At 33.1% G+C, this 61991-nt stretch overlaps 2 protein-coding genes and 1 pseudogene across 4 annotated transcripts; all 3 read right to left on the bottom strand.

The window, feature by feature from the left end:
* Window positions 1-23473: 23473 nt before the first annotated feature.
* On the bottom strand, window positions 23474-24921 carry LOC145620574 (cyclin-dependent kinases regulatory subunit 1). Of its 2 annotated transcripts, none has more exons than XM_081675266.1 (4): window positions 24810-24921; window positions 24597-24700; window positions 24437-24497; window positions 23474-23907 (listed from the first exon to the last, which is right to left on the bottom strand). In XM_081675266.1, the coding sequence occupies exons 2-4, from the start codon at window positions 24647-24649 to the stop codon at window positions 23758-23760; spliced, it is 264 nt and encodes an 87-aa protein (XP_081531392.1). In that variant the 5' UTR covers window positions 24650-24700; window positions 24810-24921; the 3' UTR covers window positions 23474-23757. The 2 variants fall into 2 exon arrangements, with proteins under 2 accessions (XP_081531392.1, XP_081531393.1); XM_081675267.1 differs by having other exon boundaries at window positions 24597-24703; window positions 24810-24867.
* Window positions 24922-30722: 5801 nt separating this feature from the next.
* On the bottom strand, window positions 30723-41012 carry LOC145620445 (uncharacterized). The gene is made up of 18 exons (XM_081675123.1): window positions 40137-41012; window positions 39926-40009; window positions 38925-39129; window positions 38720-38828; window positions 37298-37390; window positions 37109-37190; window positions 36739-36798; window positions 36577-36629; window positions 35488-35654; window positions 34406-34619; window positions 33664-33721; window positions 33512-33568; window positions 33155-33400; window positions 32059-32123; window positions 31908-31964; window positions 31734-31827; window positions 31215-31355; window positions 30723-31133 (listed from the first exon to the last, which is right to left on the bottom strand). Exons 1-18 carry the CDS (start codon window positions 40614-40616, stop codon window positions 31047-31049), a joined length of 2352 nt encoding a protein of 783 aa, XP_081531249.1. The 5' UTR covers window positions 40617-41012; the 3' UTR covers window positions 30723-31046.
* Window positions 41013-43825: 2813 nt separating this feature from the next.
* On the bottom strand, window positions 43826-48148 carry LOC145621027 (heat shock 70 kDa protein 8 pseudogene; annotated as a pseudogene). Its single transcript, XR_014108340.1, has 2 exons — window positions 47988-48148; window positions 43826-45824 (listed from the first exon to the last, which is right to left on the bottom strand). The product of XR_014108340.1 is annotated as a heat shock 70 kDa protein 8 pseudogene (transcript).
* Between the last annotated feature and the right edge of the window lie 13843 nt (window positions 48149-61991).

Here is a 61991-nt window from a genome sequence, read left to right as displayed (position 1 = left end):
AATTGGGACCTAGTGGTAAAAAATGTGTACAAGCTGGTTTTTGATGTGCTCAATGGAAAACGAATGTTGTATAACTTGAATGATACTTTATTTCCTTGTTATAATCCCAAAAGTCGACAATTCAGAGGTAGCTTCTCAATTTCGCCCTATTAGCTTATGTAATGTCACTTATAAAATCATTACGAAAGCTATATTTTATCGCATTAAACCCATGATGCCCCATCATACTTCAAGTAAACAAACAAGTTTTGTGCCTGGTTGTCAAATTGCAGACAATATAGTCGTAGTACATGAGGTAATTTATACTATGAGAAATAAGCAAGGTGCTACTGTCTTTATGGCTATCAAAACAGATTTTGAAAAAGCATATAATAGGCTGAGATGGGATTTTATTCGTGATACTCTAATGGAAATTCGATTTCCTATTCTTCTTGTTGATGTTATTATGGAGTGCATAACTACTTCTTCAATGCGGGTGCTATGGAACGGGGAACCAACCCAAGCTTTCTCCCCTAAACATCGCATTATACAAGGGGATCCATTATTACCCTATATCTTCGTACTTTGTATGGAATGACTGAACCAAATAATTGAGGATTCAATTATCCTCAATAGATGGAAGCCTTTAAGGGCTAGTAGAAATGGACCTCAACTATCAACCTAGCTTAGCTTTTGCTGATGATATCATCTTATTTGGCAAGGTTACAATTGAACAAGCGGGTTGGATTAAGCGATGTTTGGATCGTATTTGTGCGGCTTTAGGACATAAGGTGAATTATCCGAAATAGAGATTTAATTTTTTGGGTAACACTATTGCAACACAGCGCCAAAATATCACTGATTTTTTGGAAATTGACCAAACAGATGATCTTGGTAATTACTTAGGGATGCCAATGTTAACAAGTCGAGTGACTAGAGATACTTTCGGGTATCTATGTGAAAAAATAGATAGAAGATTGTCAGGGTGGAAGTCGAAGCATATATCTCTTTAGCAGGGAGGATTACTTTAGCTAAATCAACCATCTCAACAATGACGTCTTATGCAATGCAAACCGCAAGGATACCAAGAACCAATATGTGATGATACTGATAAGAGAACAAGACGCTTTATATGGGGAGGTGATGAAGAAAAACGCAAAATCGACCTTATCTCTTGGGAAAATCTCCAAAAACCAAGGAATGTGGGAGGCTTGGTGTAGGGAATATTTTAAGCATTATGCTCCCAAACTTGAACCCCATTGTGATCATACACTAAAGTATGGTGGCGTTCCAAAGGGAAAGAAAAGAGAGCAAAAGAGTCGCCAATAAGTTTTAGGAACTCGTAAACCCAAAAGACAATCCAAAAGGACCATCAACTCCATAAGGTCTTGAACCAAACAGGGTCCGGGGATGAGGGTACGAATCCAATCTACAAAAGAAAGGACCCGCCCTATAAAGTAGGCCTCTACTTTGTTCTGCTCGTATTCATGCGTGCTTTTCGAATAACATACAAACATCATATTAATCCTACCCTGTTTTATCTATGTTGGTTGAAATTTAATGCACAAATAAGATTATTATTGGCGATCACTTGAGTTAAAATCACATTAGCCTAAACCAAATTAATAATTATCTTATTAAGCGTGATTTCAAGTACAAATTCCCTTTAACAAGCATAAAAGGTGTGATCAAGCAATAACAATATAATATATCAAGCAACATAATAATAAGCATAATATAATAATGATGATAATAGCATGATAAGGCATAATAAAGCTTAAATATAATAGCAAGATCCTAGACATGATATCAACAAGATTAATAACAAATCCTAGCATGTCACTAAACAATAAAGATCAAAGCTTTAAACCTAACATGGTACTAACATGATATTAGAAAGAGTAAAGGCATCCTAAACATGATACTAGAAAGCAATAAAATAACATCCTAACATGATACTAGAAAGCATTAAAAGCATCCTAACATGATACTAGGAATATTAAAGAATAATAAGCATGCTTTCTACATTGTTAATAAAATAGGGAGTAAGCTAATCTACTTACTTTGAAGCCTCGTACCTCTTTCTAATAACAAAATACACAAGTTAGTAAACTTCAATGAAAATAATAAAGAACAATTAAAGAATTAAATTGAAATCAAATTAAATAAAGCTTTGACTAGTTTTGGACCAAACCCTCAGAAATATCAAACCTTGCACGTCTAGAGCGAAGGAAACTTCAAACTTGGCTAGGTGTTTCAAGATGTTGTTAATGCGGAATATTGTGTTTAGGAGGTGGGTTTAGAAATAGAGAAGAAATAATTAAGCTATATTGCTTAGAGGGAGAATAAAAGAATTAAGGATGAGAGTTGATGAGAATTGATGAAAAGAGTTGATTGGAAAAGGGGAGATATGACCTCTATTTATAAGAAAAAAGAGAAGGTCGAAGAATAAGAAAAGAAATCCGAATTCAAATCGAAATAAAACTCGTAGACAGCAGTTTTTGCGAATTTTGTTTTTATCATATCTTTTTATCCAGAAGTCCAAATAAGTCATATAATATGTCGTTGGAAAGCTCTTGAAGTCTACTTTCTAATGCAATTAAAATCAGATTAAAATCTTTTGTAGATAAAAAGATATGGCCGAAATAGTAGGACGGTGTCAATTTTGGATAGAGTTTCGTATATCTTTAATATCTTTTTCGTTATAGCTCGGAATTAATATTATAATATATCATTGGAAAGATAATTTCAAGATCTATCTAACCATATAAAATTTGGATAAAAATTATGAGGCACGAAAATAATATCTGACTATCTTTGAACATGTTTAAATCCGAATAGAATTAGGAAAGTTTTAAAAAAGGAAAGTTTATATTTAAATCAAATTCCATGATCTTATCTTTTCAAAAAAGGATAATTAAGATATTTTAGAAACTTATAGAAGATTCTAATCAATCCTAATTAGTTTAGGAATAGGATTAAACCTTTGGACCCTCCTCATGATCATTGGGTCGTAGGTAAAATCCGGTTTGGGCCCAGTTTAGTATTTTGGCCATAACTTCCTCAATATTCATCGGAATTGGGCTTATAATATATCGTTGGAAAGGTCTTTTCAAGCCCCATCCAACTACACTATTATTGGACCCTTATCATGGACCAAACTAAACTGGATTGGATGTTTTCATAAAATAGAGTGGGTTTTCGAAAACAGAGAACACTTGATTTTCAACCACTTTCACCTCATTCGATTATGGTTCGACGTGAAAGGAATTCATCACTGGGTTTGGTTTTGGGGAGACACAAATGGGTGTCTACACTTGGGTATTCATTCATCAAGAGAAGCTTACTCAGCTTACTTGACAAAACTTGGGTGGAGAATCCTCACCGAACCGCATGCTCAAATATTTCAAGGGAAGATGTGATGTGGATATGTTTGAGCCAAAATCAAATATGTCAAATGTTTGGAAGGGAATAACGGAAATTGCAAACATCATCTCAAAGGGGCTCAGGTTGTGGTGAGTGATGGGACAACCACTCTTTTTTGGGATCATAAGTGGGTTTGTTCACAGCCGCTTGGGGAGTAAGTTATTGGTATCACCCCTTTGGATATTGAAGGGGCTACAGTTGCGGAATCTTGTCTCAAGATACCTTGCGTAAGATTGAGTCCCATAGCATTATTAAAAAATCAGGGTGATCTCTTGTATTGGCAGAATGGTCCAAAAGGAAGGTTATCCATCAAATCAGCTTTGCAAATTATTAGAAATGATGATGATGCACAAGATGATGGGTTGTGGGAGCTAGTTTGGCGTCTTAGAGTACAATAAAGAATAAGAGTCTTCCTTTGGTTGGTGCTCCATAATAGAGTGATGACTAATGCAAAAAGGTTCATCAAGCGATTCTTGACGGAAGACCCTTGCTGTAAGCTATGCACTAACATTGGAGAAAATACTCTCCATATGTTGCGGGATTGCAAGGCAGCTAGAGAAGTATGGCGCCAAGTACGGAGGCTTGCTAACGCATTGGACTTCCGCACTGGCACCTTGAAGCAATGGCTAATTCTAAACATAAAGGTACAATATCATAATAATTTGTCACCTGAAATTTGGCCTACTTACTTTGCTATTCTAATCTGGTGGATTTGGAGATGGAGATGCGCAGTTGCATTTGACAAATCAAATGAAATCCCAATCGATGTCAAGCAATTCTTGCTGGAATGATTTGAAGAAGTGTGGCGAGTTATGGGGGATAGTAATACTGACAATTCCCAAGTGACTTGCTAGAAGGGACGCATACATAAAGTGGGTTGCTCCACCAAATGGATAACTTGCTTTAAACTCGGATGGAGTAGTCAAAGGAACGCTTGGCCCAGCTGGTGAAGGAGGCATCATCAGGAATAACTCGGGGAGAATTATCTATGCATACTCTCTCAAGCTTGGTAATTGCAATGCTTTGAAAGCGGAGGTAACGGAATATGGATTAGAATTGGCTCAGAAAATGGGAGTTAATTGGATAACAAGTCCGTAGTTCACATATTTAATAATGAGGATAACTATAATGGAGAATGTATCCATGATATTGTCCTTACAAATATCTAATCAAGAAGCAAGATTGGGAAGTTGAAGTGAAAAGCAGCAAATTGGCTAGCCAATCAAGGAGTAGCTCAGAACAACAATTTTCAGTTGATCCAACAAATTGTTTTACCATTTAACTCTCCTCTCTCTATTTCTTTGAGCGTCAAGTCACTCAAGTGTGAAACACTAATGCAAGGGCTGGCTCCATATAATTAAAATTATTTGAGAATGATTGTTTATTGATGTTTTCAAAATTTACTCCACATAGTATGTGGAAATTCTTATACGTAGTACTATGTAAAAATTGGTTTTTAAATCACTTTTAACATTTATATAAAACATTATCCAAAGTAATATGTATTTTCATATGTTAGGTCAAAAACTACAAATCAGGAACCGATGAAAGCATAAATTGATTATGCAGTTGTGTCAGTTTATCATGTATATCTTTCTTGCTTATGGATTTATTTAAAATTTGTGAGTTGTTGTATTGCATAATTTAACATGCTAGTTTTGGGGCTCGCCCCTCTCTTTCACCATAAAAAATAAAAAATAAAAAAAAAATAAAAATCAACATGTTAAAAATTTTTAGCCTCCAATAGAAAATGTTCCAAAATCCGCCACTGATTCGAGGCAGCTGTTTGTGGGATTTTGACTTCTTTTTCAATACCTATACATATTTATCTTTTCTTTACTGTCAGTTATTCATCATTCTAAAACCCTATATATACACATAGACAAAAACCCACCTTTTGAGATGTGAACAATTATTGTATCAATTTCATCCTTTGAGTTCGGGTGCACGGATTACGAAAAAGTTGTGTTAAACTTGGGGGGCATGCGCCATTACGAAAATTGTACTAGTGGTAGTGTATTTCGCTTCAAGGCAGTGGATTATATTCTGCGGTGTGACTGGAAGTTTGACATCTTCAATCCAAGAAAATTTTACTGTAATTGTTTATTCATCATTGATTTCAACAATCATTTTACCAACAATATTCATCTTAAATTTGTTAAATTATGTACTATTTTAACTTATTTCGGGTTTAATAAGTTCAAATAAGTTTAGTTCATGAGAATAAAATCTAATAAGGGTTACCCAAATTTAAATTACAACTAAAATAATTAAGTTTTATTAAAGTCAATTAATTTAAGTTCAGATAAGTGAAAATCACGTGAATTGAACCCACCCTTAAATATACTCCTAACCTTGAGCCTTTGGACAACTTCCATAGAACATTGGGGATGAACTTGTTGACCTCTGATTTCTCTAAAATTGATGATTTGGCCTGATATTCTATGATTGTTCAACAAAGCAGCAGAGTATACTGAATAACTGAAATGGTAAGAATCAGAGGTAGTCATAACATAATCCTTTTATTAAATAAATGAATCTAATACCAATAACAATAAGAACAACAATAATTATATGAAGTAATAATAAAAAACAATACTTCCTCCGTTTTTATTTGTGATTGCACCATTATGACTTTTACACTATTTACTTATTCTTTTTTTATCATCATTTGTGATTTATCCATTAGAAAAAACATAATCATGTGAGATCTAGTTAGATTCGGCTCGAAATTTAAAGCAAAAACCACTTAAATGGGAGCTGTCTACTTCGCGAGCCTTCTGTGCCTTGTTTTAAAACTTCCCTTTTATCTTTTTAAATATCAATTATTATAATTTACAAAAGTATAATTAAAGATATTAATAGCTAAAGTAATGCATTGGCAAGCGTAAAATTCCTCATGGTACAATAAAAAAAGAATGGAGGAAGTAATAATAATAAAACTATAGAATAATGCACTGAAACAACCATGCAAAGAATACAATTGATTGCTAAATGCCCTTATTACTTCAATTTTACTGTCTAACAAAATACTTCGTAGTTTTTTTTTTTTTTTGAAAACAAATACTTCGTAGTTTATAAAGCTATTGTATTCACATTCTAGAATTCCGGTTACAACAAATATCGGGGAGTCAGGTAACCATGAAACTTTTTTATTTTTTTGGATAAGTACGATGATCCGGTCCAACGTCACGTGAACCAGTGTTGATATATGGTCCTCGAAAGGTTGCCTGAGGTGGTAAGGGTTTCGATGAGTCAATGACAGGCTGTTTCTTAGACGATGATCTACAGAAAGCATGTACACCATCAATCAGTTCCCAGAGAAGCTAATATAATTACAGCTATATAAAAGCACTGAACTTACGCCATGTAGAAAGGAAATGTCAAACCAGCTGTGGCAAAAACAACTAATCCTGCAGCTACAATAGCATTGCGCCTTCGGGACATCAGTTTGCTGCTCTACACCAAATTATCTAAATAGAAGAGAGAAAACACCATGAAACATGAGTAATAGCAGTCTACATAGAAAATTTGCCTTGAACTAGTTTCAATAGGCACTAGGGATCATTGTCTAAAGCAATCATACATTCATACAAGAGATACAACACTCAAGTTTTTCCTTTGTCAGACAAGGTGAAAAGCAGAACAAGCGACAAGCCAATAAATAGTAGCAGAATCGAACACCATCTGGCAGACAATTTCCCCTCCTCCCCTATGCAATATAATTCTTCCATTTCTACGTCCCCTTAAAGACTGCAATACAGAAAGCAAATGCCAAGGAGGTACTAGACTCAGTTTGTACATAATGTCATGCCAAGAAAACCTCAGGTAAGAGTGGAATCTAGGAAAAATTTGAGATACTTTTCTTCATCAGCACTGCAACATGTATTTATCTTTTGGGTTAGATGGCATCATGTAGGTGTAAAAAGAAGCTGTACCAGTCAGTTCAATCCTCCAATTTTTACTGTAATCCGGCTTTCAGGTTTTTCTCTCTTAGTCAAGGGGCAAAGACAGATTTGTTACAAGGTCTAAAGTGTCCGATCCAAGCCAGTAATTATACCAAAAAGGGCACATATTCTCTATTACATATTTGGACTCTTTAAATCCATTACTAAAAATTAATCAGAGTATCAGGCTTGCTTTGTCCTGTAGATACCAATCAAACCTAAAATTTTCAATGTAGGTGACCTAATTGAAGCTTAGATGCATAGATTTACACAGTTAAAGAGACACGTTATGAGGAGATTTTTTTCTACATGGTCAAGCTATCCTTACGAAAGATATATCAGCCTTCCAGCCCTTCTAATCCTACAGCTATTACAAAGACCAACCTAGAATTTCATGTAAATGTAGATTGGATACAAAATAGTATTGGAAGATGAGAGTGCTTAAAGAGAAGGAAAGTCAAAATGCTGTGTTAAAGGAAAAAAAGAAGAGAGAAAGATCAAAGGTAACTTGGTAATAGTATTAAGGTTCCCTAATACAGCCCAAAGACACATCCTCTGAAGCAAATGGCAAAACACAAACACTAGGATACAATATCAAACTATACTAAATCCACAAATCACAGTCAAATAAGTAAATTATTACTACAAAACTTGTCCACAGACAAGAAACACAGAAGAACGATCAAAAGAGCAGAGAAGATCACAAAAGACTAACACTGAACCTAATTTTAATTTGGCTGGATTGAGTTTTACAGACAGCGAACAGCAGCAAAAGAAGCCAGAGCATAGAGGAAAGCAGCCTCCAATATCACACTAGGTGCTCAGTATAAGCTAAAGGGTGAGCGACTGAGCGCCCATGAAGAGTGGCACAGATGAAGGAGTGGGAAGAAAATTTATTTCAAGACAAAGAAGTAGCTTGTAGGGAAAATATCATTCTCTGAGGCTTCAGTACCTTTTTAGTTTGAAACATTTTGCCTCTCAAATACTTAAAAATGTGTTTCTTCTCACTACCATTCCCGCAGTCAGGCACATTCATCTTGTGGAGTGTCTTGAACTTTCATGCATTAGAGGGGGACCACTAACTCACTAAGGCACTAAGATAATTTGTAAATCTATCATGGCTATCTGTAAGTATCAGCTCAGGATTTTCAGCAGCAAAGCAAATGAGGGGTACCTAACTACCACTTGGCACTGCAGCTGCAAGCTCTTTCAAAGTAGAAGCTCTTTTAAGCAGTAATGCTCAGTGTACGGAAAAGGAATTTGTTTCCTAGAAAACAAAAGTAAGCTTGATTTCTTCTACAATACCCATTAATGGATCAAATGGAAGATACAATCAAACAAAATCCTGGAAAATGAGTATCAGAAATATGTAGTATCAAACTAACTGTAAGAACTTTAATTTTGTACAGATAGGGCCCTTAAAAATTTACTTATGGGATTCATTTCTTCAGGGAGCAAGCTCTAGAATGCTAACTCTAGAATGCTAAAATTTACTTTGTGGCATTCATGGCAGGTCTCAAGCCTGAATAAAGGAGGACAGTTGTGATAGGTCAAGTCACATTTTATGGACATGAATCAAAATTTGGATATCATGGGGCGTCCCCTACTCAGCGACATGCTGCACTTCATAGACTTGTAGTGAAAAATATGCAATGATGCACTTGGGTGGCGTCGAGTATGCAAGGCTTCCCGCATGACAAACAAATGCACATAAAGGAAGCTAGTCCATGGAAACAGTAAGGATAGAAAGATGCATTTTGAGTCATGGAATATTGGCTCTTTGACAGGAAGGTTGGTCGAATTTGTAGAGGTTATAAAGAGGAGGAGAATCTCATAATGTGCCAACAAGAGACCAATTTGATTACACACAAGGCAATAAAAGAAGCTCTATGGGGCTATATGTTTTGGTACTCGGGAAAAGATAAGGATAGGTATCCTCATTGATTGTGAATATGTTGATGATGTAGTGGAGGTGTCAAAAAAGAGTGATCGAATTATGTCTGTTAAGCTTGCAATAGGAGATGAGAACGTAACTATTACAAGTGCTCATGCACCACAAGTAGGATTGGATGCGACTAAAAGATAAGAATTTTCAAAAAACTTGGAAGAAGTGGTGAAACATAATGTGACAAATTGGTCATTGGTGGTGATCTCAACGGATATGTGGGCTTTAGGAGGGATGGCTTTAGTGGTCATTTAGGCATTAGGTTCTGGTGGGAAAAGGGACGGAAATTAAGAAAGAGAAACAAGGGTGCCGAAGCTAAACCATATAATTACAAACTCTTATGGCTCAAAAACAACAATGACTTTCATCTCCACTTCCTATCGTTTGATTTTTAACAAAGAATAAAAAGTTGAAAATCTCCACCAATTAGAACATAGTGAACTCAATTGCACGTCACTATGTACCATTCCTCATAATTCTTTAATTTCTTAATCCTATTTTTACCACCATCCCAAGTATATGGTGAATGACTGGAAGGTCTAGATCCTCCACTTGATATTTAGGAGAACTTAATTGTATGTACATTGAGTATCCCAATCGTAACTTTTGCATCAACATAACAAGACTCTCCAGATAATCCCAAGAAAACTACAACAATTAGATGCTAATTGAATGTAAATCAAATAAGCAGGAATGGGTTGAAGTTAATGCCCTATAGTAGCTAATGTAAATACAAGCTCATAGTTAAGGGCCTTAAGGCTTTAATGCACACCCAACTCAAATGTAGATTCGGGGAAATTTCAGTTTGTCACTTGCTTATTGATATTGGTCCAATGACTCTCCTCTCTTATTATACCTTTAGAGAACAAAATCACATGGAAAAATCTCCAAATTCAAAACAGAAAGTAGGGTTCTACAAATAGTACATACCATTGTCACCAGACTATTTAAGTCAATTCACTACCAGGACCAACTTGCAGGGCATTGAGCTTTGAGTCAAAAAGCTTAATTTCCACCATCAACCTCACCCTGGTAGCCAGCAGAAGGGAGTTAGCTAGCTAAAAGGTACTGACGCTCAAGGCAGCAACAACAGCAATAGCAATTTGAACACCTTGCAAACTTATACCCTTTTGGTAACCTTTTCTAAGTTTTCTTCATTCTTCAGTATCTATCATGTAACCTTATATACAGTTATAAGCATCTATAAGACAGGCAGACTGATTCAGCCAATTATGCAAGAACTGTCTAACATTGCAAATTTGATTCTATTTATCTAAGGCATAAAACAACTAGAATTTGAGAGTCAGTGAGGCTGACTTCTGGGAGGAGTAACCTAAGTGTGCTTATATCTCCATTCCAAGCAACTTTGTTATTGAGTTACATAATGCTGGTTTGGAATTGCATCTTGATCAATTCAGCTCATATGGATCATAACTAGGTAAGCTATATCAACTCAGCTCATATGGATCATTTGGAATTGCATCTTGATCAACTCAGCTCATATTTGATCTACAAAGCATAGTTTCAATCCAAAGAGAGTGTACATCAGCCCCTTAGTTGATCTCCTCTCTTTTAAAAAACATATTCGCCCAATCATACTCCCATTTTTCATAATGCTAAAACACTGTTGGTTTAATTCTGCTCATCAATTACGCATCTTAGCACTTTTTTAAAGTCGGTAGGATAAGTACTGTGGGACGTAAGGGTATGCACTAGCTATACCTTGCGATTCTGCCACTATCGGAATGTATATAGTCCCAGAAGCCGACTAGTCAAGCACTGAACAGCAACAGATCATAACAACAAAAAAACACCTCGATTGATGAAGTACACCAAATCCAGAAATTGACTTACTTGCCACACATATTAGCCATTTCACTCATAGTGATGCATCCAAAAATACCAAACAAGCTCACAACACTATCATCAGAATGAAACCACAATGACTCAACTATGTTGCACTTAGACCAGTCATTGACAGGAAAACTAATGCTATTTCTTTACTCAACAAAAAATCCATTAAATCAACAACACTACACGTAACTTGCCAATGTCAATGCATCCTAATCCTACCCGTACACAGTGCTTTAATTTTTATTTTTTTTAATTCATAAGCCCAGCTAATCTCATTCAAAATTATCCTGGCAAATAACCACCTACGGACAATATTGTAAATATAACCTTACTCAATTTAAATGAATCCTAAACTCTCCAAAAATTCGAGTTTTGACTCTTACATTAACAGCACTAATACTAGCCAATCTTCCTGCCTTGATCCCAATAATACATGTCAATGCCATGATCCTTACCTTCTTTCCAACTAACCCCACCAAAATCTGAGTAAAATATCCACTATCACCCAAATAAATTCACTAATTAGGGTTTCATAATTGCCATAACTGTAACCCTATTGAAATTGGGAAGCACAATCTGGTAAACATACTACCCAATATTGAATCTTTTTACCCTTTTTTCATCTGGGTATGTTAAATAAAACAGAATCATACTTCTACTAAAATTAATTGAAGAAATAATAAATTGCCAAATATAATAATTGAAGAAGAGCAATTTTGATGGGCAAAATGTAGGTAAGATTAATTTTGATGGGGTGAAATATAAAATTCAAAGTGAATGATGGCAGAGAAGAGTTACCTGGATGAAGAGAGAAGAAAATCACAAGAACTGCTGTTGTCTGCTATTGCTTCCTTCTCTACTCACTCGATATCATGCGCTCATGGCGAGATGAATTTTATTCCCCAGTTTATTGTCATGATAAATAGAGAAAATACATGTTTATATGACATATTAACAAAAAAATGTTAATATGACATATTAACAAAAAATGTTTCTTGTCAAAAAAAAATAATAAAATAAAAAAAAAATGTTAATTTGAGGGTAGTTTTGTATTTTCTTAACTTTACCCCTTTCTCTCTCCTCTACATACACCTTTAGCCACACCTTTGTCACTACGTCATAACCATACGCACCACCCGTTGTACGACCACTGGCATCACTACACGACCACTAGCATCACCGCACGATCACCGGACTTCCGTTAACACTATTGCGCGACCATTGTACTTCCGTTAAAACCATCGCGCGACGACCTCAATTAGCACCACCATTACAACCATTAGCGGTACCGCCACGAACATTAACATCGCCACACTAGCAAATTCCTTCTCCTAAAGGGTAAGTATGCCCTAATTTACATGTTTTGCAACTAGGGTGTCTTTTGTTTGGCCGACTAGCCGGCCGGATTATACCTTCGAAAGTGGTCGTGCAACTATGGCTAAGCAAAGGAGTGAGTCCGAAATGCTTTGGGAGGGGAGGAGAGAGAAGAAATTGCTTTTGGAGGGGAGGAGAAAGAGTACAATTTGTAATGTAATTTTGAACTACTACATTGTTTAAGTGAGCTAGTGTTATGGGTTAATTTTGTACAATGGTTGACCGATAATGATAGTCATAGTTACGAGTGCTCTCTAGAATTAAGGAGAGACAATGGGTAGGTTAACAAGAATAAGTGTTCAAGGTTGTTACTACGTATCTACACCCTAGGACAAGTCTACATTCATTAGAAGACCAAGTAAAGGAAACAACCACTACTCCACCACTTAAGGAATTGAAGCGGTTGAGGGAATCAAGGAATTACTATGCAACAACCACCGAATATCTCAACACTACATACAGAAAGCTCTATAAATACGAAACAAGTTCCTCCCATGAAGACCATCCATTAGCCACCGACAAAACAACTATTTTTATCCACCTCCTGCCAACCTCTGAAAATACCCATGAAACTCCTGCACTAATTTCATCCATTCTCCACATCATCATTCCAGTACAAACACTCCCTCCTTGCTACTATATTTTAAGCCTTTGTATAATCTTGCAAGGATATATTTCTACCCATAATAATGCACCTAATCAATCTCCGATCCTTGCCGTACTACGTTAGTCCTACACCTAATGTACATACATTTACTTATACATTTTTATGTCATCAAACGTAAAATACACATAATACTTGTAATTATTGGCTTTATGCTCATATTATAGTGGATTGGGGACCTCATTGCCACCCGCGATTTTTACCCACCTTCATTGGGGTTTTCCGCATCACCATATCGTGTCTCCCCTCTCTTTCTTTATTTTTCCGTCATTTACTTTCCGCATCCAATGTTCCTTATTTTAATTTAGTTGATCCGTAGCCCGTATCCCACATCAAATCCTACTTGACGAAATTTAGCATAAACAGCTAGAAATATTAATTATTCTATTATTCTTCGTATTCTAATATGTGGTGATTACTGATCAGCTTTTTACTGACGTGTGTTGTTTGTTTTCTTTGCTTCTTGTGTTTGTGGCCATGTCTTTTTCTTATATGGTGGCCCTACGACGATCTATTTTGGAATTTGTCCTTAATGATTAGCAGTCAAGTTTGTCTAAACAGGTTTATCAAGTGATCGTAATTAAGGGAGCTCAAGTGTTTTGATTAGTATACTATAACGAGTTTGTAAAGTTGTAGAAATAGCTCACTTAGTTTATGAAGTTGTAATTAATGGGATTTTGTAAGCCTTAGCACTTGACAGGTTGTCAATTGTGGCGGTAATACCTCCAGTTTAGGTGTATGCTTCTGCAATTTTACTTAAAGGCTGTTTATTTTTCCTTTAATTCTTATTTATTAGTTAGGGAATCGGGAGTGTTATATTATCAAGTAAAACCAATTTCGAGTTAATTTCAGATTGATTCCATATCAAATTTGGATGAAAAATTTTCAGATCCAACTATTTAAAAACAGTTATCAGATCAATTTTCGGTAAACCTTTCGAATCGAGTAAGTTTTTGACACTCCTAAACACACCCATAAATACGAATCATAAAAGATCCAATATAATACATTGAAAACCAATCAGGTAATATATGATCAAAGAGGGCGACTTTAATCGGTCAAGGAGGGCGAGTCATAGTTTTCCTTGTTAGTTTTTATCAAGGAGGGCAAAATTATAATTGACCTTTTATTAGAGAGCAAAGAGGGCGAAATTTTCTTTCGTCTTTCTATTTCAAAGCAAAGAGGGCGAATTTAGTTTTCGTCCTCTATAATAGAGCAAAGAGGGTGAATTCTATTTTCGCCCTCGTTGGTCAATAGCAAAAAGGGCGAATTCCATTTTTGCCATCGTTGGTCAATAAACATTGTAATAAAATAAAACAAAGGTTTTTAAGCGTTTTCTCTATCAAAACAAATAGACATAAAAAATCAAACGTTTTCCCCAAAAAATGTATGAATCCTAATTCTTCGCTCCTGATAAGCGTTCAGATTCTTCACTCTACTTCTTCGCTCCCAATAGACGTTCAGATTCTTCGCTCTGATTCATTGCTTGAAGTCGGTCAGATTTCGCTCCAAATCATTGCTCGAAGTCGGTCAGATTGCAAGTCGTTCAGGTATCTCAAAATTTTGGTAAATTTTGGCTCAAAACTATGTGATTAAGCTTTTGATTTTGTAAGAATTTGTTGATTCTCTAAATCCTTGCTCTTAATTTGTTGATTATTTTGTCAATTTGTTGATTTTTTTGTCAATTTGTTCCTACATGTCAGTATTTCTCTAAATTTGTCAATTTGTTGATTCTGAAAGTTTTTTGGAGTTGTTATTTATGCTAGTAATCAATGTTATTAAAATCGCGATTCGGATCGTAGAATCGTACGATTCTACGATCCTAATCCACCTAAACGATGTAAATCGTTGGTAGAATTGTTATGATGTAGAATCGCTCATAGAATCGGTAGAATCGGTTAGAATCGGTGGAATCGGTACCGATTCTACGATTCTATACCGATTCTACCGATTCCACTCCTGCAAAAAAACTTGATTTTTTGAAACCCATAACTTTTTATTCGGAAGTCAAAATTAGGCTTATAATATATCATTAGAAAGCTCTTGAAGTCTACTTTCTAATAGAATTGGTTTCGTACCCATATCATTGATATATTTTATGTTATAGACTGAAGTGTGTAAAGGTGTCCTAGTCGAACCTAACTTTAGTCAATGACTTATATATATTATTCAATCTAAATCATAATAAAGCTTATAAAACATCAATTTAAATAAGTTTTATGATTTTATCCAACCATTTAAATTTTGTGGGCATAAGAATGTATTCATGAGTCTTATGCACTCAACTTTGGGCATATAAAAAACACTTTTTTAACATGAGTTTGTTGTATTATTTATATCGAACATGAAGAGCTAGATGAAAAGATGAATTTGAGGATTGAATGCAAGAGTAAGGGTGGCGGCTTGTAATGAAAGTGTCTGTAAATGTAAAAGGGAAAGACTATTTATATTGTTGGTCAATTCAACCCTATTTTTTGATGTTGTTTTTTGGATTAGGGTAAAATTATGTCAAGTTTGTTGAGTTGCACTTCTGACGGAATTAAGAAAATGGATAATAAGCATAATAAAGTCTAAATATTGTGTTTCCTAAACAAATGGAGTAAAAAGGTCTAAATAATGTGAAGTGTGATATTTGGGAATTATTAAAATTATATAAAACTGCTTATTGTGAAATTTAATTGGATATTGCTCTCGATGGTGTCAGGAGGTAAAAAAATTTAATATTGTCATAAAATCCGTGATTGTATTACTTTTTGATAAAATTGCGTACTATAATGAAAGGAAACGGACATCGTCGTTCTCAAACGTTTCAAATTATTAATCTCTGTTGTATAAGCTAATGGGAGGCTGTTGTGTTTTCTTGAAATAACCTTAGTACCTCGGCCCTGACTTAAACTACTATAGCAAAAAAATGGCTAAAATAAAACTAATTTGTCAGCTTCTATTATAATTAAATAACTCTCGAAAAAAGATATTGTCGTAAATTCCCAAACAATGATCGTAAATTCTCATTTCTCAATCTACACATTCTAACCTTTAATTTTGACATGCACTATTTAGTGTAAAATATTTTTTTCGCCTTTCTCAATTGGCATTTTTATCATTTTCTAAAAGATGCAAACAAATGTGCAAATTTAATAGCTCAATTTTAGCATTATTTATATCTCGACACTGTTGAGAACATGCAATCAATATCCTTTTCCTTTTGTAATAATGTACACTTTCATCGCGCTGAAAGCAAAACAACCATGAATTTCATAACTTATTCCAACAATTATTTACCATTTGACATTGTTGAGATTAGATCAAACCATTTATTTTCTTAATATGCAGCTCCTTTCACTGTATATTTTGCGGATTTTTTATCATCATTTTATAAAAGCAAATTTGGTACCTAATTTTATGACTCACTCTAAACATAATTTGTGTCATTGTATGAGATCAAATGTATTTATTTTCACAAGCCACACTTTTAACAAGTTGTAAATTTTAAAACACAATCTATACATTCTGACATTGAATTATGACATAATAAAGAGTGACATCAATTCTAATGTTTTCTTTGAATACTAGGGAATTGAATGGAAATAAATGGGTGCGATAGATACGCATAATGTAAAGCAAGGAGAAGCCTCAGAGTTTATTAATGAGAGCAACTAAAGCTTTTATATTTGATGGATCGATTTGTTAAAATCATTGTTTGGGATTTACGACAATATCTTTTTTCGTGAGTTATTTAACTATTATAGAAGCAGGCAAATTAGTTTTATTTTAGCCAACTTTTGCTATAGTAGTTTAAGTCAGGGCCGAGGTACTAAGGTTATTTCAAGAGAACACAACAGTCTCCCATTAGCTTATACAACAGAGATTAATAATTTGAAACGTTTGAGAAAAACGATGTCCGTTTCCTTTCATTATAGTACGCAATTTATCAAAAAGCAATACAATCACGAATTTTACCACAATATTAAAATTTTTTACCTCCTGACACCATCAAGAGCAATATCTAATCAAATTTCACAATAAGCAGTTTTATTCCAAATATCACACTTCACATTAGTTAGACCTTTTTACTCCATTTGTTTAGGAAACACAACATTTAGACTTTATTATGCTTCTTATCCATTTCTTAATTCTGTCAGAACTGCAACTCTACAAACTTGACATAATTTTACCCTAATCCAAAAAACAACATCAAGAAAATAGGGTTGACTTGACCAACCATATAAATAGTCTTTCCCTTTCTACATTCGATCACTGACACTTTCATTACAAGCCGCCACCCTCACACTTGCCTTCAATCCTCAAATTCAACATTCTCATTTCTCATAGCTGCAAGTAGGGATGGAAATGGATCGGATTCGGGTCGGATGGAGCTTCATCCGCATCCATCCGCTACTCCATCATCTGCTCCATCCACTCCACCCGTCATCCGCCTAATCCATCATCCGTATCCGATCCATCCATCATCCGCGGGTGAAACGGATGGATCGGGTGGTTAACGGGTGATAACAAACTTCTCTTAAATTAAAAAGTATACTAATAAAAAAAATGTCATACAACATTAATTAACTAATTAATCATCGTTATCTTTGACTCCTTCTTCAACTTCGACTTTCTTGACCTTGTGCAAACATTTAATTGTCACTGGCAGAGGGCATAGAATAGCAGAAGACCCCATGTTCATTATTAACACTACTAAGAGGATTAGGATGTTTGATTTATGTAGTGGAGTATGTATTTTTCTCATGGAAAAATGATTTGCATGAGTAATGTATAAATTATCTCTTGATGTGAAGGGTCAACTAATTAATATATTTCCTTTTTTTCCAATATATATCGGGTGGATGACGGATCGGGTGGTAAGCGGATGATGGATCGGGTGACGGATGGCTTGGAGCTCATCCAAATCCGATCCGATCCGTCACCCGTTTCATCCATCATCCGTACGACATCCATTTAAATTGGATTTTCGTCCATTTATTTATACCGGGTGGATCGGATTTATGGATATCCATATAAAATTGCCATCAGAATTATTAAATTTTTGCTATTTAGGAAAACTTGGTTAATACTTTTGTATAGATAATGACAAAATTGGAATTTATGCTTATTAACTAAATGCAGTCCCTCCTAGAATTATTTTTTTTTAAAAACTAAAAATTGAACAAAGAGGGCGACTTTGATTTTGCCCTTTAAAATTTGATCAAACAGGGCGAATTTTGAGCAAGGAGGGCAATATGAATTGACTTGTTTGAGTTGTTTATAGAGGGCAAATAAAACTTTTCGTCTTGCTTGATTCAATCAAAGAGGGCGAAAATTTTGCCCTATTTGATTTCACAAACTATTGGGTCAGTCAAGCCTGACCAATAGTTTCGTCAGTCCACCACTCCACCCATAGTTTCATGCGGCAGTGTTTTTGGTAGTGCCCGACTCTCCTACTTCTTTTTCTCTCTCCTTCTTTTCCTTTCTCTGTCTCTCTCCTGCGATTTGGTGGTGAGATAGCATGTGTAGAGTTCGCAATTTACGAGATTTGGCAAATTTCCATTTGAATCCACCAATGTTAACCCTAATTGAGGTCGCAAGGGAGTTCGCTGGTTCAATAGTTGCTTCAATTGGTGGAGTATGTTGCTTCAATTGCTGATTTTAGCATAATTGAAGTGGTTTATGCACATTATAATTGACGAATTTAAAGATTGTATTTTTAAGGGTTTTAGGGGATCTTAAACAGAATTTTATTTGGAATTCTATATTAATTGATTTTGTTATAATTATAAGAGAAGAATAGGCATCTGTGATGTCTAATCTAAAGGGTGGTAACAAGAACTTTGTATTCAAGCTGGATGAAGATTTTTAGTATTGATTTGTTTGATATTGGGAAAGAGTGATCCAATTTGTTTGGGTATATTCTTTTTTGTTTATAGTAGTGGAACATTTGCTGTATGTTAGTCTGGAGTAGCCTTATATTAGAAGACAAGGCATCGGGAACTTCTCCTGTTCTCCTCCTGTCCACGTGGCAGCTGCAGCGGAGGTGAGACGAGGTTTGATTTAATGGCAGAGTTTAGGCAAGTGATATATTTGCATGTGTGGAGGTAAAAATGCAAATCGGATATATGACATGGTTAATTGTATAAATGATATCATTTATTTTTTGGCTAATATCATTTATAATTTAAATGATATCATCTATTAGCTAGATGGTATTCTTTATTGACTATATGATATCATGATTGGATGATATCCTCTATTGGTTATATGATATCATTTGTGATTGTGTCTATGATATCCTTTATTGGTCGGATAATATCCTCTATTTGCTATATAATGTCATTTATGATTGTGTCTATAATATCCTTCATTGGCTGGATGATATCCTCTGTTTGCTATATGATATCATCCAGCTATGATATAACATATAGCCAATAGAGGATATCATCTAGCTAATAGATGATATCATCCGGCCATTAGAGGATATTATCTAGACAATAGAGGATATGATCTAGCTAATTGAGGATATCAAAATCTGCATTTTGTCAGTCCGGACTAACACAATACCTTCTCATTTGATTTTGATCAAAGAGGGCAAATTTTTTTGCCTTCTTTGATATTTAACAAAGAGGGCGAAAAATTTGTATGCCCTTTAAAGCTAATAGGACGAGGCTAATAAGGCAACTTTTGCCCCATAAAGTTGATTTAGTATTGGCTCAATTCCGATTCAAATCCTATTCTCGTTATTTAAATAAGATCATTTTTAAATTAGAGTAATTATTTAGTTATTACGTTATTATTGGGTCAATATTAGGTCATTCATGTGTCACTTTTCATATTATGTCATTAATATATATATGGAGTACCGAATTATTAGTTTTCTCACTTGGTCACTTCTTATGCCATCTATCTTTATCTTTAAGCAAAATTAAAATTGAATTATTGAGACTTATCATACCTACACTAAGACGATAAGTAATTAACTAGTAATAGATTGATAGATCAGATGATATAGCCACATATGTTGATATAGACACAAAAGAATGTCATTTTTAAGGTTTACATTACTCTTAGCTTAATTCATTTTTAAGGTTTACATTACTCTTAGCTTAATTAAAAAGTTCTATCCAACGATGCTACGATTGGTTTGCTAAATTACTAATTCAATTCGTGTAAGATATTACTTAGAGTTCTTAGGTTGGGTATAAAATTATGGCCGGTTTGAAATCATGGGTTAGATAAAAAAAATATGGTTGATTATAAATTATGGTTGGCTTGAAATCACATCGGGTTGAAATCAAATCGAGTTAAATTTAAATCGGATCATGTCAGGTTAATATTAGTTCATGTCAAAACGGATCATATTGAATAAGATATTTATCGGAATATCGGGTCAATTTCGGATTAGGTTCAGTTTAGGCCGGGTTAAGATGGTTCAGTTTGAGTACAAGTCGAGTCAAATCGGTTTCGAGTCAAATCGATTTTGGGTTGAGTCAAGTCAGGTCACCAAATCAATGACAGGGTGAGATTTGATTAGGTCAAATTCGGATTTGATTTCAGTTCAAATCGGTTATAAATTGAGTTTGAGCCTTGATTTTATTTGGGCAACACTAAATCTCACAATCATTATACAATTACAAAAATGTGTTAGGCTATTATGTCTGTAGAGCATCCATCCATACATCCATCCATAAGCAGAAAATGTAATGATATAGATTATTGTTGCCCAATTATCGATTGTTCTTGCCTATAATAATGATCAGAATATATGGTCAAATGATGTGCACTTTTGCAAATAGTTTTAGTGGAGATTTTAGTCTATTGTTTGATTGATTTTTGATGTTTATTAAAAGACATTTACAAATATATATGGCCGCTAGAAATGGCCCGATCAGATTAAGCCTTGCCTAAAAGAATTCTCGAGTTTGGGCAGCTCAAAAAATCCTCTTTTTTTTTTTCCCTATTGATATTTGATATAGATTATGACAATATAATTGTTATATATTTGATGTGTATCTTGTATCAAATTTTATTTGGATTACCGTGCATGACACGGGCCTTAAACTAGTTATTAACTATTAGTTATTAATAATTATTTATTAATTATTATTAGTTATTAATAGTTAAGTATCTATAATAATAAATTTAATTAATACGAAGTATGTAATAGTTTTATCACGTACTTTACTTCGTACCTTCTCCATTCCAAATTAGATGGTATATATTTTTTTTATCATATTTGTAAATGTAAAAGTTCAATCGTAAATATTTTTAATTGTATAATTGTAAAAAAATACTAAAAATTGAATTTTAAGTAATTACACATTAAAATGAATCCAACAAAATTCCACATGAATATTTTTTATTTTTATACCTATAAATCACAAATACGGAGTATAAGTCAAAGCAAAGTCAATAAAATAGTCAAAACATGTCATCTATTTTGAAATGAAGAAAGTATTATTTAGACACGAGATAGGAGTAGACAGAGAGAAACGTGTCGCCATTATATCAAACCACATGTAAATGCAACCAAGTGCCACACATGTTGATAATTATACGTGCTACGATGCTACGTCTATGTAAAACTCTAATCTATATCACCCAATTATCCACTTATAATTTCACATTCATTCAATTTTCCAACCCACCATATAGAAAAGAAACTCAGCAACAGAAAATAACTAACGTAACACAAGTAGAAAACTAAGTTTAAAACCATGTCACACGCAAAAGTCGAAGAAGGGCCAACCAGGCAAACTGATGAGTTCGGAAACCAGCTACCCCAACCTAGCACAACAGCCATGTACGGTGGGCCTAGTGCCGAAGGCGGTGCGTCCTTCGGCCTATCTACTGGTGACCATGAGGCTTTCAAGACAGGGTACTACGGTGGCACGCCGCAACAAGACCAACAGCTAACAGCTCATGAACAGCCTGGGGTAGACGTAGACCCAACACAGCGGCGAGGGACGACCACGGGGGAGTACGGGACTGCGGGTGTAGGACTGATGGATCGGGCAAAGGAGAAGTTGGGTGAGCTCGGTGGGTTTGCGGAGGATCCTGGACATGTAAATACTACTGGCGAGAATATGGAGGGTGGCAATTAGGATTTAATAGAGAGACTTGAGAACTTTTCTTGTAGGTGTATTAAACTATTAAAGTACTAAAATGTAGTTGGTATCTACGAAGTATCATGTTGGGTTGCTAATCTTGCTATGATGTTAAGTAAATCTTAAGTTAAGTAGGCCTTTTCATAGTAAATGTCCTTTTATTAAAAAAAAAAAAAAAAAAAAAAAAAAAAAAAAAAAAAAAAGATATAAAAGGCCCTTTTTTAGGTTATAGCGAGTCCTTTGACCAGATTCCAACCATTGACTTTTTTTTTCGGCCAAAAAAAGTCATGTGTTTTTATATTTTCATAGATAGAGTATTTTATTAATAAAATTTTAAATCTAACCCCCTATTTTTGCAATGGGCCAAAAAATTAGAGGAAGATGGAAGATAATGTTAACTTGTTAAGTAATCTTAAGTTTGAATTTGTAATTAGTTCTAATCTAATTTTTATGTGTTGAATACTTTTTGGTCCAAAATCAGGCCGGATCAAACTAAATTAAAGATCAAAATTGAGAACTTCAAATCCTGGAGGCCAAATCAACACAATTTTAGATTAAGTTGATAAGTCTGTTAAACAATTTGTGGGGGCAAAATGGGTATAATTTGAGGTAAAAAGGTTAAAACCGCCAATACAAACTATGACATCGGTTTGCAACGACATTTTCTTATACGAGCACCAATTACAGTTTTTACACAGGTCTCAGACTCTCAGGACATCAAACACATCAGAGTACTACAATCAGTGCCTCTTGTACTAAGCACACTCAGTTAAGGTGCCATAACAAAGACACCATTAGATACTCAATCCAGTAAAGCACTACTAGCCGTATAATTATCCGCAAAGTATAAATTACATATTAGATAGCTGAGAGCAAGAGAACTAATAAAAAAGGCGCTACATTTCAAAACATCTGACAAAAAACGAGCAATTTAATTTCAGCACATAAGCATTGAAACACAAACCATAGAGCAGTAAAGGCAGATTGCAACTTGTGAAAAGCCAAACAAACTTCTGTTCTCTTGTGATCACCACTCTCCAGTCAGAACGATTCAAACCAGCATCACACATGGAAAACGGATAAGCATAATCATCTACTCAGATTACGAACCAACCAACCAGAGAAACGAGAACATCAACATCAGATATAAAGCCAGGCGCGAATTTTCAGAAGTACACCAACATCAGAGAAAAAACCAAAACAATTGAAGGCAAACAGAAACTAGCACATCATTCTCAAACAAGAGAATTACAGTGTGTTCCAAAATATATTAGTAACATCAAAGACACAGTGCTCATTTTGTTAATAAAGCATACTACTAGATGGCAGATGCCTACAAACAAACTCACAATACCTAATTTGTTTAAAAGCATTCTAGACGACGAGTGGTTCACCCCCACAAGAGCACTAGTGCTTCATTTCTAGAGTTTTAGAAATGGTCTACAACAGCATAATTCGTTACATATCTTGTCACTTGGCCATGATGCCTTGAGCTTGATTCTCCTGCTGCTGCTGGAAGTTGAGTGGCCTCCTGAACAACATGATGTGTGGCTCGGGACGGTGGATGGCATAATGAACCCAACCACGACTCTGCTGAACTCCAATCGCCCGCCATTCGTTCTGAAAATACATGCACCCAATTAAATCCACCATTAAACTTCAGCAACAACTCTTACATTACACCTCCATATTTTTACTTCATCAAGCATTGTTTCGAGTAAAAACAGCTAATTCAGTTCATTCACACAAATCATTTACTTCAATTCCTTTCTTTCCTCTATACTTTGCCCTCGATATAAAACATTAATTGGATTTTTATATTAGAACAGGAAGCTATTTCAATTCCAAATATCATAATCAAGAACATTATTTGCGTTATACAATTCAAAATCAAATTATTACATTCGACTGTCAGAAATTATACATTTCATAATCCCATTATCTGATTCCTGTACTCAAATTACTGGTAAATAAATTCAGACCAAACGAATATTTTTACAATAAAAATCGCAAACATTATATAAAATCCAAAATCTGAATCACAAAATTATATGCTTAGCAATCACTGTACAAAATTCAATCAATTAAAAATCAAAATAATTACCAAAATAATGGAAATATAAAAGCAAAATCGGAAACAAAAACTTACCTCAGTCAAAAGGCGATTCTTGGGAAGAAGTTTAGCGACTTCAGCTGGAAGAACAACATGCCTGAAAATCACGCAAATTAAAAACCCTAATCATCATCGCACCATCAATTTAACAAAAAATCCCCAAATTGATTTAAAATTTCAAAACCATAGTTCATACCTGTATTCATAAGTATCATCAAAGTACTTCTCAGAGTACTGGATCTGACCCATTTTTCTTCGTTAATCTACTTAATCAACTTCTTCAATTTGCCTTCTAGGGTTCTTCTGGATCAATCAACAAACAATAAACAACAAATTAAATCAATAATCAAAATCAATCATGAAATAAACTTAAATTTTCGATGAAATTTTAGAGAGAGAAAGTGCGTACCAGGAGTTAAGGAGGAGAGAGAAAGTGAGTGGGAGCGGGATGAAGAAAGGGGAAGAAGAAGAAATGAGGAATAAAAGGGGATGTAAAAGGAGGAAAAGGAAATAAAAGAGGGCTATTTTTGAGGAATTTTCTAGAGTTGAGGGGTATTTTTGGAAGTTTGATTGTTTTTATTTGAATTTTGAATTTGATGTTTTCCCCGCTTATGTTATTTGAGGTTACATTGAATGATTTGTATAATTTGACCGTTAGATTTCAAATCTTCTTTCATTTTATCAAGGTTAAAATAGTAAAATTCAAAAATAAAAATAAAAAAAGCAAATTGATACACACATACGGACGGAGTACAAGTATTTAGTTATTTATTTGACTAGTAATAAATTCATTACTCGTATTAACCTGTGAGAGATTTCGATTCGATATAACATATGATCTTACTTGTCTATAAAAAGTTCTTAAACAACTTATTCAAATAAATATTTTATGCTATTTACACTTCGAATAACTAGCCAAACAGTATCGCATACCTATATCTGTGTACATGAAGGTTACAAAATATCGAAATAAAAATTAAAAAAAATAAAATTGAAACTTCTAAATAATTTATTGAAAACATAGCAATTACTTATCCACTTCATTACACCCCTAATTTCAATAACACATAAATATCTTATTCTAATTACTTACTCGTACATTCCATCATGTAAAGACTATTGCATATTTGACACCAATCCTAGGCATTGGGACGATACACCTTTAGGTCTATGAATAGTTGCGTGTTGCAAAAAAGCAAATTAAAGATCCCCATGATATCAAATTTGATTTATATCCATAAGATATGGCTAAAAATTTACGCTCATCATGACCACAAACTTATTACAACTCTCCTTTTCTACCAAAGGTTGTGACCAGTTGTAAATGCCACAAATTAACACTGACTAGCGTAGTTAATTATACTTCCTTCGTTCTATTTTAGTCAACTAATTTTTTTATAAATATATAATTTTTACATGCTGATAACTAGAGATATTTTTTTTTAATGCATGCAAAAGTGAGTCAAGCCCTATTATTCAAAGCATAAAAAGATTACATAATAAAATGTGGCAAGACCACTCCTATGGTATCCTCCCTTAGAAGAGCTTTTATTGTGATCGGAGACGTATTGAAATAAACTACCCCTTCTTCAAGCCGAACATCCAAATTAGCAAGCCCATCCGTCATCCTATTACCCTCTCTAAAACAGTAAATAACTTGAAAATTACAACCAAAAGAACTAATAAAACTACGACAATTTTTCAGAATCTGAACACGTTCACCACCAATGTGTTCGGGGTCCTTCATATATATAGCTTCGATATAGGCTTAGTTGTCCATCTGCAACACTAGCTTGGAGATGCCTAAATTGCGTGCGATTTTAAGTCCCGTTTCAACTGCTAAAATCTCGGCCTTGTAAGCTGTGCAAATACCATAGTTGGCAGCAAAACACTTCACAAAATTACAAGCACTATCACGCAAAATTCCTCCACCACCAGCCAGGTGCTCCTTTCGCGGCTCCATCAGTGTTAAAGGCAATCCAATTCAAAGAGGGAGGTAACCATCTGATTAACATTTCCCTCTTCAATCTTCTAGGAGTAGCTATTTGCTTGCTTAAACTATGTTCTCTGGAAAAAACCCTCCAAGTTTCATCGATTTTGCTTCGAAGGAAAGTGCCAATATCAGCTGGGATTGCTTCACTACTACCAAATCTTGAAGTCTACTTTCTAACCCAATTAGAATCAGATTAAAATATTTTGTAGAATACAAGATATAGCCAAAATAGTGGGACGGTGTCAGTTTTGGATAGAGTTTCGTATTTCTTTTATATATTTTTCGTTGTAGCTCAGAATTAATATTACAATATATCATTGGAAAGATAATTTCAAGGGCTATCCAATCATCTAAGATTTAGATAAAAACTATGAGGCACGAAAATAATATCTGAATATCTTTGAACGTCTTTCAATTCAAATAGAATTAGGACTTTCAAAAAGAAAAGTTTTATTTAATTTCAAACTCTTTAATCTTATCTTATCAAAAAAGATAATTAAGATCTTTTAGAAACTTATAGAAGCTTCCAATTAATTCTAATTGGTTTAGGAATAAGGTTAAATCCTTTGGACCCTCCACATGATCATCGGGTCGTAGTTAAGGTGGGCTTAGGTTCGGTTTGAACTTAGTTTAGTATTTTAGCCATAACTTATTCGTTATAACTCGGATTTGGGCTTATAATATATCGTTGGAAAACTCTTTTAAAGCCCCATCCAACTACTAAATCATTGGACCCAGATTATGGACCAAAATAAACTAGTCTAAACGCTTTTATATAAAGGACACGAAATGAATTATTTTAGGTTTAAAGGCATGAAAAGAGGAAAATAAGTAATGGTTTGTGGAAATGGGCTAGGAATTGGGTTGGCTTATGAATGTATTGGGATTGAATATGGATTTAAGCACTCCAAAGGTTAATTACTCAACCCGACCAACAATGGCGATGAAAGGTTGTTCATCATCGGGTTTGGTTTTGGGGAGACATTTTTAGATGTCTACACCACCATAAAGATATTAATTGTTAAAATTACATATTTGAAAAATGAGATTAAAAAAAGTGTCAACTAAAAAATGGAGGAATTAGTTTAAAGTAGTTTCAAAATTATTTTCCCTCAATTTTATTTTAATTTACAGTATTTGTTTAATTTCTAACACTATTCACAATACTAATTTGAACCGCTTTAGTTGTTTATAATATAATCATGTGAGATTTTGTTATATTAGATTCGCCTCAATGTATTTTTTAAATATAATTTTATTTTTTTATAATTTTATTTTTGATGATTAGAGATATAAGTTAATGACTTTATGTGCTTTCAAAAGTAATGATTAGAGATATAAGAACAAAGGAAGTAGTAGAATTAGGTCGTGTTCTCTTCACCTTATTTTTGCCGAAATTAAATTACTTTGCCAAACTTAATTTATTTTTATTGCTTAAAGCTTTATTTTTTTTAAAACTGTTCTCTATTACTTTTGTTCCTTTATGTTTTTGATGTTTACTTATTAAAACTTATTTTCGATGAACTTAACTTTTTACTAAACTATAATTATTTTAAAATTAAATTATTTTTTACTGATTATTATTTGAATAAGTCGAAGAGAACATGACCTTAGCTCATATGATGTGGTGTTTAAGTGAATTTTTTTTAGGACAACACCGCTAATCTCTATCTATACTTAGGGCATGTTTAGTTCAGCTTAATTTCAGTTCAATTCAGTCAGTTTCTAATGACTTCTCTAATAAATAATTCATTTCAGCTCTATTATTCAGTCCAGTTCAGCTTAATTCAGTTCAGTTCAGTTCAGCTCAATTAAGTAAATCAGAATAGACCACTAGTTTTTAAAAACACAAACCACAATCACTCACATCCCACTTGTAACCACAAGTTTCTCACATGCCACATGTCACCACAAGTTACTCACATGCCACATATCACCACAAGTTACTTACATGCCACATTTCACCTCCCTTAATATTTACTTTTCGTATTCCCTTTGAAAAATTTGCAAATTACAGCCATTTAAAGTTAGTATTTTGCAAATTGCAGCCATTTAAAAAAAATTGCAAATTAGAGCACAAAAGTTATTATAAATTGTAAATTGCAACTTAAATTTTTTTCATCAATTTACGTGTCAAAAAATGTTCGTTTAAGGTCAAAGGGGCTATAATAATAGCCCTAAAGGGTCCGAATTGAGCTCGAATTTGGTAAAAATAATATAAGGGCCTCATTTTGGGTAGCAAAAATGAATTGAACTTTTTTTTTTCTTGTAAAAATGAGGCACTTACATTGATTTTTTTGTCTCCTGAGCTCAATTTGGACCCTTAAGTACTAAAATGGCCGCTAAAATCTTAAATGAAAAATTGATTTGGGCTGCAATTTACAATTTATAACAATTTTTGGGCTATAATATGCAATTTTTTTTTTTTTTTTAAAATGACTGCAATTTACAAAATATAAGTTTTAAATGGCTGCAATTTGCAAATTTTCCTTCCCTTTTTGAGGTAATTCTTTATGAACAAAAAAATTTAATGTTCAAGTCTTTAAACATTCCATAACTTGCAAATTTAAGTAAGAAAATAAAGTGTTCCATTTCCACCATAATAAAATAAAGTATAATCTTTTCATCTCCTAAACTTAAAATATAGTAATAATTAAAAAAAAGTAAAGTTTAACCAAATAGTGCACATTAGTACATTACATAAACATATGAAGTACAATAAGTCATTTAATCTCATAAACTTATAATTTAACTTAATATATTTTTTTTTTTGAAACCAACAATATGTTGTGTTTCATCATTTTATATACCATACTACGTATATATCTTAATTCCTTAATCTTTTTTTGTAGTTTCACCCTCACTATTTTTTATTTATTTATTTTTTTAAGTTTTAGCAGTGAACTTAATATTTCGTTTATATATTCTCTTTGTTAGCAGTGTATCAATTTAAAAAAATATATAAAAAAAAAGTGCAGAACAACACTGATGCATATAACACAAATAAGCAACACATTACAAGCAAAATAATCTAAGTGATAGCCCGTGTTTCTTCTTCAAAAAAAAAAAAGAAAAAAAAAGTAAATGATACTCCCTCCGTTTTTTTTATATGCATCACTTTGACAATTGCACTATTCACATACCATGTTGAATTAATTTTTTCACCTCTAAAAAATAAATAAATGTTATTATATTATATAATATATCATTAGATCTGTCATAATGTCTAGTTTCATAATATAATTTTGTTATAATTTTTACTAATGCACAATTAAAGATATTAATGGTCAAAGTAACGTTTCGGCAAATGTGCCGGTCAAACTGATGCATATAAAAAAATAGAGGGAGTAAAAGATAGTTGAATATGATAAAAGTAAAAGACAGTTGAATATGATAACGGGCCAAAAGCCTCTTTTTTTTTTTTTTTTTTTTTTTTTTTTTTTTTTTTGTAAATTCAACTTTAGTATAGAAAGGAATAAAAAAAAATCAATTTTCTCAACTATAGAGTATACTATAAACTTCTCACAAAAAACTTGCATTGGTAGAGTTCTTAAAATTAGCCTATCAAGATATAGAAAAACCTCTCGTCTCTCCTCCTCCAAAATCCTAGCCTCCATTGTTGAATTTTAAAGGGGCTTCCATCAGTTTTAACCGGTGAAAAGCCCCAATCTTAGTTTCTTTAAAGTTTTTTTAGGGGCTTCCTCCTATTGGGAGGAACTTTTTGAAAGAAAGGGTTTCCGATCTCCTTTGAAAGACAAGGGTTTTTTGACCTCCTTCGAAAGACAAGGCTTATCTCCTCTTTATGGGGGAAAAATTTCTCAGTTTTGAATCCATAATATTAGATCTAATGGGTTGTCGTGAAACTATTTCGTTGATGAAAAAGTTATCAAGTTTTCGAATGCAGACAATGAATCAGTACAAAAACATCCTCACGGCTACAAAGGATCTTTAGATTCTCTCTAACAAGGTTGTATTTTCCAACTATATAAGCGGAAAATGTTCACAGTGCAAGATCTATTCGACGATCGTAGTTTTTATGAAGGAAAATTTTATTTGATTCAATATCTTATGTTTTTGTTAACGTCAAATCTATATTGTAGATGTTTTATGACTTTTAATTAATGAAATATTTTTGCTATACAAAAAACAAAATTAGCTTGCCGGTCAAAACTCTCTTCATCTTCAATCAACCAAAAATCTTGCATTAGTAAATTTTTAAATTAGTTTTTAGCCTTGATAATCTCTCAAGCAAACCTCTCTTAGCCAAACAATCCCTAAACCCTAATTCAAATATCAACAACAAAATGCAGTGGATCATGAAGCTTGTGCTTACTGAAAATAACACAATTTTAACTTTTGACATAGAAGAATATTAATATTTACATATTTGCAACAAAATATGTTCTAACAGCTGCTGTAAGTTAATTCCACAAGCAAACTGCGCTAATCAAAATCCTACGCCTTATATATTTCTTTCAAAACTTCCTGATTCTCACTACTGGAGATTTCAATTCTATTTCTGTATGTATGGAAAACCAAAAGATCCGTTCTTCCTATTTCAACGATATTTATCCTGTCTGTACAAAGTCAAAAGCAATTTACTTTGAACAAAAGCCCTTCCTTTTTGATCCACAAGCAGCCTTTCTCAACACCTCAGGTTTTGGACCTAGGCACCAGCTTATGCAGCATTGAGGTTCCATCAAAAATCATCAGGGCATAATACTTTTTCAAATCATCGAACTGTAAATAGCACAAACAAGCAAATGCTAAGTTAGATGGAACCAAAAAAACACATGTATTATGTTTTGAGAGCAAACAAACCTCTTCTTGTGGCATCTCACTGAAACCGAATTTGTTCACCCACAATGATCTTGTCTCCTCAGCAGCTGGAAGTAAAATGCGTCGTACACCCAGATCTTTAAACAATTTCTCCATACATGAATACAAGCATTGGAAATAACCCTGCATCAATCAAAAAGTCAGTTCAGTACATAGCATATACTATAATACACAATAGCCATCAGCCCAAAATATGTATACAAGCATTGGAAATAACCCAACATCAATCAAAAAGTCAGTTCAGTACATAGAATATACTATAATACACAATAGCCATCAGCCCAAAATAATAAATTCAATTCAGACGACATCACTCAGTCCTAAAATTTTACTCTTATACTAAACATCATAATACCAGTAATCCTAAACAGAAGAAACCAAATGAGAAAATTGAACTTACATAAAGTATAATAAAGACAAGTATAGCTTTTGAGACAAGACTAATGGCTAGAAGGAATAGAGGAAGTAGTTGTTCATTTTATATAAGAAACGGAAGCTAACCTTTCCAACACAATCCTTACTCGTTGCAACTAAAGGAACTTCAACCACTTCCTTCCCAAATACACGGAAAATGGCACATGAGACAATTATTGTGCTGCAGACGAGGCACGTGTAAGCAATATCAGGAGAAAGATCAAAGAGTTAGTCCCAAATGAAAACAAAGGAAATACTCACTTCACTGTAATCACTGCACAGCACATTCCTCCAAATTCATTTTCCTTCAAATTCCTCCTGCAACACCATATAAAAGTTGCATGACTGACTCTAGATTCACGTTGGGGAAGTGCTGGGAGATGTCCATCAAAGAGAAGGCAAGTTTACTTACCCATAAACCATATGCGGGATAAGATCTTGCTTTAGTTCGCCATATCGGATAGGATCAAATTGCTCCTACAACATATGTAACAAAACAGCCATTAGACTTCTAGAGTTCTATAACTAATACTTCCTCCGTTTCTTTTTACTTGCAACACAGCCTTGTGGCACGTGTTTTGAGGTCGGGTTTATGTAATGTAAACTGATAAATTATTCATTATAATTTTTACAAATGATACTTAACCTTATTCTAATCTTCGTGTAAAAATTATATTGATAAAATCGCTCGTTTATTATCACTAATCATCTCCTAAAACTGCGTGCCGAAAAGGTGTGTTGCAAGTAAAAGAAAACGGAGGAAGTACAAAAGGATATTGTTAAACAATAACAATGATGCTCATAACTTTTACAGCAGAAAAGAAAAATGCTGATGCTTTTTCATAGCGGAAGTGACCACTTCAGAAGGGACAGGAAATAATGGATACATGGTATAAATTCTCACTGGAGCTATTACACAGTCAAATTAAAAAGCTCATTTACCAACATAGAAACCAGACTATTTTTTCAAGTAATTACGTTCAAAGTTTAGATAGGTTGGAAAAAGCATAATATAGAAATGTGTAATCAGAAACTGTTTCCATACCCATATCTGTGCACCACAAACTCCATTGAGATTTGGAATTATGTTAGGCCAGATCACCCATCTTAGAATGCATTACATTAGTTATGACATATTATAGCTGTGATAGATATCAGGCAATCTATAGGTAACATCATTACTAACTAATCAACTATGAGCAACAGCTATTCCATATGAAAGTAAAACTTTGACATGGGTAGTGATAGCTCATTATTATCATATTAATCAACAAAACACATATAGCTTCCAACAATCTGAAGCCTGCTAAAATGAATGCTATTCCACCTTTCTACAGAGCATCAACTACAAGGATTAATATAAATTGGCGAATGGCATATTGCTTAAGCATCAGAATCATATGAATATGCCACAAGTTGAAAAAGACAGGCAAAGAGCAGAGATAATATCATGAAAGTGTAAAGAGAGGACATATGGGAAAGAGCAAGAGAAAAAAGACAAAACTCACATGGAACACAGAGACAGCCTTCGAAAGAAGTGGTCTTATCTCATCAAGAAATGACTTTCCCCCATTAAAAACCCTCCATGTTACTTCCAGATCGTCTACATTTGAATCTTTCTCAATGAACTTTTTCTTTACCACATCAATGAGATGATCTGGTAGCCTTTGCTCACCTTCCTCTGTCAACTTCTTGAGAGAAGTATTGATCCTTTCACAATCGGAGCAACAAAACCAATTCCCGACTGGCAACTCCTGCAACAAGAACCATACTAACAATCTTAGCCCAAGAAAAATTTACAGTATTCACACACAATCCTTCAAGGTGTTCACTATTAGAAATAGAGAAAAAGTTATGATGCGGACCTTCAAGTCATGCATTTTGTGCTTCCTCATACAGCCTACATGATATTCTTTTTCACACTATAAAAAGCACGTGTACTGACTTTTAGTTCCGTTAGCTTTAATAAAAAAGAAACTATACAAGATTTAAGATTTATAAATCAAGAAATAAATACCTGGTCACATATTATGACAGTACGCGGTCCAAACCCTGATTTACAAAAATCTTGAACACTGCATATGAAGAAAAAAGTATAACTCCATGTTTCATTCACATACATCAATATTTGTATTCAATGAAGTTTTATACATTACTAATGAGCATGATGGCATGATTAAAACGAAGGTCTATCTAACGTGAACAATTACGCAGCAAAAGCAACTTATCAGCATAGATTGTTGACCTTTCACATCTCAACCTCATCTAAATACTTGTATATAATGACGATAAAAAATAGACTTAAGGTCCACAACAACTATGAATCCTGAGGTTTCTCAATTCATAAATCATATGTAATCCAGTAAATACACATAAGGATGATAAATACTTAGTTTATAGTAGCAATAGCAATTTTATAATGGCACCTCAACCCATGTTTCTATTATTCTATACATTGTAATAGGGCTCTAGCCTTCTATTTAACTACAAATCTTGAAGTTTATGAATTCATAAATCTTATGTAAGACAGGAATTATCTAGTTTATGTCTTTATACTAGCACCTCAACCCACATTACTATACATTGGAACAGGGTTCTATGTGCTTATTAAACACCATGAGAGATTCTCCCTTTCACTAGAATAAGCATGAGGTACAATATCATACAAGAATTACAACCATCTACACAGCTATAAACTTGACGATAAACCAACAAGGCAACAAGCTCAAAACTAAGACAGCAAGAGTCCAAGGTTTTACCTGCATAATGTACAGCCACCACAATCTTGAGTATTAAGGGTCTTAACAATCCTAATGCAGCGATTTGTTATCTGTTCAATTGGGTCAACTCCAGGGACCCGACCAGCTGCTATAGCATTTGGATTGCGCTCAGCAAATTTTTCTTTCTGGAAATTATCCTCACAGTACTTGCAATACCATTTATCATGTGGAACTCTTGGCATAGAGAGGCACTCTGAGAGTCAAAAACACAGAATCGCCAGTCAGAAAGAGTATACAAATGCACAAGGCAGAAAATCTGCAACTTTTGAAGAAATCCTACACTTCTACAACAGAAAGTGATCAATTTTTATTTTTTTTTTAATTTTTTTTTTTTAAAAAAATAAAAATATTACACATACAGCAGAAATTCCTCCATAGCTCTCTACTACATTGACCCGGTTTAACATTACAACTAAATACACAACTCTACATCAGGACAAGAGTTCCACTTCAATGCAACTGCCAGTTCTCTCTAAACCTGACATCAATTAATTACTTTGGACCAACTAAACCCCATACAGGTAACAAACCCAACAGTATGATGACAAAAGTCATATACAAGTGATATCACCTTCAAAAATGGATATGATCAAACCTTAAGTCTTCTAAACTAGGAACTATTAACATTGATGCCCATTACAGGAAAGAAAACATACTAGCAACAATTATGAAAACTATTCTCTGTCTAGCATCTCCAGAAAAAACAGAGATGCATTAAACTTTGATTTGAGGCAAAAACTTCCTCAAAACAAACCCTTGTATGACACCAACAGTAAATTGTACACTAGCTTAAATCACTACAGAAACTCATCACTTTAGCCAAAAATCCATGATTTGAAACTCAAAGCTGCTGCACAGGTCATCACAACTTCAAGAATAATCTATAATCAGTTTTCTGGTCAATCATTCTTCTAAATTTCCTTCTACCTAACATTCTACTCAATCAAAATTTTTCCCTAATTATATACACTACTATAACTTGAACCGTAAAAAACAACCAGAACATCCACAAATAAGTAGCAAGACAAGCATGTTCTTATTATTCAGGGTATACAGCTCACCTATATGAAATGCCCTTGGACAACCATCACAACATAATAGATTCCCTGAACTGTGGCAGATGCTGCATAGGTCATCATTATCATCTGTTGAGAACTGGCTTGCTCTTGATAAAGTGAGTGACAATTCATGAAGGGATGCACCATTCGAAGTGTATATATTGAGGTAACTGTCAGAAGAATATACAAAATCAACATATGTAGGTAAAATGATGCTAACAGACTAGGAAAAATATAACATTTTGACGTGTACAGATTTACGTTAAAACTGTCTTAACACCTACAAATTAGATAAACTTGTAAACAGGCTTCCAAGATTTTCAATATTTCTTTTGGGCAATCTTTGCATAATGTTTCATGAAGGGGTCAATGCCTGAAGTAATTCTTTAATCCTCTTCTGTCCATAATCATATAACTTCAATAATTCTTTTGGGCAATGTTTCACTAAGGGGTACATGCTTCTGCAGTAATTTCTTTAATCTTCTCTGTCCCACAGAGGATTACCCGTTTCTTTTAGGCGCATTTGCCACAGAACAAATTTCAGCATCCATATATATATATAGATTTAGGGTCAAATGAAAAATTTCTTAAAATGAGAAGGATTTAATGTGCATAATGTGCATAAATTTTACGTTTCCCAGAAACTTGTAAAAAAGTAGCAAGTCAAAAATAAATTATGCACATTTAGTTCAAAATATTTGCAGTTAAGCACATTTAAGATTTAACCCTTCTCATTCTAAATGGAATATCCTTTGTGTGACAGAGAGAGTAGAACTTCAGAAAAAATATAATTGCACGTTAACTCGATTATACCAAAAGTAAATAAGTAAAGTCTAGTAGCAAGTGGAATTGAGGAAATGCAGTGGGAATGTTCCAAAATAGTGAACACTCTATCTTAACAGTTGAAGAATATGAAATTCAAGTCTGGCTTTACATGATCAAGAAGGAATTGACTCCAGGCATCAAGTGCTTGATTCAGTAAAGAAATTCATTTATCCAATGTGTCATTCTGCTATGCCAGGGCTCAATAGAATGTATGCCTCAAAAATTGAAAGAGAGAGAGAGAAACATATAAAATCTACATATACTTACGGCTTCCTGCGAGAAGGAAAACCAGCATGTGCCTCAAATTGAGATGGGCTAACCTGTCAATAAATTAAAAATAAATAAATATATAAATAAATAAAATTTGGGTATACAAAGTTCTATCCTAGGTACACAACTACACATGTAAACCAAAAGAAGAGAAAGTACCTCTGTCTTGCAGCAGTAACAGAAAATTCCAGAATTTTGCTTGTAGCCAGACAAAACCTTCTGTTCAGCAAGAAGCAACAGCTCAGGAAACATAAATATCATTTCAAAATAATAGGCCCAATTTGAACATTAAAAAAGAAAATAAATCATGCATTGACTCTATTGATATGCGACATATAAATAATCTCGTCGTGTGTTGCTGTAAATACTTCTAGATAACCATCTTTACATAGATTTTACTAACACAAATATAGAATAATTCATGGTGAAAACTAAGAGTAAATCATAAATGGCCCATTACTCTGAAGCAAAGGGACTAATAAAGATTTATATATATATATATATATATGCTTCATCCACATCAACTGACCTCTCCACGAACATAGTATCCCAATTCTGTACCATCAGGCAAAAAATCATCCTGGAATACCAACTTATGCAACCGCAAGTCCCTAAGGGAAAAAAAAAATAGAAACAAATAACACAGGCAACAACATATCAATCTTTTGACAACAGGGAAGTCAAATGGATGGCATTCAGCAAAACAGAGTACACTCACTTAAGGGTTATCTTGCCCTGACTTTTAGTTGATTGCAAACTGGTTTTTGAGGCATGACTAGATGAATTCTGCTGTGAAACAGGTTGGCCATATCTGGAAATTTAATGAAAAACTTCAGTACACAGAAAGCATATGTATTGGCAAAACAAAAAAAAAAAAAAAAAAAAAAAAAAAAAAAAAAAATTCTCAGTTTACAAAACTTAGTTAAAAGTAGCTTGTGTAATTCATTTATGCAATGGGTGCACACATCAAGACAATTTTATTAAAAAAACAGTATATACAAATCAAAGGCCAAACTATGAATATTACTAGCTTTAGAAAAAGGTATGCTGCTTAACATGCAAAAGTTTCAAGTGGGATCATGTACAATTTATAATGCAGGTAAACTAATAAAGTATTCTACCAAATAATAAATACATAAAATATATGTCAAGTGCGTTGCTATAAATAGGATTTTCATTCTCATTAGCACAATTTGTATTTCATAATTTCTTTCATAATCTAAAATTAAAATAGGATATGACCAAAATTTGGATATAATTCGGTGAGAAATAGAAAGATTAGAAATAAATCGTAGAAGGATCTTTTACATGTTTTACAACATTCTTAATCAGCACTCACAGTCCATACACAGTAAATGTCTGAGATTAGCACAGGAAGGCTGGATGAATTAGATCTCAACTTAAACAATTCAATTCCAGATCTTTTTAAAGACAATTAAACACAGTTGAGAACAAGAAAAAGACGGTTTGAATCATAATATAATCCCAAGATATCTACACTAATATATAAAGTAAAAGTGGGTTTTGGGTGATAAATTTTTCTTTCCCAAAATACCCCTCTCATCTATCATTTTCTTACAAAAAAAAAAAAAAAAAAAAAAAAGAAAAGAAAAACAGAACAAAAACTCCCTACATTTTTTTTTGAAAATAACTACCATTAAAAAAAAAAAACCTACCATTCTTTATTAAAGTAAAAGCTAACTATTCTTTTAATTTTTCATTTGTAGGGAAGTCATATCCATGATTTCATCAATTTATAAAGTCACTAATATATATATTTTTTTAATTAGAATTAGGTATATAATATTTCATAAAAATTAAAAAAAATTGAGCCATACTGATTTCTTATATTGCACACGCAATTTTGCACGTGTCTCCTACCTTGTTATGATAAATTATCAGGGAATGGACTCAATGGAGGCCTAGTGTTTTTTTTTTTTTTACTTGTTTCCCCATCGCCAAGAAAAAAAAAAAAAAAAAAGAGAAGTATCAAGACACAATCGTACTCTTATGATATGTACAAAATATACATGAACTCCAAAAAAGGATATCAGAACTTTACCAACTACAAAATTACTCTTATGAAATAGGCAAAAGTCAAAAGTTCCTATGTCAAACCAAATGCTTTAGTGCAGCATACCTTTCATTAGAGTTAATGCCTCGAATTGGGGTCATATGACAAGCTTCCAAATCTGAGCAGGAGCTGCAAAGCAGCGCCATTCTTCCATTACTAGCATCAGAGATAGGTTCTGGAGGGGAATATAATTCCAATTTCAATCAAATTCTATACAATTTTTAATATAGATAAGTTGAAAATGTTATAAAATATAAAACTTTAAATATACCTTTGCATTCGACACAAAATGCAATTTTCTTCTCGGTTGAAGAACTAATTGCATTTTGGATTGAGAGTTCTAGATACTTCATGTTGGCATTCTTGCACACAGTCAAAATGTCCCGGAGGCTCTTTCCATTATCCAGATATATATACTCAGGTGGACGTTTATTTGAGCTACCCGCATGCAATTCGAACTGATTAGGCGTTACAACCTACATAATTTTCGTTAACCACAGAAGAATAAAGGAATTAATAATCAATCAAAACCCATAAACAGAGTGATCAAATGGCCAAAAAAAAGAGTAACAGCATTATTGCACACAACAGTAATGCACTATGCAAAGCTAGGTACCCATCAATCAAAACACAAATCTCAATTTCACAATTTACTCAAACTTCACTATAATGTTTTGAACAGCGTATAAATCATAGGGTTGTTTCAATTAAGATATAAATCCCAATCAAAGGTCTCACTGATAGTCTAATATAAGATAATTTACATTTCATGCCACTTAAAAGTAAGTTCATCAAACAATACCCAAATTATCCTAACAACATACAAGTATGCATCATCCAACAAATGAAATGTATGTTACACAAATTGGGTATTTGTGTCCAACAAGGGTACATTTCCAAGTGTCAACTCAGCTATTTAGCTTATTTCTTACAAAATTTCATAGTTTAGGCACAAACAAGATGCGGTGGTGTCCAAACCCATTTCCAAGTGTCGTCGAATCAGCTATTTCATAAGCAGTACTTTGTAATAAATAACATAGTTTCGGCCCAAATGAGGTGGGGAGGTATTTATAAGACCATAAGGTCCATAACCATGTAGGGATTTCAATCCAATTACCCACCATGAATACTTGAGGTGAAATGTAGTGTCCGAGTAACATAACATACATAATATACCCGACACAAGTACTTGAGGTGAAATGTCGTGTCCAGTAACATAACATGCAGAATATACTCAAAATAATTAAATAAATTAAGTACACACCAACTTACTTGAATGCCCTTGCAATCATCACAGAAACAGAAAATCCCACACCCTCTTATAATTCCAGCAAGCCCTTTATCCGAAGGAAATTTCTGTCAAAACCACACCAAAATAAATCAAAATTACATCATTTCAATCATCAAAATACCAAAATATTCTGCAATCAATTGTTTTTTCAACCTATTTTTTTCAATTTTTCTGGGTGTTTAGCAAAATTACCTTACTACTACGAACATACTTAACAGATAAACCCTCCAACAACCCAGTTTCAAGAAGCTCCTTCAATTTCTTAGGAACCTTCTTCGTCACATTACTACCTTCATCCTCAACAATGGCGTCACTCTCATTCCCATTTCCATTGACTTTCCCATTCTCTCTCCTTTGACTCTCCACATTCTGACGACGATTACACTCGTCATCACTCACCACATCCACCACATCACTCTCCGCCTCATCCTCACTCTCCATTAATCGAGGAGATGACGTCATCTTCCTCATCCTTCCCACTGATTTCTTCTTCTTCTTCTTCACAACCTGCATCTCGTTCAACTCAGTCACCGGACTCTTCCGAACTCGAGTTCGACTCAGTAACCCAGAAATCTCGTTTTGCGATTTCAAAGCAAATTGAAACTCTCGCTTATGCCCTGCTCTAATCTTCGATAAAACCACAAACTCCCCTCCTTCTTCAACAATCGCCATTGTTAACCGATTTAATTCCTTCAAAACTTCAGCAAATAATCCACGAATTGCACAATTGATTTGGGGATTTTAGGAACCCTAGAAAATTGAGGAGAGAGAAAATTGAAGAAAATGAATGTGAATTGGAAGAGAAAGTTGAGTCTTAGCTAAGAAGGATTAACATTTGCTGTCTTTAAGTATATATGGGTTTAGTGAATTTGACGATTTTGCCCCTAAGGATAGAGATGAAGGACAGAAGGATTGGATAGGATTGTTTGAAGGAAGGTGAAGTAATTCTGAGGTGTTAGAAGGGGTATTTTCGGATTTTGTGATATTAAGGGGAAGATTTTGGTGATGAAATTTTTTGGGGGAAAATAAATTTTGGGGAGGAATTTGAAACGTCCGGAAAGTTCGTAGGCGCAGTGTGAACAATTGGGAGAGGAGAGAGAAGAGGATGGTGAGCTGGGGTCAAATAGTCTTATGGCCTTGTTTGGCAATTGGCTATTGGCTGCTGGCTGTTTAACTTGGCTTGTTTAACTGGCTGTTTGTAGTGGCTGTTTGACTATTTATTGTATGTAAACATGTTTGGTAAAATTAGCTGTTAGATATTGGCTGTAACTATGCAAAACAACCTTAAAGGGCATTATTATGTATTCTTATACATTTATTATCAGTATTATTAATTATTAATTACTAATACAAAATATTAACTACTAATTTATAATTACTTATTATTAATTATAAACTACTAGTTATTAAGTACTAATTACTAATTATTAAGCACTTAATATTAGTTACATATTACTAACAATTGTTAATTACTAGTTATTAATAATTAAGTACTAATAATTACTAATTACGGAGTACTAACTATTAATTTTTAAGTACTTATAACTACTAATTTACTAATTATTAATTACTAATAATAGATTATTAATTACTAATTATAAATTATTAATTACTAATTTTTTATTACTAATTACTAATTATAAATTATTAATTAATAAGTATTGATTATGAATTACTAATTATAAATTATTAACTATTGATTATTGATTATTAATTACTATTTATAAATTATTAATTACTAATTATTAATTACTGATTACTGATTACTTATTATTAATTACTAAATACTAATTATTAATTATTAATAATTAATTATTAATTACTAATTACTGATTATTAATTATTAATTATAGATTAATAATTATTAATTATTAATTACTGATTATTAATTATCAATTATCAATTACTAACTACAAATTAATAATTAATTATTAATTATTAATTATTAATTATTAATTATTAATTATTAATTATTAATTATTAATTATTAATTATTAATTATTAATTATTAATTATTAATTATTAATTATTAATTATTAATTATTAATTATTAATTATTAATTAAGGATAAAAAGTAATTTGTTTAATGAAAAGCCAAAAGCCAAAACCAAAAAGCTAGTAACACTAGCTTTTTGTTTTTGGCGGAAAAGCCGGCTTTTTTACCTAGCTGAAAAGCCATTTACCAAACAAGTATTTTGGCTGTTTGACCAAAAGAAAAAGCCAAAAGCCAAAAGCCAACCAAAAAGCCAACTAAAAGCCAATTACCAAACAAGGCCTATATGGGTGGGTTTCGTTCTTTCGTGTTGCTTGTTTGGGTTGTTTGTTTCATCTTATTTTGACTTCGGGTGTTTTTTAAGAGTTCGGTTTTAATAAAATAAGATATGTTTTGTATTACGAGTAGAAAAAGTATACAGAATAAATTTTTTTCAAATAAATTATAGACAAAAAAAAGTTGATTTTGAGTGCTAAGTGAAAATTATGTAAATTAAGTTTAGATTAATTAAGACAAGATAAAATAACGACGAACATATAATGATACTCCCTCCGTCCCCTTTTGATAGTCCCTTATGGGCAAATTTTAGTCCCAAAATGTTCACCCATTTGCTTTTTCCAACAACCATTAATATTAATTTTTTACCCAAATTCTCTCCAATTTGCAACAATACTTGTGCAAATTTATATTTTCCGTAAATTTTATTTTCCCATGTACTTTTATTACTTTCTCTCTCGACCTTTTTGCATACCCAATGTCAATTTACTTTTACAATGTACTTTAACTATTCTTATTTGTGTTTATTAATTCCCGTGAAAAATGCCCATAAGGGACAATCAAAAGGGGATGAAGGGAGTATAAATTAATAGAGCATTAAGCACGTGTTTTCATATTATTTTAATTTTATTTAAAACTCCCTCCGTCCCCTTTTGATAATCCCTTATGGGTATTTTTCACGGGAATTAATAAATACAAATAAAAATAGTAAAAGTACATTGAAAAAGTAAATTGACATTGGGTATGTAAAAAAAATAGAGAGAGAAAGTAATAAAAGTACATGGGAAAGTGTAATTTGCACATATATTGTTGCAAATTGGAGGAAATTTTGGTAAAAAATTAATATTAATGGTTGTTGGAAAAAGAAAATGAGGTGAACATTTTTTGGGACTAAAATTTATCAATAAGGGACTATTAAAAGGGGACGGAGGGAGTACTTTTTCACAAAATTTGATAAATTTAAGTTCGAATCTTTAGACAAAATGAAATAAATTAAAACAATCTCAAATAAAGTTAAAAAAAAAATAACACTAGTATCATAGTATCCTCTTAAACCTAAAATTTTCTCAGCAAACCTCACCGCCACCTACCAAATTGTCTTTCTGTGAGTCCTCTCATTATTCCCTAAGTTTTATCAATGACTTAATGAGTCATCGCCACTTACCAAATTGTCTCTCTGTGAGTCTTCTCGGGATTTCTAGATGACTAACATTGGAATTTAACACCTTGCGAATCATAAATGAGGGTTATAGTTACCAATTCTATTAAATATTAAAGATTTATGTGGGAAACAAAATTTTTTTCAAAAGTAAAAAAAATTGTTTGAATTGATTTTAGGTTTACCTTGTTTACAATACATAGTCCAAATTCATGGTTTATCATGTTATTCCTCATACTCTAGCTTTTGGTTAAAGCCTAAAATTGGTGTATATACTCTCAAGATGAAGTTGAGGTGAAGCCTCCACCTTTGATCACTCGACTGATAGGCCATGATAAATTGATAATAGACAATTTTAGTCAATAGAATGGATTTTATCATCATTCATGTTAATTTAATTACTTAGTTTTATGTAAAATCATGATTAAAGGTTGCAGTTCTCCCATCAAGAGAGTAGAATAGTTGCTATATAAAGTATTGATATTGTGCATTACCAAGTACCAAAACGGCACAACTAAAGAGTTCAATATATACAAGCAGCCACCAACTTTTTATTTTCACAAATGAACTCATTTACATGACACAAACTAAAAACACGTACATCAAAACCTTCACAAAATAACTACAGCCGAATGCACAACAAGGTCGTGTTATTGATATTATCCCATAAACATGTTGCCTCTATAACCAAAAAAGCTCTGAAGAGTACAAACCATATCAGTATCTCATGCCTGTGTCTTCTTCTGCACAGTTATCATATCCAAAGCAGACCCATAAGTTCTGTTAAGTGCTTCAGCGCACCAGCCATGCCCATCATCAATGGTTGGCATCCTCACTTCCATGATTGGAGCTACAGGCTGCTGGTTGCCTGGAATCACAACGCCTGCCAAGACTCTCAGAATATTTGAAGCATCGATGTCCATGCACACGTTAATCTCAGGAGTTCCTTTTGGCAAAGGAGGGATCCCACTGATCTTGAAATACCCAAGTAAATGGTTCTTCTGTATCTTTGTTTCGTCATCACCTTCATAAACTACTATCAAGGCCTCAATCTGGTTATCGTGGACTGTTGTGAAAACAAGGTCCTTCCTTGCAGGAACTGTCGTATTCCTCATGATTATGGGAACAAAATTGTTTCCATTGGCTCGAATTCCAATGCTCAGAGGAGTAGCTTGAATTGTTAGCAAGTCTAGATTCCCAAATGGGTCACTAATACCAGATGCAACTGCTCCTTCCAGTGCAGCTCCACGGACAGCAGCTTCCAGTGGATTTATCCCATCGTACAGTTTGTCTCTCCTGCAAATGCCCTTAACAAGATCTCTGACCTTGGGAATTAAAGAGCATCCCCCAACAAGTATTATATCAGTGATATCACCTATTTCTACTTTTGCATCATTCAAGCATTGCCTTACAAGGGTTTCACACTGATCAAATACCACCTTGTTCACATCTTCAAATTCCTTTCTGTCCACAAGCCTAGTCACGCTTTTACCATTCCCCAAATCAACATCAATTTTAACGTTAGTTTGAGAAGAAAGAGTATGTATAGCATTCTGAGTTGCAACCCGAAAAGAAGCCATTGATTTGATAACATCCAGTCCATGGCCTAAGATTATAGTGTCATACTCAGGCAAGAGGTGGCGCATCATGTTCTGAAGGAGGTCTTCCCCTCCAATGGCAGCCCCTGACAAGGCTTTTATCTGAGAAACACCACCAGCTGTAGCACTAACAGCTACATCACAATAGCCAGCTCCCATATTAAAGATGAGGGAAATTTTCTCACTCCCACTGCCCATATTATCTTGTATAGTACGCTGTTGCTGCTGTGCATATAAAAGTGCAACGGCTGTTGGTTCAGGCATCAACCTGAGAACATGAAGGCCAGCCATGGCACAGGCACGCTCAATTCTAGAGAGCTGGAAACGGCTGAATGAAACTGGGACTGTCAGAACAACATTTCGCAAAGGCCTTTTTAATTGAACTTCAGCCATGGCCCTTAATTCCACAAGAAAGATCGCCAAAACTTCCTCAGGTGTAGTAGATCTCCATGCATTGTTGACCAAAGCAGCAATAAAAGGCCGTACACCAATATCCAAGGTCTGAACTAAAAAGGGCAGGCTTTTGGTAGCATGAACAACTGGATCGGTGTCAACCCTACCAATTAGACGCTTCATATTGAAGATTGCAGACCCAGATAAGATTTCATGATCATGTGCAGGTTGGCTGCTGACTCCACCAGTCGGAACATCATCTTTGAAGCTCACATATGACTGCATAATTTTCTGGTTCCTAGTGTTTTTAAGTAACTCCACATCAGAGCCATTCCAAACTGCTACACTGCATTGTGAAGTACCAATATCAATACCAATTGCAATTTCAGGGAATGCAGAAGATTTTTCCTCTCCAGTGGTTTCACTGTCAGAAGCAACAGTGTATGCTTGTTGAGCCATTCCTGTAATAAACAAACATGATTTTCAATATTTATATCTTTAGCACAGAATCTATATACATATAAGAAGTACCAAGTATGCTTGCTTTAACAATAATTATAACAAGAAATCCAAATTATACTCAAAGGTCCAAACATCTAGCTCTTGAAAAATCATTTGAATCATGCCACCATGTTATTTAAAAAAATTTATGCAAATTTTCCCATTATAATCATCAAAGGTAACTAGAGCATATAATTATCAACACTGAACCAATATTGTTAGTGTCCAACAAAGGCAACAAAACATGGCTGTTTAGACTCTAGAGCAGCTACATTTATCAAAGATTTAAAGTACAATTATAAAATGGGCAATAGGAGTATTTGATCATATCTAGATAACGTCACTTGACTCTCTTCTCATTAACAAATGTCTAAATTGCAGAGTGATCCTTAATCAAATATCCACTACCCGCCAAAAATAAAATATTCACTAAAAATTTACCTGACAGAACATACATTCATAGGTGAATTTCATCTGAAAAAGACATTAGTAAGGCAATTAAAGAAAAAAATGAAGAAAAGAAGGTTGCAAAGCTGCAATCAAGGTGACAAGTTGGGGGTACTTAGGAAGTAAGACAAAAGATATAGTGGTGTCTCAAATACATATATCCTCTAATTTCAATACAAGATGAGGTGAAGATCCATAAACTTCACCAATATCCAAAAAATCAAGAAAAGACTTAAAAGATCTGGGAAATGGTGAGAGATATGACCAACTCAAAACATGAAATTAAATAAATTTATGTAGTAGCCTGTAGGAAAGAATCACACAACTAAAATTCATAATTGGAATTGATGATATACGTAATTAAAACCTAAGTTCTATGTTTGGTTACAAAATTTTTCAAATGAAAGACGCTATACTTTTATCCCCTGCTACCTAGATTAGGCCCTAGTTTCATCCTAGCAGACCTTTGTTTCAATGTAAGAAAAAACTATGAACTTTGTGTCATTAGGAAAACACGACAAGCCGACTCCAAATAGGAAGACAATTATTGCAAATCACACAAGCTCTATCATAGTTGTTTTAATTTATAGTGTGGTAGATGATAAATTATTTTATCAATGAAACATGAGTAACCACAACAAAATAAAAATGAAAAAAAATGATTGGTAGATGGCAATATATCTTCCTTCAAAATTACAAGAAGGCATGCCAATGACATTGGCCATCTGATTTGATCATAACAGTGAACAAAAAGCGTACAAACTAATCCAAACTATACTCATCAACAGATTTTCAAGTACATAGCTGAATAAAGGTCACAGAACGAAAATTTAATGATATCAAACATAACTCATTCGGCCATATGCCTCTATGATAAAAAACATGGTCACAGCTTAAATGCAAAAGTGTAAAAGGAAAGAGGCTCCTATCTCTGAAATCCCTTAAAGTTCAAGTTATTAACCAAACTATGTTTCATCCAGAGATGCTGAAGCACAACTATAACCCCTTAAAAAATCATTCGAGTATGTTCGAGTTATCTTTAATGAAGAAAACTAAGCTTACATGTCCCCAAGAATGATTTGATATAAAGCATTACATACACCAAAATCATATGTAATGCATTCAAAATCAAATTCAATATGACAACTAGCAGTTCGTTATAGTTTTGGTTTGTACCGAAAGCCTAGAATCAAATCACATGTCATTTTCCTCGGTTCTTTATACACCCAAAATAAGGAAAAGAAACAAAAAACAAAACAAAATGATGTAGTTAAAGCATTTTCATGAGTATATATATAACAATTAGTTTGAAGTATCAACAAGACATTCCAAATTAATCGGACAAATTTATTAGTGCTATTTGGTTATTACAGATAATTATTTAGCTTAATCACAGTAAAAGGTACCTCAGAGAAATCATGAAAACGTAATCTCAAAGCAGAAAATTATACTTAAAAAGAAGTAAATTACACAAAGTAGAATTTAACACCCAGAAACAAACCGCCAGAATATACAAAAATTCCAAAGCTATGTTCCTCATTCAAAAAAAAACCCAAAAAAACCCAATTCAGGAAATTAAATTCAACATAAATTGAGAATCAAATTGACAATAACAAATCAAAGTTAGAAATGAGCAAAGAAATGCAAGAAAATGAGAAGGGAAGAGAAATACTTACTTACTGCAAAAGAAGAGAGAGAAAGAGCGGTGATGAGAGAGAAAGCGAGAACAGCTTGTAAAAAGAGTGAGGTGTTGCCGCTAATGAAGAAGAGAATGTAGTTAAATGAAGTAAATGGTCAAGTTCTTAGAGTTTCCCAGAATAAGAGGGAGATTTCTGTGTTTTTGGTTTGCGCTCCGAAATGATGTTACCAGAAACCTCCATTTTTTTTTTATTTTTTTTTTTTTTTCTCTCTCTCTTTAAATTACGAGTAGTAAAGTTTGTTTAGTGCAATCGTACTTTGGATGAGTAAAACTAAGGCCTTGTTCAGTTGTTTGGTTAAAAAAAAAAAAAAATGGGGGAATTGAAAATTTATGGGAATTTAGAAATTGAGGGTTAGTTTGGTTGGCTATATAAAGTGAAACTTAGAGTGGGAATTTCCAATTCCTACAAAATGTGGAAATTAAATTAGCAAGGCCCTCTTGGTAACTCAAAACTTCCATGAATTACAATTTCCTTTATAGCATCTAAAGTTGGGCATGGGCCGTGCCGGCACGATTCCGGCACGGCACGACCACTGGCACGGCACGGCGGCCCACTTGTGGGCCGTGCCGTGAACACAAATGTTGAAATTTGGCACGGCACGACACGGGCACGATTGTTGGCACTCCGGCACGACCCGCTGGCACGACCCGTCGGCACGTTATTTTTATAATATATATATATATCGATTTTGTACAATATATATATTTTTAAAAATAAAAAAATTAAAAAACCGTGGTGGCCCGCGGCACGGCACGGCACGACCCGCCAAGCACGTGGGCCGTGCCGTGTCGTGGGCTAGGGTGTGCCAAAACTTGTCACGGCACAGTACGGCCCGCCACCAAGCTGGCACGGCACGGTACGAGCCCAACCCCGGCACGACCAAGCACGGCACGGCACGGCACGATGCCCATTTTTAATAGCAACCAAACAAATATATGCAATTCCTAGGAAATTGAATGTTGGAATTTAATTCCAATAAAATGCAATTGTCTATGGGAAATAAGTTCCCATATCAACCAAACAACACCTAAATACAGTCCCTCAACTCTTGTATAAGGATAAGTTTTAGTCCCTCTAAACTCTTTTGTGGCATTTTAGTCCCCCCCCCCCCACCTTGAATGGTGTTTTCCAGCTGAAAGTTGAGAGATTATGCTGACTAAGCTTTAGTTTAGGGGCTATGAATCAGCAAAACTGTTTAGGGATTGTTGAATCATCAAATCAGAAGAAAGTTGGAAAGCATCGAGGGGTTACCAAGTAGTTTAGGGTTACTCATATATATATAAGTAGTTGAAGTTTCAAGGCCGTGCCACTTTGACTCTAGTACGTGGTAAACTGAAACACTAATTAGAGGTTTCAAGGCGGAGCTACCTCTACTATGCATGGTATCTTGCGACGGTTATCCAAGTAAGTTATTTTTTTGTTAAAATAAGTGGGGGATTGTTGAATATTTTAACTAAAAGTAATTAATATTAATTGGTTTTTTAATTTAATGTATTTAATTTTTAAAATTTAAATTATAAATAAAATCTTCAACAATAAAGTGTCGTTTATTTGCTCACCATTTTTTAAAAATATCATTATCATAAGAATCAGATACGCATGCAACAAAGATCATGAGCTTGAGATGCAAGGTTATCGTTTTCACCTAAGCAGGCACCCTAATCGGTTATCGGGCACAGCCATAGCAAGGAAAGCATGGAGGGAGGCACTCGGGTTTTATATGTTAAACTATCCAATAAATGTTATATTTAGTTACAGACAAAAAAAAGACATTGCATCCCGCATCTATCTAAGTTGAAGTGTTTAAAATCAGCGTTGTTAGCCCCAAAAATATATGCGACTCGAGTAGGCCTTTTACTTGGGACAACGACCTTGTTAGAGGGCATATCAAGGAACGTTGTCTATAAATTACGTGGTTACAAAAGGTCTTCTATGGATGATATTCTTATTGCCGGGTGCAGCGGCATGTCTGCTATGTCTTTAGGCTGTTGGATCCATCAACTTGGCAGCCCAGCCAATATTTGTCTCGCCTCCTTGTTTGGTCTTTATAGAATGGGTGTTGAGGCTAATAAGTCGTTGAGCGGACCAGTACGTCCGTTGTACTATGATTAAGAGTATGTACTCTTTTTTTTAGAGAGTTTAAAATTAAGAATCTATTTCTATTTAAAGATTATGCTATTTATGTTATAAAATAAGAAGAAATATAAGAGAGATTGACAGAGAATTAATCTGTGTATTTCATTCCATATGATAAGGTATATACATACATACAATATAGTTAGGGCTTGATTGGATAAGAATATAAACCCTATCTAGATTGTTCCGGAATGATACAAAGGAGGATAATGGTCATCCACACGATATTTCATAACACTCCCCCTTGGATGTCCATTATCGAAGATTGTGCCTCGTTAAAACCTTATTAGGAAAAACCCTGTGGGATAAAAACCTAATGAAGGAAAAAGAGTACAACATTCTTCGTAATACGCTTGATATGCTGCCTCATTAAAAACCTTACCAGGAAAACCCAATGTGGGACAAAAGCATGGTCAAGGGAAAAAGAGTGCAGCGCGTATTTTCTCCCCCTAATGAATACATAACTTGAGATCTTTTAGCGCCGCAACAATGTATCCAATATGTTTGCATATCTTCTCATATGTAGTAAGTAAAATATCATTAGTTGATCTTCAATTCTCTTACGCTGAAGTTGCATCTTCAATTCTTCAAGTCTTCTCGTGAACATGTGAAGTGTCTTCATTTCACCACACATGTGTTTATCTCTAATATCATTATTTCAAATCTCTGTTTAATAGTTGATTTAAAACTTATGCGGTTATGACTTCTGCTGGAAGTCGTTATTGATGACATTATTTGATCAAACATTCTTTAATAATAATATGATGACAAAACTTGATATTATCAATGTCGTTCTTCAATCTCATATGAATTATAATATGAGACATATAATTATATACGCTAATCACGGTTCTTCTGGACCATAAGAAAACATTCTCACGCATAAGTATTCCATTGATATTCTTTAGACGTTTCATAATTGACACGATAGCTCTCTTGCAAACATGAATAGTAAATCTCAACAACTCTCATATGCTCAAACTTCAGGTTGAGATGTCAATGATTTAGTCACATAGACTAAAAGTTTAATAATACTTCCAATATTCAAAATATAATTTTTTTTTGTAGGGCTGGATATATAAATGCGCCGTACATAAATTCTTCATGAACTCTTCTTCTTACATGATTCATAACATGCAATTGAATCGGCGTCATCAATAATTTCATCACAATTATAAGCCCACTAGAATATAAATATTTCTTTCTCAGTTTCCATCAGAGTTGTAAAATATGTCTTACTATACTTTGAATGAACATTGACATACACCACAATTATTATATAGAAATTAATTAAAGCATGCAATATGAGATATAAAAATATGATAACATAATTAACAAATTATACAATGAGTAATGCATTTACAACTTCGAACATATGTAATGAATAATCCAATAACCTAAGACTCACACATGCATATGAATATAAATAAGACTCGAAATAATTCAAGACACTATACAGTGTGGATTTTAAAAAACCCATATTTCTTTGGACTTCTGGTCCATGATAAACTTATATTATTATCATTATGTCGACATTAAAATGGACATATATTTCAGATCCCTAATTCACTAGTCCATTATATCATGCACATGCATTATTTATCGGTTCTATCATATACCGGTATCATCATATTATTACTCAAGGTACAATTTTAATTTGCATGCTATTTTGACAATGATATATGAATACATTTCTCATTGGTACCATCATAATTTTTCTTACATCATAGGCCATCTATTATAATAATTCAGATATTTATACCACTTTTAGGGTATTTCATTCACTATGGTATTTATATACTATTACACTATTAGTGTTAACTGCACTATCTTGCCAAATATCATATCTATTAAACATATCTTTATTTTGGAACCGATCATATACAACCTACACTTCAGGTGTAGTGATTCAAGTACAATTGGCAAGCTTTTATCTCAATGTATACACATAATATGACCAAAATGTATCTTCAACGCTATGCAACATGAGTCATAACTGAATACAAATCAAATCATAAATGTGCAACATATCTTGATAATATATATACAAAAGCTGGCATATATATAACTTTTCAAACTACCATTATAGGGATTATAAATATTCTTTATTTATTTAATTTTTCCAACTTTTGCTAATTCGTTCTTCTCCCCCTAAGTTGGTAAAATATCTCATTTATAGGGGCGTCTGATTATATACCAACTTAGTAGATAAATTTGCATTAATAAAATTTACTTCATTAGGAAAATCACAATCAAAATTTATTTCTCAGAAGATTTGTATTAAACAAGCTTTTATCTCTTTTAGAGAGCAATTTTTAAATCATTTCTTCATTAAATATACATTGCATAATACATATGTATTTATTATTAAATTTATCATAATTTGTTCTCTTCAGGAGATCAATAATTCAACATCAATGGGGAGACATATGTTGTGCAGTTGAATTTCCTTCTTTTCTATTTCTTATGTGCTGACATACAATAGCCCCAATCAATAAAATTGTTATACAAATATAATTTTTCTTGCAACTTCACTAGGTGGTGATCTTCGGGATCACTAGAAACATTGATAGTATGATATATACTAGTTACTTAAAATCTCCGCATATTACTTGTACGTAGTGAGCTTCTGGTCACCTAATATTTGTCAACATATAAATTATTCTAGTGAATTTTTTTGGTCAGCAACTATTCAAAAAAACCAATGTATTATCTCTTGGACTTTTCTTTTAATACAAACTATTTAAAATCACAATCCAAATATAAATCAATCTCAATGTTATGTCTTGCCATTCAATTTATTTCATATATTTAACATGAGAGAGTGTCAGCACACTATTTCTTTCATATGAAACTTCAGGTTTCCATAACGGGAATTTATTAAACCCGGATGGCCTAATTTAATTATCACATCTAATCACTTCTCTAAATTTGAACTCTGGTCAGTTTTCCAACACTAGTGATCACTTTATTAAACTTACTATATGCATGGCCATGAATATGATGTGATATTTGAACACCAACATTTTTTTTATACCATTGGCAAGACAATCAACTAATATTTTATCCAATAATTACTTATACTCTGCTGGAGTTTTGACTATAATCTTGATACATGTTAATCTTTTTGGATATTTCATACTCTTCTGGAGTCTATTAATTATATAATCATGAAACATATAAAATCTTACTAAAAGTGATTTCTTCTAGAAATGTAATGAGATTTATCATTTCCTCAAATTTGTCATTGTCAATAGTTGCTCCATTCCTTTTTCGAAGGTTGTTATATTTTAACTCTATTGGACTACAACGCTTCAGACAAACTTTAGGTTCATTAGTAATCGATGTTGTCCTTCTGGGACAATAATTTTAATTGGAGCATTTATAATTAGTATATGATCAATGACATTTATATCCATCTTCAAGATGATATCATTTCAAAATATTTAAATAACATGTGGCCACTTCTGTTAAATAAATCGTTAATATTTAAGTTAAAATGTACCAAACTGACCATCAATATATTTTATTATTTATGTGCAAGGATAAAATAATGGAATAGTTAATACAGTCTCCCCCTGATCCTTGTACGTAGGACATGAAATGAATCCAACAACATTTAAATCTCATCCATAGGGCATAAATTCTTTTAGCAATACATGTATCAAGCATAATAAAGTTATCCGTACAAACTTAATTGTTCTTACTCGTAACTCTTGCCCAATTATATTAATCTATATAAGTATGGGAATAATAAATACAAAACATATTTTTGCAATTAAGTTTTCCACAATGTCATCTATCTCTTGTTCAAATAAATATTGTGCAATCATATTTAATTTACTTTCAATAATCCAACTTCAAGTAGGTACATGAATTTAATCAGACATCAATCAACATATTCATACTAAAATCATGATAGTTGTACAAATCATATGATCATGTTAATAAAGTCAATTATGATGCATATGTACGTGAACAATATCTAGAACTTACAGCCCATATAAGAAAATGAGTATGCAATTAGTGTATTAGTAGTATCTCATGTAATAGACATAATCATTACAAAGTTATAATTCATCAATGAACTCCTTTCATACATAATTAACACAATACATGATTGTTGTCAAATTTATCTTCAAACAAGTGCTAGCTAGCATGAATTGAGGTCGAACAAACATTCATGTGGCTAATAAAAATATGACATCATTATATATATAAATCTTCACAATCATAAAAGTATAAGTAATTTATAAGCTTCAAAAATTACAAGTAGATCATTATACAAGGATAACAAAGCATAGCATCAAGATCAGAAATACATAACAACCACGTACACATAGGTCTTCACACCAATATTGGCACAATATAATATAAATACTGCCTTATTTAAAATGACAATAGCTCTTTCAAAAAATAAAATGACAATAGCCAATTTAAACTTTTTAAGGTCAAATATCCAATCGGCTAATCCTATCTATTATTTTTTTTTTCAAAGACAAATCTTGTATGCAACAAGATCATGAGTGGAGAAATTGCCATAAGTAACCATCGTTTTTGGGCTTTATGTAATCAACATATATTGTTACCTCTATGAGTTTACTTATAGACATCTTATTTGTAACCAAAATAATGTTAGTGCTCAATAAACATAATGCGAATAGAAGATTAACATTAAAGTGCTCATATTGATTCACTTTGATTCAGTTGAAACCCCCATGCTATCATAAGGATAAAAGATCCAACTTGGTTAACCAAATAATATATATTAACAAACAAAAGATATGAAAATTAATTCTTAGTATGATTGACTTCATAGTTCGACATCTTTGCTTAGAGAAAGCAGTGAAGTAATCATTCAATTAAAACAAATATAATATTAAAAACCACTAAAACCATAATTTTATTATTTAAATCATGACACACAAAGTCAATACAAGATCTCACACAAATAATCAGTTTAATATAGATAATCACATGTTTAAAGATAACACTAATATAACAAATTAAGCCCGCTTAATGTAAGCGTAATTAATTGGATAACTCAATATGGAGCATTTCATAAAATTCATGGGTAGTCATAAAAATTAAACTGATTCATGCTAACTTGAACCCATAATAATCTACCTACACCAATTTAATGAACTATGAAAAACAAAGCATTGTACACGTACTCAATATAATTAACAAAAGTAATATGCATGAAGTCTGGTAATACTTGGCAAATTGATGAGAAATAGTTCTCCAATCTCCACTATCTTTTGTTTCTTTTTAACCATCGTCAGATGCATGATGACACAAGTCAGATTGCAAGATAAACTACTAGTACATAACACAATATACCTTAATATACCTTACGGTACCATAACACATGCTCATATATTTTACGATCTATTAATTAATTCTTATAAGATTGATTAATTAATTTATTATTCACACATCAAACCACCAAAATTCGTAAAAATTAAGGTAGTGGAATGTCGTGAGAGATTATGTAAACCAACAATTATGCAATTGCATACACACGAACTAAGGATATATAAAGTTAATTATAGAGAAAAGTAATACTTCGTAATAATTTATCATTCAACTACAACACAAAGCAAATAGGTTAGCAAAGAAAAGTAATTTGTTATTTGCATAATTCGTTAATAAAGGGATAAATTAGGTAATTGACCGACCAACATAATAAGCAGGGGACTTGAACTGATAAATAAGTCCAATATCATTACATTCAATAAATAACTCAAAACCATTGATGGTATTTGTCGATCATGATATAAAAATCTATACTAATAAAAAGTCATATAAAAACAAAAGATAATATTTAACCAACTCAATCCAATGCAAATAAACATAAGCGGTGGCAAAGGAATGAATTGCATATACTAATATTTATCGAGTTAGTGGTAATTAAAATCCAAAAATAGTTCATGTTCGCTTGTACATAAAATTATTTACATAAAGCAATTTGATAGTATATGCGTACCTTTAATTCGGATCTAAATTAAACAATTTGCGTAGAGCTTTGGTGCTGATAACGTGTTATAAAATAAGAAAAAATATAAGAGAGATTGACAGAGAATTAATCTGTGTATTTCATTTCATATGATAAGGTATATATATACATACAATATAGTTAGGGCTTGATTGGATAAGAATATAAACCCTATCTAGATTGTTCCAAAATGATACAAAGGAGGATAATGGTCATCTACACAATATTTCATAACAATTTAAGAATATTTTTTACTTTTTTATATAAGTTGTCATCGTTTTTTGTAACCCACGGCCCCAAATAAAAGGCCCTGAATTTCTATTATTATTAATAATGGTACAACAATAATACTCCACTTTATTATTATTATGAATTTTATTACACTCATTGTCATATACTACGTACTTTGTATCTTAGTTCATTTAGAATATATTTGCAAGCTTTTTTTTAAAAAAAAAAAAACTTGCAAATTGATTTTAGAGTTGAGGTTATGACATCGGTTCGAGACTTTCAAAAAAAAAAAACTTGCAAATTATTATTAGTTGTTCTTGGAAGCTTTGTTGATTAGCATTACACTAGCGTAGTGTTTTTAAATCAAATTATTAGAACTCTGTAGAAAAAAACAAAAAACAAAGAAATTCAATTAGTAATAAAAGGCTCATTTACTAATAGTGAATACAAAAATAAAGAAACGAAAATTGAATAGTATTTTAAGTTATTTGTATAGTATATTTTTTTAATAATTTCATTTAATTAATTAAAAAATAAATTAATATTGGGCATTTCATGTCTCACGTAGAGAAAAAAAACTAAAATTTACTTATCATACCTTCTGCTTAAGTAGCTACAATCTAATACGAATGAAGTGCTTATATTTTATCCGTCGTATTCACCAAATTCTTTAATTATTGTTAAAATTATTATAAATTTAGCATAAATTTTCCTTGGATTTTTTTTTAACTCTTAGATGTATATTTTTTTATCCAAGTTAATTTAATTTTACTTTAGGTTTGTATAGTAAAAATTTGGAAATTCTATATTTATTAAAAATTACCTTAGATATGTAGTCTAAAACTACATAGAAAGAAAAATATTAATTACAAAAACAGAAAGTATATAAATCAATATAATCACAATTATATTATATGATTTGGTAAATATTTTGTGTATAACTTATAGTAGGTAATTAATGACATTAACTAAAAAAAGGAAAAAAAAATAGGGAAGCGATTTTAGAGGGAAAAAACAATATCAGAAAATGATACGTGTTATTATTGTTGTCTGTTTTAGTATAGTATTATATATTGATATTGAAGTGATAATTTTTTATAATTATGAGTAGTACTCATATTAGTAAAATTTGCTTTTTTTGGGAAGAAAAAATTGAAAAGAATAATATCCATCTGCTATATTCCTTAAAATTGAAAATGAGACATACATTCACTACCTAAGTGGGATTAAACGTCCAAGAACAGTCCCAACCGGGGACTATTCAAGACTTTCTCCTATTGAGAAAGACTCGAATGGGTATCTAGGCAAATGATGATGCAAGCATTCAATAATTTGCATTTATTCGACATTCAACAATACACAAGTTCATTCATTCATATAGTGCTAATAATTAAACTACCTACAATCAAACTAAGGTTACTTATCAATCCATTCATTCATTCATAACAATCCATTCATACTGGGAACAATTCCACCTTTTACCCATACTAGGGTATCCTACGCGCGCGATGCGCGCGGAAAGGCTAACTCTTACGGAGAAGTTGTATTGGCGTGTATTTACACCTTTGGTTATGGTGGTAGGCCTAGTAATTTTAATACGTACTATTTGATTTATGTGCATATGTGGTGAATTTGTAGAATTATAAGAAAGCCACCAAAATCTTTTAAGACAATTATTTTTTAAATCCTCAAAAGTTTGACAGTGTTATTTCAAAATTATTATAATTATATTATATTTAATTGTTTTCCATCCCTTCATATTTTAAGCGGCCATTGTTAGTTTAGAACTCTTAATTGTTGTGCATGTTTCAAAAGTAATTTGTATAATATTTCTATCGTGTTTTTCTTCAAATGAATTTTTTTGTGAGCTTTGGTCATATGGAGTAATAATATGTAAACAAGTTCTTTAATGTTTTATGACGACCATCTAATATCTATATCAATACTAAAGCAATAACCAATTAGTTATATTTTTCAACTTAAATTCTCTTCATAATTAATACCATTTTTTTTCTACCACCGATTTCCCTTGATTTTAGGATTTTTAGTTCTTTATGCCTCTTGATAGCATACGCCTGCTCAAATATCACCAAACTATTTAATATATGATACCTATTCAAATTCTATGATGTTGTTTATATGTATACTTAAAAAGCTAATAAACCACATAGTGAGGGATAACTCAAGTGGTTAGAGCTCCCCTCCCGGTCCAAGAGATCTTTGGATCGATTCTCATCATCCGCCCTTGTGGCTCTCTAAACACCTTAAAAAACCTAATAAACCTTAACAATAGTTGCAATTAAAAAACGACAAGATTTTTTTTTTTTTTTTTTTTTTTTGGGGGGGGGGGAATGATAAGTTAGTAGGATTTTATTCCAAATCAGAGTTCGCAAGAGTCAAGAGACTTTGCGGAAATAAGATGAGCAACTATGAAAAAGTAAAAATAAACAGTCACTTGGTAATAAACTGTTTCATTGTACATACAAATTTTTTCTTTTTAAATAATAATAATAATATCATATAAGTGTAAAGCATTAAAATTTTATTTTTAAAAAAAATCATTACAAATTATTTGTAAACAAAAACAAAATTAATTGATGATATGTTTAATGATAAAAAAATACATTAAATATATTAATGATAGTAAACATATTAATGAGGGTATTAAAGTAAATACACATTTTGTACACAAATTTGTACATAGTTTTGAGGGTATAATTGGTAGTACACTATTCCTAAGAGATGTTTTCTACTTTTTATAAGGTAGGGAAATAATAATAATAATAATATCATATAAGTGTAAAGCATTAGAATTTTATTTTTTAAAAAAATCATTACAAATTATTTGTAAACAAAAACAAAATTAATTGATGATATGTTTAATGATAAAAAAATACATTAAATATATTAATGATAGTAAACATATTAATGAGGGTATTAAAGTAAATACACACTTTGTACACAACTTTGTACATAGTTTTGAGGGTATAATTGGTAGTACACTATTTCTAAGAGATGTTTTCTACTTTTTATAAGGTAGAGATTTTCTCAAAACAAGCCCTTGACCTGTTTTCTAAATTGTCAACGGTTTTAGCAAGTGATATGCCACGTGTCGCTAACTAATTGGCCTGAGAGTTTTGAATTATTAAAAAAAAAATACAACCCAACCCCAGCTCAGCCCCTGAACAACAACCATTCCCCAACCCCTGCCGCCCTTGCCTGAACGACTACCACCGTCCTCGCCTCAACCCCACCCCGCCGGTCTTAAACAAACCCAACATTTGATTTATATTTGTTGATTGTGAAATAGGGTAGATGTGAATTTTTGTGGGTATTAGCAAAAATTGAGGTTTTTATTGTTTAATTTAAGTTTGTAATGGAACATTTCTGGGTGTTGTGTGTTAGGATTGTGGCCTTGTGGGTAAAAGCTGCTATTTGCCTTACTTGCTTGAATGTTCCATTAATAGCTACTTGTAGAAATGATAATGTGGGGGTTGGTGGAGTATGCATCAAACAGGGGTGGTACACGAATGTGTGGCGTCAGGTGGGGTTTCGGGGGTTGTAGTTGGTGTTTAAAGGTGGAAGTCAATTGTATGTGATGCAGTGGTGCTGGTGGGTTTTAGGGGGTGGGGTTTAGTGATGAGAGAGGCGGTGCTATTGGAAGGGTTTTTATGGCGGTGGTGTGAGAGGCGTCGTTGGTGGTGGGTTAGTGGTGAGTGGTGAAATGGATGGAGGTAGTGGAGGTGGTGGGCAGGGAGGCGGGGATACGGAGGTGGGGTAAAAGGGCTTGTTTTGAGAAAATAGAGATGAAAGGCGGGATTGTTCCCAGAATACTTAAAGGTTGGCCTGTTTTGAGCAGATGGAGCAAAGGTAGGATTATTATTTTCAATTTTTCCTTTAGGAATAGTAAACTTGTTTAATATAATAACATTTGTTTTATATTTATAAGGTATTGCAAAACGGGGTCAATAGCAACAATAGTAGCAGGAGCTACAAGGAAGGAATGCCCTAATTCCAATTCTATTACATTGTAATGGGGAAGGAAAAACCTGTTAAAAGAAAAAAGTGGGGAAGAAAGAATTATATGTTTCCACAAACTTTTTTTTTTTATTTTTTATTTATTAGTTAAGATTATGTATTGTATTATTATCAATTTTAGTTGGAAACAAAATAGTGGGATGCACAAAATATAGACTAATGATATCATTAATATGATTTTAAAAAACAGAAAAATAAAGTATACGCATTATATTATTATATACGGAGTATATTATTTCCAAATTATAGTTATGTTCTTTTTTTTTTAAACTGAAATAAACTTTATTGCCAAAATAATGAAGAAGGAGAAAAAAAAAAAATGAATGATAATATTATTACACTTCGAGATAATAATTTTATTCTAATATAGTATATGTTATATGTTTGATTGAAATATTTAGAAAACTTTTCATGATTAATGTTAAAGTATACGAAGTACAATAGTGAGTACGTACTTTATTAGCTTATACTAGTGAATAATTATTATAAGGGGCCGTTTGGTTGGGGGTATTAAACAAAGGGAATGAGAATCAACTACCATAAATCCTTTGTTGATGTTTGATAGACAAAATCATCCCCAAAATCAATCATTCCCTTTACCCTTCTCATTACCCCATTTTCCTCTATCTTCATTATTCCCCCCCCCCTCTTCCCCTTAAGGGAATAACTCAAACCCCCAAATTCCTCTTCACCCAACTACCTTGACCACTCTAGCTTGAAAACACCAACTGACTACCGACACCACCGCTTAGGCACCATCCAACCGCCTTGACACCACCAGAACCACCTCCTAGCCACCATCCAGCCACCGAACTACCAACTGACCACCGATTAGCCACCCTAAAAAAACCATCAGAACCACCGCATAGCCACCACCCAACCACCAAAACTACCAACTGACCACCTGAACCACCGCCCAGCCACCAAAACATCGCCGACGCCCCAGCCGCCACCATCGAACCACCTAAAACCACCATTCTCTATCGAAACTGCCCAAATCAACCCAAAAAAATCATCTTCCCCTCCTCTATCCTCTCTCCTTTCTCTTCTCTTTGGTAATCTTCTCTCAGACGCTATGTCAAATTTCAATGTCTATTGTCCTCGGCCCACCGCGTTTCAACTCATTTGCTGTCGAGATCTGAGAGTGCTCGGAAACTTTGTTTAGATCTGCAAAGACTACGAATTGAAGGAAGAATTGGTCGTAATTGAAGGATCGCTGATTGGATTGGAAAAGGGGCGGCGGCACGTTGGACGAGGGAGGGCGGTGGCGCGGTGGACGAGGTCGCTGGCAGGGAGGGGTGGGGACCGACGAAGGGGTGGGGGAGCTCGGCGCCGCTGGTTGCTCTCCATTCTCCCTCTTTCCCTTTCTCTTAGTCATTCCCTTTCCCCTTGGTGAACCAAACGGCCTCTAAGTATGTTAGTTACTAGCTAATGGTGATATGTTAGTCACCTAATACTAGCTAATGGTGATAAAAATGTTGGGGTATAATAGATAGTTTTTCACAAAATTTCCTAATTGTTAGTCACCTACCTAGCTAATGATGATCACCGAGCATCGATCACCAAAATGGGGGACC

This window comes from Chenopodium album, chromosome 27 (assembly GCF_948465745.1).
Source record: "Chenopodium album chromosome 27, dcCheAlbu1.1, whole genome shotgun sequence".
Taxonomy (NCBI): domain Eukaryota; kingdom Viridiplantae; phylum Streptophyta; class Magnoliopsida; order Caryophyllales; family Amaranthaceae; genus Chenopodium; species Chenopodium album.
The sequence above is the reverse complement of the archived record's forward strand: the minus strand, read 5'-3'. Positions and strand labels throughout refer to the sequence as shown.

What these genes read in the sequence shown, in the direction of transcription:
- LOC145620574 (XM_081675266.1), bottom strand. Translation starts at nt 24,649, where the DNA reads ATGGGTCAGATCCAGTACTCTGAGAAGTACTTTGATGATACTTATGAA. An exon ending in GATGATACTTATGAATACAG is followed by an intron (nt 24,498 to 24,596) that starts GTATGAACTATG and finishes CGTGATTTTCAG; the next exon opens with GCATGTTGTTCTTCCAGCTG. An exon ending in AGAATCGCCTTTTGACTGAG is followed by an intron (nt 23,908 to 24,436) that starts GTAAGTTTTTGT and finishes ATGTATTTTCAG; the next exon opens with AACGAATGGCGGGCGATTGG.
- LOC145620445 (XM_081675123.1), bottom strand. Translation starts at nt 40,616, where the DNA reads ATGGCGATTGTTGAAGAAGGAGGGGAGTTTGTGGTTTTATCGAAGATT. An exon ending in CAGGGCAAGATAACCCTTAA is followed by an intron (nt 37,191 to 37,297) that starts GTGAGTGTACTC and finishes TTTTTCCCTTAG; the next exon opens with GGACTTGCGGTTGCATAAGT. An exon ending in TCCAAGGGCATTTCATATAG is followed by an intron (nt 34,620 to 35,487) that starts GTGAGCTGTATA and finishes TTTGACTCTCAG; the next exon opens with AGTGCCTCTCTATGCCAAGA.